The 72,089-nt window shown below is 32.9% G+C and overlaps 5 protein-coding genes and 1 long non-coding RNA gene across 9 annotated transcripts; 3 read left to right on the top strand and 3 right to left on the bottom strand.

Moving 5' to 3' along the window:
* Positions 1–5,586: 5,586 nt before the first annotated feature.
* Positions 5,587–8,683, bottom strand: LOC107944962 (protein CNGC15b). Its single transcript, XM_041115209.1, has 7 exons — positions 8,376–8,683; positions 8,188–8,265; positions 7,583–8,090; positions 7,294–7,506; positions 6,895–7,187; positions 6,696–6,807; positions 5,587–6,622 (listed from the first exon to the last, which is right to left on the bottom strand). The coding sequence occupies exons 2-7, from the start codon at positions 8,214–8,216 to the stop codon at positions 5,681–5,683; spliced, it is 2,097 nt and encodes a 698-aa protein (XP_040971143.1). The 5' UTR covers positions 8,217–8,265; positions 8,376–8,683; the 3' UTR covers positions 5,587–5,680.
* A 3,066-nt stretch (positions 8,684–11,749) lies between these two features.
* LOC107905302 (pentatricopeptide repeat-containing protein At2g35030, mitochondrial) lies at positions 11,750–14,256 on the top strand. Its single transcript, XM_016831929.2, has one exon. It carries the CDS (start codon positions 11,819–11,821, stop codon positions 13,724–13,726), a length of 1,908 nt encoding a protein of 635 aa, XP_016687418.2. The 5' UTR covers positions 11,750–11,818; the 3' UTR covers positions 13,727–14,256.
* A 4,487-nt stretch (positions 14,257–18,743) lies between these two features.
* Positions 18,744–22,137, top strand: LOC107944640 (phenylalanine ammonia-lyase). The gene is made up of 2 exons (XM_041115201.1): positions 18,744–19,391; positions 20,254–22,137. Exons 1-2 carry the CDS (start codon positions 18,976–18,978, stop codon positions 22,001–22,003), a joined length of 2,166 nt encoding a protein of 721 aa, XP_040971135.1. The 5' UTR covers positions 18,744–18,975; the 3' UTR covers positions 22,004–22,137.
* Positions 22,138–39,047: 16,910 nt separating this feature from the next.
* On the bottom strand, positions 39,048–44,934 carry LOC107886814 (uncharacterized). Of its 2 annotated transcripts, none has more exons than XM_041115194.1 (10): positions 44,799–44,934; positions 44,610–44,685; positions 43,569–43,686; positions 42,966–43,152; positions 42,119–42,168; positions 41,828–41,918; positions 41,183–41,736; positions 40,234–40,461; positions 40,093–40,149; positions 39,048–39,625 (listed from the first exon to the last, which is right to left on the bottom strand). In XM_041115194.1, exons 3-10 carry the CDS (start codon positions 43,626–43,628, stop codon positions 39,407–39,409), a joined length of 1,446 nt encoding a protein of 481 aa, XP_040971128.1. In that variant the 5' UTR covers positions 43,629–43,686; positions 44,610–44,685; positions 44,799–44,934; the 3' UTR covers positions 39,048–39,406. The 2 variants fall into 2 exon arrangements, with proteins under 2 accessions (XP_040971128.1, XP_040971131.1); XM_041115197.1 differs by having other exon boundaries at positions 39,048–39,619; positions 44,799–44,900.
* A 2,036-nt stretch (positions 44,935–46,970) lies between these two features.
* Positions 46,971–53,062, bottom strand: LOC107886812 (TSL-kinase interacting protein 1). Of its 3 annotated transcripts, XM_016810892.2 has the most exons (15): positions 52,655–53,057; positions 51,175–51,365; positions 50,972–51,054; positions 50,848–50,895; positions 50,637–50,746; positions 50,230–50,314; positions 50,074–50,128; positions 49,828–49,980; positions 49,363–49,494; positions 49,105–49,262; positions 48,764–49,002; positions 48,305–48,680; positions 47,734–48,153; positions 47,514–47,642; positions 46,971–47,418 (listed from the first exon to the last, which is right to left on the bottom strand). In XM_016810892.2, exons 2-15 carry the CDS (start codon positions 51,299–51,301, stop codon positions 47,194–47,196), a joined length of 2,340 nt encoding a protein of 779 aa, XP_016666381.2. In that variant the 5' UTR covers positions 51,302–51,365; positions 52,655–53,057; the 3' UTR covers positions 46,971–47,193. The 3 variants fall into 3 exon arrangements, with proteins under 3 accessions (XP_016666381.2, XP_016666380.2, XP_040971115.1); XM_016810891.2 differs by having other exon boundaries at positions 49,828–50,128; positions 52,655–53,062; XM_041115181.1 differs by lacking the exon at positions 52,655–53,057 and adding an exon at positions 52,130–52,146 and having other exon boundaries at positions 49,828–50,128.
* Positions 53,063–53,654: 592 nt separating this feature from the next.
* On the top strand, positions 53,655–55,037 carry LOC121230428 (uncharacterized). Its single transcript, XR_005928436.1, has 2 exons — positions 53,655–54,212; positions 54,756–55,037. It is a non-coding gene; the product is annotated as an uncharacterized lncRNA (long non-coding RNA).
* Positions 55,038–72,089: the final 17,052 nt, after the last annotated feature.

The raw sequence follows: 72,089 nt of genomic DNA, 5'->3' as shown, positions 1-72,089 counted from the left end.
GCATATTTTATCCTTTTATATAAAGAGAGTGGGTGAAGATCCACTTACACCAATATAAAATAACTATTTTACACATTTTCATTATTCTTTATACAATTAATATTTTAACAATTTTATATTTAGATTTATCAAAATAATTATATCTTTTATGCATGTAAATTTTCAAATAGGTCCGATATCGCTATCATATCCAAAATACTGTTTTTATTAATATATATTTAATGGTTGAAATTTTTTTTACATAAAACATATGGTTAAACATTTTTAATTTATTTAAAATTTAACATGCATAATTTACATATAATATAAAATACATGATCATATTATTAAAATATTAATTATACAAAGAATTAAGTTTTACACTAATATAAATAAATCTTCCATATATATATAAATTTACTTACGAATTTTTTTTCGCTTCACTGATAATGTACGAAATAATAAATCGGAGAGACTTGGGAAATGACAGATTATGCCAAGTCTACTCCATTCCTTATTTTCTTGGAAAATTTTTATATTTATAAAAAATATTTTTACCCCAAAATTGGTAATTTAACCTCTCTTTTTTTTTCTTTTTTTTTCCCTTATCTCCATCACCTAATTTATCATAATCACTCAACATCTTATCATCCCTCCCATCCTTTTATCATCTTTTTATCATGTGCATTCTTTTATTGAAACATTTTTTGGTAAATTTCTTATTAGTCATTCTAAATAGAAGTGATTCTTATTTTAGTCACCTTAAATTTTTTTTGTTAATTTGGTCGCCATTATTAAAAGAATTGATCAAATTAATTACTCTAACATTAAACGTAATGAAATATTGGTCACCCAAATTTGTTTTTTTACTAATTTGGTCATCGTCATTAAAGAAACAATTAAACCGATTACTTTGCTGTTAAATGTAAGAAAATGTTGTCATCTCCTTTTTCTTTTTCTTTCTTCCCTTTTTTACATTATCTTTTTCTTTCTATTCTCTCTCCTCTTCTTTAAATTCACCTCTTCCAACGAGCTTTTTAAATCTCACATTTCACTCAAGGACGAATCTAGAAACTTTTTAAAGAGGGGCCGAAATTGAATTATAAATTTTTGAGAAGTCAAAATATAATTTTACCACATATAAATTTATAATTTAATGATTTTTAAGAGAGTTGAAATACTATTACCGTCTTTTTTGACGAAATTATTAAAAAAATTAGCCTTTTATATATGTTATTTTTGACACAAATGCTTAAAACTCCAGAAAGCTCAACCCAAACCTATAAATAGGAAGATAATGTGCTTCAGCACACCTGAAATAACATCTTCTTACATCGGCAACAATGTGCATACCAATTAAGTTAAAGACTCAATCAACATAACACACATTTAAAGAGTTAATTAGATGAAATTAAAGTAAATTACATAGTATAAGGCCTAGGCCATATTTTTATTGTAGGTATTTTCAATTTTATATTCCAAATTCCAAAATGAGGGTTGGTCCAATCCAATGTCATCAAAACATTTGGTCAAAGACATACATAATTTAGTTGCCATTGGGATCCCAAATTTTAATAATGCATTAATTATTATGTTAAACTCTTTTGTAATTGCTCATTTGCTTTATCCAACACTAATTGCTCCCCACACCTGCCATTGAATACCTTGAAATTGAAAAATGCTCAATACTGGCTTTAGTTTATTTATACATCGAGTCAGGTACGGAATTCTTTTATTTTTTATTTAAATTCAAAGCCAACTAAAGCCCACACAAAATAATTTAAAAAAAATAAAAAATGTTTTTTCACGTTTGTCTAATTTCATTCTATACATTTTTTTTTAATTTTATATATTTTAATTTTAAAAAATTAAAAATATATAAAATTAAAAATTATTTTAGAAAAATAAAATTATTTATAAATGATATTTTTTAACAATAAATACTAACTCTATTCCAATTTGGTTTTATTTGATTTTTTTTAATAGTATAAGGACTAAATTAATCCATTTAATAGTAGAAAGACTAATTTGATTAAGCTTCTATAATAGAGGGACTTCTTGGGTACATTCACCAAAGTAAAAAACACCATCGTGAATCATGCCTAAAAGACAATCGTCATGCCACGTAATTAAGCTGTCATAATTTCTATTTTTTCTCTGAAATAAAAATATATATTTTGCAAGAGCATAGAAGAGAACAATGGATTTGCTTTCTGACTAGGTTGTTTATTCTTCTTTTAAATATATGTATATTTACATTATATATATATATTTAAATATATATTTTAAAAGTAAATTCACTAATTTATTTAAGGAATGAAATCATATAATTCAGGGAAAAAAATAACAAACACTCGTTGTAGATAATAAATGACAAACTTCATCAATATAACAAAGGTTTTAGACTCAGTATTAAATAGAACATTATGACAGGTGACAATTGACTTTGTCACAACTCAAGCACGACATATCTGGAGTGATTGCAAGCAGTTAATACGATAAGGAAATCACTCCTAGATGGTCCAAAACAGCGAGCAAAAATCGGTAAAAGAATTGAACATTCACCAAACTAGTAAGGACAACAACAAAACTATCCCTAAAATCACTTGTAAAATTAAGATTACATGCATAAAAAAGACTAAAAAACGTGCTACAAGGGCAGACAAAAATTTTTAAAACTGAAAGGTTATTAAATAATGGAAAAACAAACAAATATATATAACTTAAGACAATATGGGTCCAAACAGGCTTGTGAAATCATTTTTTATTTTGAAATACTAATAAAGAACCACCCACTTTTCAAGAAAAACTATTGGTGGTTGGTGGAGTTTTAGCGAATGAAGGCACTGTTATCCATCCATTACAACTTGTGAAGACAATAAAGATCACTACAAAATAGATCTGTAAACTGAAAAAGAGAGAAGACATGTAGAGTGAATGAGAGAAAGAAAGAAAGAAAGGATTGGTGGGAGGAAGAAAAAGGCAGGAGATAGCTAGTTCAGAGTTTGACACCGTCGCTGGGTAAAACAAAAGATAAGAAGAAAACGTCTTTGAGAAAAAAAGAGAAAAAAATTTAGGATTTTTTTACTAATATATATATTTAGATGTAAATGTATTATCTTTTAAAAATAATATAGTTATTTAGTACATTAATTTCAAATTTTTTTTCCTTTTAATTTTTTTTTACATTCCTTTCAATTGAATCCCAACTAAAATAATTTTTTCTTAAAAAAAAACATAATGACAAGTTGAGGATATCCCATGTGAATCAAAGGCATGCATAAATTAATTAAGATTATAAAATATTCTTAAAATTCAAGTAATGTCCATTATTATTTTTAAGCCTTAGTTGGAAAGCTACCTCATTCCACTTAAACTTTGATATTATAAAAAGGGCCTAATTATGTTCCTAGTCCCTATACCCACTTTTGAAACTTAATCCCCTATTTTTTATTTCAAGAATTTTTAGTCCAACTATTAATCTAATTTAAAAATTAAAGTCTGATCGGTAATATTGTCAATTGACTTTTGTTAAATTCGAATATGTATCATCAGTTGGACTTTAATTTTTAAATCAAAACTTTGAATATTAAAATGTCACATATTCAATTTGTTTAAAAAAATATTAATAGTGTTATCAATATAAAAATTTGTTAATAATGTTATCAATCAGATTTTAATTTTCAAATAAAATAAATTGGATAAAATTCATAAAAATAGAGAAGTTATATTTCAAATGTTCGAAAAGTACAAGGATCGGAAGCATATTTAAACATATAAACCCTAAAAATAATAAAAGGGACTGGATAAGCAAATGCTTAAAAACTAGGTTTCTATCTTTGTTTTGATTAATTTGGAGAAAAGCTGCTACCCATTCATTGCAATAAACAACAATTAATAAATAAATACATATGTGATATATAAGCATAATAATTTATTTATTGCTTCAACCTTAAAATACTTATTTTTTAATTTTTCACTTAAATTTTTGTTGTTTGCTAATCAGGATGGATGAAAAAGTTAATGTTAATTTTATTGATGTAGCGTACATGTGAATTGTCATGTGAATATCACGTCAATAATTAAATAATTTTTTCTAAAATATTAAAATTAATAAAAAGGTATAAAAATTATAAAAAACTATTTTTTAATATTTTGATTTTCAAAAATTAATTAATTGCTAATGGGTATACATATAGATTGTCACATGGATGCCACGTCAACAAAGTTTATGTAAATTTATAAATTTATTATTTATAAAGGAATTAAAAAGTTAATTTTCTATTTTTTGGGAAGGCCGAGACTCTATCTGTCTCCTTAAATTCGCTCTTGTGCGACTCCTATAGAATAAGGAACTTAGTGGTTGAGACGCACACCAAACCACTCCATTTTTATAAATACCGTACCCCTTGGAACTAGAGTAAAAGGAGAGGTCATCCGGCTAGCCTATACCTTGTAAAAACTCAACCCCAAGCTCTTTCAAACCACCAAATTTTGCAGTTCTTTGCCCAACTCATGGTAGCTGCTTCGTTTATACTATCAAACAACTTGTTTAACTTAATTGTTATAATATATATTGTCAAGACAAAGAACAATCCCATATTGAATAGTCAAGTAATCCTATGGTTAAATAAAATAAAAGGGGTTAAATAATTTTTTTGGGCCTGAACTTGGCAACTATTTTTATATTGGGATCTAATTTTTTTGTCCAAATTAGACCTTAAACTTAGAAATTGTCCCCACATCGGGACTTGAGCTTTTTTATTATTATTTAAGGTAGTCATTTATATTTCCTTGAAAACCTTAAAGTTCAAGTCTCAATGTGGAAATAATTGTCAAGTTTAGGCTTCAATATTAGATCAATTACCAAATTTTGAGACTAATTTAGACAAAAAAAAGTTCAAGCATGAGAATAATTGCCAAATTCAGAACTTAACTAGGACTAAAATTTTTAAAACCCCAATGTAAAAATAATAAACAAATTTAAATTCCAAATAATAATTTAAATTCCAATGTAAAAATTTAAATTCATACTTCCATTTTTTTATAATTAATCTTGTCTTCTATGATTGTAAAAGTTAGGTTTGAGTATAATTAGGGAAAAAAATAAGAAAATGGGAAGAAAATTTAAATTTTAGTTTTACATTTTTATGGTGATTGAAAAATGAGGTTTTAACCTCAAAATAAGAAAAGGTTAATATGTTATTTGCTACTTATATTTGGTTTTAATGTTTAATTTGATATTTGAGTTTGATTTTAATGTTTAGTTTGGTATATAAGTTTTTTTTTTCAAATGATACTTGAGTTTTTCTTTTGTCACAATTAAGTACCTATGGTTTTTTACTAAAGCACACATGTCGACTATTTATTAGGTCACATGATTTTGTTTAGTTTGGGCACCAAATTAAACATTGGAACTAAATATAGGTACCAAATGGTATATTACCCAAAAAGAAAGGAACTAAGCACATGGGTTTTAGGGTTTTAATTTTGCCCCAAATTGGGTCTTCCTAAGACCCATTTTAGTAGCTTAGGCCTTTGAGCATCCATTGGGTCATGCCCAATTTTCCATTTTAATTTAGTATTAACCATTAAAATCATTTACATGAACAAAATTCATGATTTGACGGATAAATTTATGGTTATAATTTTACATTTTTATTTCATCATCTTTAAATTGCGATTTTTTAATGTATAGTTATTATCTTTCAACTGTAAAATCAGGTTCATTTGGCTTTTGCAAAGTGCTTAATATGTCGAAGTCATTTCCACACCTACTACTCCCACCTCTTGACCTTGTGCTAGCTGCCAGTTTCGCCGCATATGAGGCAAAACCCGTGGCTGCCGCTGAAAGTGGTGCAGCGGCCGTTTGTTCTGCCATTCTCTCCGGTGAACCGGTCACCATACTCTCCCATTTCTTCAGCGCATCAGCCTCTTTTCGTCTCTTGTACCGTAACCAAGCTGCTTGTATAAAGCATGCAGCCCATGTCCTCCATTGATGTGAATGAAATCTAAATGTATGCTTAAGTTGTTTACTATGTAGTTTTCGGAATTGGGATGCAACGAATTTCAAGTCCTCGGAAACGAGTGCGAAAGCTTCTACTTCGGTGATCGCTTTAACGGTGCGTGTAGACGATGGAAGGACGACACCTGGACGAGGGTCCAACGCCCATGTTAATAACTCCTCACCACAAAAGTCACCGGGACCGATCCGGCTCGAGTTGAAGAACCCTGTACGTCCTCCATTAGTAGTAAATGAATCTAGGTAGCCTCGGACGATGAAAAGCATCTCATTTACGGGATCGCCTTCACGAACTATGCACGTCGATGGGGTACAAAGACAAGGTTTAAGCCTTTCACATATTGCATCAAGCATCCTATCATCCATCAGATCAAAGAGGGGCACTTGCCGAACTAAATCGAGGCAGAGATGACGCTTGATGTCTCGGCGGAGATCAACCGGTAGACTCTTTAGAATCATTTCCTCATCAACACCCCGAGTCGCAACCCACTTGTATTGATCGTATCTTCGAACATTCTGCCTCAGTTCATGTGGAAGTTGCCTGTGATGCATCCATTGTTCTGTATCGGTCCTCCTAATCCGCCATTCTTCAAGTCGAACCGTTGTGGATTGGAGATACGTCTGAAAAACCGAAGGTTCATATTAACCGAAAAAACTATAACAATGGGGTAGAATAAAAACTAGAGGATTTTACCTGCATATTTCCAATCAGCAATGCAAAAAGCACCAATCCAAGAATAGCAATGATGATTGCAAAAATTATTTCACCAACGTAAGTGCTTGTAGAAAGACCCTGTCCCAATGAACTGCAAAATTTGGTTAAAAAAAATGCATTAAATTCATTACAAAGTGAATTTCAATTATATGTTATGTAGCATTCTAAGGTATTTTACCTCAAAGTTTTTAACCCCCACCAAAGACAGTAGAAGTACTTCTCGAAAAACCCTTCGGATGTTATTCCAATACGTAATGCGGTGGCATATATACCGAACTGATAGAAGTTACTGCCTGGATCACATAGACTTGATATGTTGCTTGCATTGAACCAAGAAGCTCTAGCAGGGTCACCAACCGATCGGCAGTCGAAATACTCGTACCGGCAGTCCAAAAGGGGAAGACTACAAACTTTTCTCCAACATTCCTCTTGCCGTTCGAGTGATAACAGATACCAAGTTGCTCCTAAAACCTGAAAGAGGAGCATTCACGGTAAACGTCGATATATATATATACAAGAAAGAGCTTGTGTTCGAAGTTTGAACACTTTTCAGTTCGGGATTTATTGATTAACGTACATGGCTTGCTAGCATGTAGAGCATCAAGTTATAAGCTGCACCGGCCCATGCTGTTGCGGTCACAACACCAGTAGTCTTGATGATTTGAGATGAAAGTGGATAAATAAGGTATAGCCTTAGGAGATATTGGAATATGATGATTAATCGTAGGATGTTTTTCGTAGGCACCATCGATGAACCATTTAATTTTGGAATTACAGACCAAACCAATACCTGCAATGTGCATAAAACAAGTGTTGAATTCGATGAAAAAGTTCGATATTGCTTTAAAAAAAAATGAATCCGGTACCTGCGGTAACGGTTGAGCTGCGATGATATCGAGCCAAAAATCCTTATGAAGGTACCTTGAAGCGATCTTGGAAGGGTCAATGACTAACTCTCCTCTCCCAAACACGCGAGAAGACGGAGCAACATAAGCTGTTCGGAACTGAATAAAAATCTGAAGAACGTAAAACACATCAACTACCGATCGAATAATAGTGAGATCGATTTCGAGAGGTACTGAAACAGTCACGCATAAGCCTTTCTTTGCCTGTGGAAGATACAAGAACAAAGGGTCTACAAACAAGGAAATCAAACAAGCTACTAAGAAAAGCTTGTTCCATCGGCTAATATCGGGTCCTCGAGGATCGAATATCGTCTTCTCGACGACCTCGTAGTCTTCGGAAAACACCCTGGACAGTTCTTTCTTGTGGCCAATTGCAGTCTTTTGATTGTAGTTCTTCTTGGTCATAAATTTTGAGAGATGGCCTTTCTCAGTGGATGAGCAATTGTAGTTTTCAGGATCATATCGGAATCTGAAATAGGTATCGGAAGAATCCCATTGAAGAATCATATCAAAGAACATAAACTGTATTTCAAATACATTAAACATTGCCTGCTGAAACTACATACCTTACTGTTTTTGAATAACTAGCATCCATTGCAGTAGCAATTCAATTGTTTGTAATTTGTTCACTCACTGGATTTTCTCTGCCATAACATTTCATCAAACAACTGTCATGCAATTAACTTGTCACAAAAAAAAAATGATGCTATGAAAAACCATCAAAATGCTAAAAGATTTAACTTATCATTCATACCATGAATCTTCAATTATATATTTTCCTTTGGATGACAGAAAATTTCAGACCCAACACTGAAAATCAAGGTGGAAGTGTGAAATAGTGTAAAACATAAATAAAAAAAATGCTTAGAGAATTGAAAATGGAAGAAAACAAAGGAAGGCATAAGGGAAATGGGATTCATATTCTTGAAGTTTATACTCCTGGTTTGAGTTTATCTGGTAAAGCAACACTGTAACAATTATATATTGGGTAAACTACACTAGTAATCACCAAAACTATTGATAAATTTCTTTTTTTAGTCACCAAATTATTTACATTTTTTCTTTTCATTGTCATCTTTTCATTAAAAAAAAGTTAAAAAAGAACAAATTTATCTGTTAAATTTAATTGAATATATACTAATAACAAAATCCAAGATAATTTTCATTTTATCTCATTTTTAAAAAAAATTATCCTTAATACTATAAAGAAAAGCAAAACTACAAAAAAGACCAAATTACACAATGTATAAATTTTGAGGGTTAAACTTACTATTCTGCTAATTTTAAAAGTTGTTATCTTTCCATTGTTAATTTGATGGGTGGTAACCAAAAAAGAAAAAAAGTTGAATAGTTTGATAATAATTTTGTAATTTTTCGTAATTGGATTAGTAAAAAAGAAATTGATTAATAATTAAACGACTACTAGTCCAGTTTACGTTTATATTTTTATATTGAAATTTTACAAAACCTAATTCGATTTAATCACAACATGTAAACTATTTGAATCGAAAATAAATTAGAACCCAAATCATCTAAATTTGAAATAATCCAAAATAAGTAGATGTTTTAATAATAATAATAATACCTGCTAAAGAAAAGCATAATTTTGGTATAATTTGTTTATCCATTGGCATAGCAATAAAGGAGTGAATAAAATTGAAGAAAAAGGGGGCAATGAGTTTGCTCAACATTGACTTGTATATTAAAAGCTTAAATATTAATTAATTTTAATTACTTATGTTTTGGCCTTTTACACAATTTTCAATTCTTAGAAGATGTATTTTTGTCATTCATATATATTATTAAAATAAGTATTGTTTTTTTCTTTATAGAGAGCATTATTTTTTTATGTTTAATAAATTTGGGATTTGGAAAGTGCCAAAATTGAGTATTTATCTTATAAAATGTTTACAGTGGAGGATATTATATTGAAGAGCTGCCTAACAATAATAATTAAAAAGAAAAGTTGAGAGTAAATTGAAAAAAGTAGAAATTTGGGGTTTAAATAAATAAATAAAAAGTAAATGTGGGAGTTATTGAAATTTAATCATCCCAACATGTCATATATTTTACCCTTTTTTTGACCTCTACTAGTGTTGGTCATCTTCTTCACCATTCTTTCTTCCTTTGATCCCTTCTTCTTTCATCATTAAGAAAATGATAAACCTATGAAAATGGAGTATAGCATGGAAGAAGATAGAGGTAAAGACCTGAACTCTGGACCAAAGAAGAGGAACCAAAACTTTCGCATTATTCTTACCACAGAACACCCATTTCTCACCACAGCTTCTCCAACATATCACTCATGGCTTATGTGGCTTGTCTCCACCATTAAACCTTGTTCCAAGGATACTCTTCATCAGGCTTCATGTGTTTGTTTGTTTTTGTCCCCTCACTGCATTTTCAAAGCGATGTTTTAGTCTCTCAAGCAGTCTGTTTGGTAACGATAAATCTTTCTTGTTTTCTGGAATCAAAATGATCCTAACAGTTACAACCATTTTGTTTTATATATGTTAGGATAATTTGTAGTATTTTTATATGTATTAAGCAGTTTGGATATGGTTAAACTAGTGGGGTTTTGGAGTGTATGTCAATGTTTGAGATAACACAAGTTGAAATGACAAATTCAAGCCTGTTTTCGAGTTTCAGGCCATTGGTTGAAGTTAAATCCACCCCACACTTACTGTTCTTGCAGAGGTAATTATAAAGCTTTTAATTAGCTGGGCCTGGCAAGTTATGATCATCAGTCAATTCGATTTTTGTTGCTTCATTATCAGATTCTTGGTGTAAAACATAACATAAAGTTGTCCTGTTTTTTTTATGGTAAAAAATCAGTTGTGGTCGAATGATTTTGTGGAGAATAATGCGAAAGTTTTGCTTCTTCTTCTTTGGTCCAGAGTTCAGGTCTTAACCCCTATCTTCCACCATGTTGTACTCCTTTTCATAGATTTATCCTTTTCTTTAAGATGGAAGAAGAAAGGAGCAAAGGAAGAAAGAATGGTGGAAGTAGGGGTTGGGCGGAAGGGAAGAAGATGATGAACAGTACTGGAGGAAAAAAGAGAATGTTAAAAATATGTAGTGTCTACAGTCAAGTATTTTTATATGGATAATCTAAATAAAAGTGTTCAAAAAATTGCGTCACCAATTAGGGAATTTACCCTTAAAAAATTTATAATAAATTTAATTTTTAATATTTATAATTTTTGTCAATTTAGTATTTATTTTCTCTTGACTTAAATTTGGTCTTTAACATCTTAAAAAGAGTCAAATTTAATCATTAATTTTTCACAAAGAGTTAAATTATTTTTTAATAAAAATATTAATTAAAATGTTAAAATTTTAAACATAGCATCTTGCATGGTAATTTATTTGTACTTTATGTTTTTTTTGAATTTTATGAACATTTTATAATTTCTATTTTTTTAATATTTTTAATATTTTAAATTATGTTTTGAAATAACATATAAGATAAATAGTGACATGTCAACATGAAGTACATATGGTCTACCACGTAGGCTGCCATACTAAATTGACATGGGTATTGTTGTCAATATAGGAGAACGTGAGTTTGAGTGTCTTGAACCGTATTATCCTAATGAGATTGTTAAAAAAAAGGGACTAACTTAACAAAAGAAATAAATATTGAGAGCTAAAATTAACATTATACCAAAAACTACATATTTACATGTAAAAATAAATAAATAAAAACTATATTTATAAAAATAAATGAACAACTCTGAAATCATGTTTTCAGTTTTGAGGTAGAAGTGCTACAAAGGTTATTATATTAATAGTTGGATTGTATTTTATTTTTTAAATTTAAAAAATTGATAAATTAGTCCCTGTATATTATATGAGAGAATAAATTGATTTTTTTGTTAAAAATTTTATTCATTTTTACTGTTGAAATTTGATCTCCATACATTAGCATGAGATACATGAGATACATCGCTTGTAACTATTTAGTTATTTCGTTAACTACATCGGTTCTTATTAGTAAAAATGGATAAAAATTTTAACAGAAAGAATCAATTTACTATTTGATCTAACATACAAGACTAATTTATCTTTTTTTCTTAATAAAGGGAGTAAAATATAATTTGACTCCTTAGAGGGACTCCATTCTAATTTTACCCAACCTATATCCGTGGTATTTTAATCTTTTCAATTGGATCTGTTTAGTGCCTGAGAAAAGAAATGTTGATTATTTCTCGAGCATTAATCACATTCAGATATTTTAATAAGTTCACCGTTCTTCGAAGCTTAAACCTACCCCGACCAGTTATTTCAGTGAAATGCAAAACTACGATAACCAGTATAGATTACAGTGTTAGTTCAAGTGTGGCACGATCCAATTGGCTGATCACTAATCTAAGTAAAGAAGGCAAATTAAGCCAAGCACGGGAACTGTTCGATAATTTGTGTGAGAGAGATAAAGATGTAATCACTTGGACTGCATTGATATCTGGGTATATCAGGATTGGGTTAATTGATGAAGCTAGGAAACTGTTCGATAGAGTCGATTCCAGGAAGAATGTAGTAACGTGGACTGCGATGCTAAATGGGTATATAAGATCAGATCGAATTGTGGATGCCGAGAGGTTGTTTGTGGAAATGCCGGTTAAAAATGTTGTATCTTGGAATACTATGGTTGATGGGTACATGCAAAATGGGATGGTCGATAAGGCTTTTGAAGTGTTTGATGAAATGCCTGAAAGAAATGTGGTTTCCTGGAATACGATGTTGACTGCTTTGGTGCAATGCGGTAGAGTTGAGGATGCAAGGGCATTGTTTGATAAGATGCCTAAAAGGGATGTCATTTCGTGGACTGCGATGGTCACGGGGTTGGCAAAGAATGGGAGGGTTGATGAGGCTAGAAAAGTTTTCGCTAGGATGCCAGAGAGGAATGTGGTGTCGTGGAATGCGATGATTACTGGCTATGCACAGAATATGAAATTGGATGAGGCTTTTGATTTGTTTGAGAGGATGCCGACGAGGGATTTGTCTTCTTGGAATGGGATGATCACAGGGTTTATTCAGAATGGGGAATTAAGGAGAGCTGAGAGATTGTTTAATGAGATGCCATGTAAGAACGTGGTTTCTTGGACCACGATGATCACGGGATATGTTCAAAGTGAACAAAGTGAAGAAGCATTGAAGATTTTCGCGAAAATGTTGGCAGAAGACAGGGTAAAGCCTAATGAGGGAACTTTTGTAAGTGTTTTGAGTGCATGTAGTAATTTAGCTGGCCTTGTTGAGGGACAAGAAGTTCATCAGACAATTGTGAAAACAGTTTATCGGCGTAACGAAATCGTTGTATCTGCACTTATTAACATGTATTCCAAATGTGGGGAATTAAATATAGCTAGGAGAATGTTTGATGATGGATTAATTAGCCAGAGGGATGTGGTCTCATGGAATGGTATGATTGCAGCTTATGCACATCACGGGTGTGGTGAAGATGCTATCAGTTTGTTCAAAAAAATGTCCGATTTACGTTTTAAACGTAATGATGCTACCTATGTGGCTTTGCTCTCTGCATGCAGTCATTCCGGTATGCTTGAGGAAGGACTAAGGTACTTTGATGAGCTCGTGAGAGACAAGTCCATTCAGGTTAGAGACGATCACTATGCATGCTTGGTTGATCTCTATAGTCGAGCAGGGAAGCTCAAGGAGGCTTTTGAATTCATTGTGCAGCTTGGGATTAAACCATCTGTATCCGTTTGGGAAGCTCTTCTTGCCGGATGTCATGTTCATGGGGATGTGATTTTAGGGAAATTGGTTGCGAAAAAGATATTAGACACGGAACCAGAAAATGCAGGCACTTACATGTTGTTGTCTAACATATATGCTTCAAAAGGAAAATGGAGAAATGCTGCTAAGGTAAGGTTGAAAATGAAGGATAAGGGCCTAAAGAAGCAACCTGGTTGCAGCTGGATAGAAGTAGAGAATAAGGTTCATGTGTTTGTGGTTGGTGCCAAATCTCATTCTCATTCTAATCTTATTTACCCAATACTGCATGAGCTTCATGCAAAAATGAGGAAGGCTGGAAATATATCTAATACTAATTACCTGGAGGAGGAGGAGGAGGATTTAATCAGCTGATGTCTATGCTTGGTTTTAGCCCTTGGTTTTTTCTCCTAATTCCGAGGAGAACTCAACAAGTTCAAGGAATTTGGGGAGTGCCTCATCACCAAGGAAATGCTTAGTATTTGGCGTTGGTGGGCTTCGAAACCATGCTCTTATATGGCATTAGTAGATAAGAACACAGTCGCTTGACTAGGCACAACACCTCCCCTGTTTGAGAGTCCGGTCGGTTGCTTGACAGACGACACTTCAAAAAGTTCTCCAAAAAAAGAGCGGACCCCCTCAACAAGGAACATGATCAACAATTCCCATTGTGCTCATTGACTTGGATTTTGAAAGCAAAAAAGAGTATCTCAAAGGGGCTAACATTTAGGAGCTAAAGGACTTGATTGATCATACTGGTGATATCATGTCTGGTCTGTATTACTATTTTTTGTTGGAAAAAAACATTTGTAATAACAATTTTTTAACTTCGTCCATGGCTCTTATCTCGGTCTAGTGTTGTGAGCTAGGTAAGAAATTAGATGTACTATTGAGACGCTTATCAATTGAAGTGAAGCAACTGAAGGTGCAAGCAAAAATAGGATCCGTATCATCCATTCATTCTTTTCTATGGATATTCACGAGAATTATTTGGCCACTCAATATATATTCTTTAAAAAAAAGATAATTATTTTATTTAATGTGTAGTAATTATATATAAATTATTTTATTATATTTTTTTATTAAATTTTTAAAAATAAAGTAATTAGCATTTTTTTAATATTTATATTATAATATATTTAATATTTACATGATATAAATTATATCATATTATACATTTAAAAATAAGTTAAGTTGGCCTAAAATCAGGCTTTGAGTATTGGAATTTGAGTTTGGCTCATATTTTAAATGGGTCTAATTTGTTTTATACAACTACTTCCAAATTTCAAACTAACTTTCAAACCTAAATGAATAAGTCCAATGTTGTTTAAACTAGATCGAATTAGTCAATCAGACTAGTTGGGTCGAGATACCGATTTGGAGAATAACTTTGAGCAGGTTACATCAGGAACCAACATGAACTAATAAAAGTGGGTTTATAAAAATTTTAATAATATTTTAATCAAATCAATTAAACTGATAAACTAATAACTCGATAAATTTTACTACCAGTCCACAACCCTAAATAAATCTAATATTTGCACAGGAATAATTAGCATGAAAATTTATTAACTATTGAGGGCATCCATAAAACCTTCTTCCTAGGTATATCCGTTAAAAGATTGTTCCTTAGTATTATCTGAATAATTAAGATTTTAAGAGCATGGAAGATAGAAATAAAATATCCAAAACGAGAGCATTTTTCTAGGCTTATATTTTCGAGGCTAAATTACCTTATTGATCCTTGTATTATACGTTATGCCTAGAACTATCCATAGTCCCTCCTTAACCCATAAATAAGAGAATAATGTGTTCCAGCGCACTCGAACTTACATCTTCCAGCATTTGTAACAATACTCATGCTAATCGAACTAAGACTCAATCAGTTAAACAATGATAATATTAAATGCAAAAAAAACATAATGACTTTTTTATAGTGAGAATAGCATTAAGAATAATCAGATGATTCAATCCATATTTTCGAAATATAAAATATAAATATAAAATAAATTTTATATAATTAAATATATTTGTATTCATTACTTTTAAATTTGACAGATAGTAGTTTTAATTGAAAGCAAACAACCATTAGGTGAAGTTTGAAGTATGGACAGCAAGTACTATAGAAGCTGGTAGCTATTCCAAAGTCACATGATCCACAACTTCCAAACCTACCCTTTTTATTTTTTTTTCTAAATTTTAATTTAATTAAACTATAAATACATACAATAATATGAAAATATAAAACCAGAGGGTAAGGGAACAAATGCCCTTGACCCTTCAAGATTTATGATTTAGTCCCTTAAAGTTTTATAAAATTATATATTAATATAATGGAAAAATTGTTCTTTGCTCCCTCCTTAAATCATGATTCATCTCTGATCCTTAAAATAATTTCATCTCCTCTTTTAATGTTGAATTTGCATGGCTATTTGAGACCAAATATACATATAAAGACCGGTTACTTAAATCAATGCTCATGTCAAGCAGTAAAAAACTTAATATCTTGTAAGTAAGATCTTAAGTTCGAGTCACGTGAATAAAGAAAACAATGCAATTTTTTTTCTCTCTATTAAGTCTTTGACTCGACTCAACTGCAATTAATCGATCTCTTTTGATTTTATAAGCTTTAAAAAAAAATTCACATGTATCTTTAGCTTAAATAATGGAGGAAAAAATGGCAATAACATGTGAAAAATATATATATACATATATATATATACCATTTTTTTAATTCAAAATTATTTATTTAATCAAAATTGAGATTTAAATATGTATTATTTAAGGGTCCGGAGATTCTAAACTTAATTCCATTCCAAATATGGACTAAATTGAAAGAAAACAAACAAATAAGACCCAATCGCTAAGCAAGTGGATCTAAAAAAAAGAAAAGAAAAACAATACAATCTTAATCATAGTACTACATAGATAGTCGTGTGTGTATATATATATATACATATATATAATTATAAAAAGGTTAACATATCTCATAAGTCCCTAACTCTTCATAAATTTAGAATTTAATCCTTTTACTTTTATTTCTAAGAATTCAGTCCATCTACTTTCTAAATTTCAATATTCAAGTCCAATTATTAATAATAGTGAATTTATTTTATTAAATTCAGGTTCATTATAATGTCATTTTTTTAGTTACATTACTACCAAATGAATGTTTTTTTCTTTTAAATGTTACACAAACAAATTTAACAATATTAATAATTAGACTTGAATTTTGAAATCTGAAAAGTAGAGGGACTAAATTTCTAAAAATAAAAATAAAATGACTAAATTTCAAATTTATAAAGAATACAAATACCTGTAACGTATCTTTACTTTATAAAATCACTAACTTGTATTATTTATGGATATAACCTGACCCGACCCTTAAGTAATCTATTTGTCATACAAGTAGTTTAAGTGGTGAGCAATAGAGTTACCCATAAGTTGGTTGGGTCTTGTTTAAATAATACATTTGTATAATTAAATTTAAATAAAAAATTAATTAATAAATAGTAATTTAGACTAGGTTGATTTAATTCTATTCAAGGATTTGGTTATCTATCCAAATTCGAAGGACAGTTCGATTTTTAGAAAGGTTTGGATAAAAATATCTATCTCGGAAATGGGTTTAAAAAAGAATAGGCTTGTTTGAAAATATGACTTGGGCTTGTACTCCAACATTTCAAGACACGAGCTCGACTTGATTGTTTTACAATTTTATAATCTAATTTTTTTATATGTTATATATCTCATCATACAAAGAATAAATATATTATATTATAATGTAAACATTAAAAATATTTAGATTGTTTAATTTAAAGTTTCAATAAAAGAAAAATAATATATGATATTAATAAATATTAAAATAAAAAATAAGCGAGCAAAAATAAGTTTGGAATAATCATTTATAAATAAATTTCTTGGTTGATCGAGTTTGAGCAATTATATATGTTGTTAATGCTATACATTGGACCGACTTGGAGCAATTATATATGTTGTTAGTGTTATACATTGGACCGAGTTAATTCATGGGCACTTTTGGATTAGCATGAAGTAAAAATTTATTTGCCAAAGTCTTACTTAAACCAAGCTTACTAGACCATGTGTGAGCTACACGGTCCAAGGTCAATTTTTTTTACTGATCCCGAGCCAAGCCTACTAAGCTTAGTGAGCTACATGACCTAAGGATGGTAATGGAGCTCGGTAGAGTAAATATTGTCAAATTCATCATTGCTCCACAAGTAACATGCTCTACCCCTCCATTCTTCTTATTCCATTATGAATGTTAGATGCATCTATCCTTGTCATGCTTCAATTTAATATTTGTTAGTTATTTCTAGAGGTGTTCATGGGTTGGGCTGGGTCAAGTTTGATTGGGTTATGTATGATATTAATACACTTTATGCTTGCCTAAGCTTGGTTTGAACCATAATACAAGTCTCAAATTTTACTCAAACCCATTTTTTTGGCCTAATCCTTAAACACGTTTAATTATTTCTAATAATTTTAATTTTTTTAAAATATAAGTAAATATTTAAACATAATTCTTTAAAAATATTTAAACATAAAATTTATGAGTTTTTTTATAACACAATTTTAAAGCGATCACTATAAGTTTTCGTAAGTTTTATTTTTGGTAACTAAAAATAAAATTAAAAAGATAAAATAAGTGAACAAAATAAAAATTTATCAAACTTGAATGACTAAAAGGAGTGTACAATAACATCAAATTAACAACGGGTGATTAAAATAAAAAAATTTCTTAATAGTAATGCCCTAAATGAAATTTTTTATTTGTTGATGTCCAAAATGAAAACTTATGAAAATTGAGTGACTAAATGTGTAATTTATAAAAAAAATCACCCTAACCCGTTTTTATCTACTTCTCAAAAAAACATCTTCTCAAATTTTGCTATCATTAACTAGATTTGGGAATTATTTTTAGAACAAGATCAAATCAATTAAGGTACTAATTTAGAGAGGAATTGAACTAATTAACTTCATATCGGTATAAATTAATTACAATAAATTAAAAAATTGGTTGAATTGATAATTGATCAAAATTTTTTATTTTATTTTTTTAGGACTTTTTAATAATATATTTAATCGAATTTAAGAAATTGAAAATAATGAGTTATCGGGTTTCCTCGACGAAAAATCTCTTTGCCAATCCGGAGCTATGCCAGACGGGCTTCCGGGTCCTCGGTTACGTCCATGGGGGCAGTGAGCACTAAAACTCTTTTTCTTTTTTAAAACATGCATGCATTAACAATATAGTCCTCAGCTTCCACCAACCCCCATAGCCATCGCCAGCCATCCACCAGTACTTTCACCAGTCAATATATATACACACATACATATATATATAAATATTTATTTTCCCCTTTGATTATTGTCAGTGATCCAAATCCAATCCACGCTCTTTTCTTTCCCTCCTTTCGATTAATCCTCGAACAAACGGTCCTTCTTTAACCTTTCTCAACCAACACCCCCTTATGCTTACCTACCCCCTTCCTTCCCCCTCCCTTATTTAACTCCCCCTTTCATTTCTCTCATTTCTTCACTCTTAAACAGCTCCCCATTTTGTATATTCTTTCCTGGGTCAATCTTTGCTTCTCATTTCAATGGAGTCCATCACTCAAAATGGTACCTCAAATGGCCATTTGCAGAGCTTTTGCAGCGCCACAAATGGTGGTGTTGGTGTAGTGGTGGACCCTTTGAACTGGGGTGTTGCTGCTGAGTCACTTAAAGGGAGTCATTTAGATGAAGTGAAACGTATGGTGGCTGAGTTTAGAAAACCATTGGTGAAACTCGGTGGTGAGACCTTAACCATTTCTCAAGTTGCTGCCATTGCTACACGTGACTTGGGTGTCAAGGTTGAACTCTCAGAGGATGCAAGGGCTGGTGTTAAAGCTAGTGCTGATTGGGTCCTTGATGGTATGAATAAAGGAACTGATAGCTATGGTGTCACCACTGGTTTTGGTGCTACTTCTCATCGACGAACCAAGCAAGGCGCTGCCCTTCAAAAAGAGCTCATTAGGTAAGTTCATAGCTTTCCAAAATGTGTTAAATCACTTTTTAGAGCCTCACCTTGGCAACTTTTTTACATTGGGCCTTAATTTTTTTCCTAAGTTAAAAGTTAAGCCCCAAACATTGCAATTGTTCTCATGTTAGGCTTTGAACATTTTTTTTGTTAAAGTTAGACCTTAAAATTAACAATTATTTAAACTATTTCCTGAGTTAATCCTTGAAGATCTTAAAGTTTAGGCCTCTATATAAGAATAATTATCAAGTTCAAGGGTTAATTCAGACAAAAAAAAGTTTAAGCCCAAATGTTAGAATAATTGCCTAATTCAGGTTTCAATGTAGGAACAATTGCTAATCAGAAACTAAGCTAGATTTTTTTTGGGTTAAATTAAATTGTATATCTTTATAGGATCTAAAATACAATTTCGTCATTTTAATACATTATATCTTTGTAATTTTTTAAAAGATTAAATAACAAATTTATCATTTTGGGAATCAAAATATAATTTTATTATTTATTAATTTAAAACTTTATAAATTTTCATTTGTCAAATTTTAAATTCCAATTTTAGGGGCCTGGGGCTTTGCCAGCCTCCAATTGCAGTCCCTACTTGTCAAGTTTTGTACTCAACTTGAACCAAAAAAATAAATAAAAAAATATCAGATTCCAAGATGAGAAAAATTGCTAAATTTAAGCACCAAATATTGATTTAACCTTGACAGGCCTGGTTGGCTGAGTTAAAACCGAGGTATTAAACTAGTTTGTCAATTTGTAAAGGTGGTCCTACAATTTGTATCAAGATTCATAAGGCTGTAATCACTTATCAGATTTTCTGTGATTGATATTAATCTGTTAAAATATTTTTTTGTTGCAGGTTCTTGAATGCTGGGATATTTGGCAATGGAACTGAGTCATGTCACACATTGCCTCACTCAGCAACCAGAGCAGCTATGCTTGTTAGGATCAATACCCTTTTACAAGGATACTCTGGCATTAGATTTGAGATTCTTGAGGCAATCACTAAGCTTCTTAACAACAACATCACGCCGTGTTTGCCGCTCCGCGGCACGATTACTGCATCCGGTGACCTCGTTCCTCTTTCCTACATTGCTGGATTACTCACTGGCAGGCCTAATTCCAAGGCTGTTGGACCTAATGGAGAATCCCTTGATGCTGAAGAAGCCTTTCGTGTTGCCGGGATCGATTCGGGTTTTTTTGTGTTGCAGCCTAAAGAAGGACTTGCTTTAGTTAACGGCACCGCGGTCGGTTCGGGTTTGGCTTCCATGGTTCTTTTTGAAGCAAACATTTTAGCTGTTTTGTCTGAAATTTTATCAGCAATTTTTGCTGAAGTTATGAATGGTAAACCTGAATTTACTGATCATTTAACACATAAATTGAAGCATCATCCAGGACAAATTGAAGCAGCTGCTATAATGGAACATATACTTGATGGAAGCTCTTATGTTAAAGCAGCTAAAAAATTGCATGAAATGGACCCGTTGCAAAAACCGAAACAAGATCGTTACGCATTGAGGACGTCTCCGCAATGGCTCGGTCCACAAATCGAAGTGATCAGATTCGCAACCAAATCGATCGAAAGAGAGATCAATTCTGTCAACGACAACCCTTTGATCGACGTTTCGAGGAACAAAGCATTACATGGTGGCAATTTCCAAGGTACACCTATTGGTGTTTCAATGGACAATACTCGTTTAGCTATCGCAGCTATTGGGAAACTTATGTTTGCTCAGTTTTCGGAACTCGTTAACGATTTCTACAACAACGGTCTCCCATCAAACCTCTCCGCTAGTAGGAACCCGAGTCTTGATTATGGTTTCAAAGGTGCTGAAATCGCAATGGCCTCCTATTGTTCCGAGCTCCAATACTTAGCTAATCCGGTCACTAACCATGTTCAAAGTGCCGAACAACACAATCAAGATGTGAACTCATTAGGACTAATATCATCACGAAAAACAGCCGAAGCAGTCGATATCTTAAAACTCATGTCCTCTACATACTTGGTAGCTCTATGTCAAGCTATTGATTTAAGGCATTTAGAAGAAAACTTGAGGAACACGGTGAAGAACACTGTGAGTCAAGTAGCCAAGAAAACCCTCACAACCGGTAACAATGGTGAACTCCACCCATCGAGATTCTGCGAAAAGGATTTGCTCAAAGCCGTGGACCGCGAGTACGTGTTTGCTTACATAGATGATCCATGCAGTGCTACTTATCCCTTGATGCAAAAGCTAAGACAAGTCCTTGTCGAGCACGCATTCGCCAATGGTGACAATGAAAAGGATACACACACTTCCATTTTCCAAAAGATCACAGCATTTGAAGATGAATTCAAAGCTGCATTGCCAAAAGAAGTTGAAGGTACAAGGGTTTCACTTGAAAATGGAAATGCAACAATCCCTAACAAGATCAAGGGTTGTAGATCATATCCATTGTATAAATTTGTGAGGGAAGAGCTTGGAACTGGGTTGTTGAGTGGTGAACAAGGTAAGTCACCTGGTGAAGAATTTGATAAGGTATTCATAGCTATGTGTGAAGGGAAGATTATCGATCCAATGATGGAATGTTTAAAGGGTTGGAATGGTGCTCCACTTCCAATTTGTTAGTGTGCTTTTTTCATTGTTTATTTCTTCAATTTTTTTCTTTGTTTTTTCAGCTTAATTGTCTTTCAATTTCATTGTGAAAAAAAATAGTAAATAATAATATGATATGAATGTACGAGTGGTATGTTTGTTTCTCATTTTTTTCTCTCTTGTTTTTACTTTATAGTAATCAAAGTTAGTAATTAGTAGAATGTTTTTATTCGAAATTTTACAGTTTTTAGAAAGATTAAATCAAAATTTTCTTATTTTTGGGTTAAACTATAATTTTATCATATATTGACGTACAAAATTATAAAATTTAGGAGGTCTAAAACAATTCTTTTCAATTTAGGGAGGGGTTGGTTTCCTACATATTCGAAGTTGAATTCAAGAAGTTTGAATTTGATTTGAGCTCAACTAAGTTTTATTATAGAAGTTTAACAAAAATTTAAGTGATGCGGTCGTTGAGAGCACAAAAAATAACCTATTCCCTGTAAAATAATAAAAATAGAAAAAGAACAGTAAAGGGGAAGTAGGGTCGAATCCTCAGGGATCGGATTATACGAATGCTTGTTTCTCGAAATCCTAGGCAGAATCGTGCCTAAGAAAACCTGCGTTACTGGAAAAAATAAAAAAAAAACAGATTTTAAGAATTGATTTTGGAAGCGAAAATAAAATAAAAAACAGAGTTTAAAGTTTACTGAAATTATGATTACGAAAATAATAAAAATAATAAAGAGAGTTTTAAGTGAAAAGAAATTCTTATGGGAAAGTTTCAGCCTCCGGTTGTCTCATTCCGCCTTGGGCTCAATCCTTGGCTTTTGGATGATCCTTCTCGACTCGAGTAAGCCAGTTATAGTGGAAGAGGACGCCTACGACCACCAGCTCCAAAGATTAGACTTACGATTTTTAGGGAACCTGACTCTAGCCAGTAATCTATGCTAGATCAACGCTTCTCAATGGCGAATCCCACGCCATTTTGTCTCTTTGGCTCGCCAACTTCTGACGCAGTAAGTTAACGAACCGACTATGCAATCCTTCCAAAACATACAAAGCGGCCGCCTTTGCATATGCTGAAAAGCTTACTTCTTAAGGGCCATGGACGGAAGCGTCAGCCCGTAGTGCGAAGAAACGATGAATACTTGGCGAGAAGGCTAAGTACGGATTCTAGGCCTCAAGAACCTTTTTTTTTTAGGGGAAATATTGACAACTTTTGGCTAGAAGGGTTTTAGTGGCTCATGATAATTGTGGGAAAGAAAATAAATAAAAATATGGAAAAAGAAATTTTATTGAAAAGAAATATGAAAGAACAAAAGACTTTTGGGGGAGAGTGTTTACAGAAAAAGATCCTCCCAAATAGAGTCAATTCACCCCCTATTTATAGTGCTAGGAAGATAGTCTAATTGAACTTAAATTCTAAAAAGATAAATACATTTAATTAAAGATAAACAAAGATAATTAAAATAAAATCCTAAATTTGAATAATCCTAATAATTATCTTAATATTAATTATCCTAATAGAATAAAATAAAATAGAGTCTTCCAAAATAAAATCTCTTCTATTTGCTTTTAAGTCCTTGTGCCTTCCATGTTCGCACTTTTGGCACCATATTTGTCCCACGTTGCATATTGGCCCATTTAATCTCCAAATTGACACTTTTTCCCTTGAATTTACTTTTCGCCTCCAATTTAGTCCCTAAAAGATAAAAAAACATAAATAGCTCAAATTAGTAGGCTCAAGCTCAAAATAAACACATGATTAATATATAACAACACGTCATTTTAGAGTATTATCAAATTCCCCCCTACTTAGCCCATGCTTGCCCTCAAGTATGGTTCCTATCGACTGTGAAAGCTAGATTCTGCCATAAAAGAAATACCACTCCAAAGTTTCATAAAAATTAGTTAAAAACGCATATGAAAAATAAAGAGACCTCTAAGCTTGCTTTAAGTAAAACAGAAAAAGTATTCCAATTATTTCACATAAAAATTAAGACCGACTTAAGTTATGCCATTTAGGTAAATTACCAAACCTACTAAGACACCTTAATTATTTCCTCCTTTAGTCCCCGAAGTGCAACTTTATTAGTACTTATTTTTTCTTTTTTTTTTCCTTTTTTAATTTTTTTATTATTTATTTACTTTGGAATATATTAAACCTTTTTACGCGAAGAGAGATGACAACCCAAGCACCCCACCTCGGTTACTCAGCCCAACATACTCCTAAAATTATTTATTTCCGATTAGCGGAGTTTTACCCAACACGTCACACAACCTTTTGACGCGAAGTAGAATGACAACCCAAGCACCCTACCCCGGTTACTCAGTCAGTCACGATCTAAGCTGTACTCATAACCATGGAAAACATTTATTAAAAATTAAACGATATTTAAAATTCTTGAGAACTCAGGAAAGAAAAAATTTAAGCGTCAAAAATAAGTTTCAATAATCACTTAATAGTCATGAACATTAATTAAGTATGCAATCATTTTAAGTGTTCACTTTATACTAAACTTGATCAATTTTACGAAAAGCAAGATAGAATTAACCCTATTAATCACAATTATGCCTAATAAAAATAAAACAGTGGAGATGGAATCAATTATGGGAAAAATCATAACTTCCTTAGAAGGTAAGAATCATGCATGAAAGTCAAACAGTAGGCAATTCCTGGTAAAATCTTGGGCATGAAAAGCAGCAGGATATTCTTAAAATAAATAGGCGGAAACGAGCACAAAACAACAGCAACAACAATATGACAGCAAAAATAGCAGATAATAACAGTAACAACGAAGAATGCCTCCCCCCACTTAAAACACATAGTCCCCAATGTGAAAGTAAAAGGAAAACAAATAGGTGGAGAAAAAAAAAGTTTAGAAAAACTCCCCATGTAGTTACCGTCGGTTGGCGCACATGGTGGAGAAGAAGATGGCGAAGCGGCAAGAGTTGGAGACGGGGTGGGTGACGTGTGCAATGTTGGTTTGGCTTCGGGTTCTCACCATGGTGGCTAAGAAATCGGCGGTAGGTGATGGAGGAGAAAGGAGTCGACGGTTATGGAGAAATTTGGGGAAAAAAATATAAGGTTTGGGGGTTTTATTTGCTGAAAAGGGGTGTTTGGCTGCAGGTTTTGGGGATTCTAAGGCTGAAATAGGACTGTTTGGCTGCAGAGATATGATATTTTGGGCTGGAATAGAACTGTTTGGAAGCAGGGATATGGCATTCTGGGCCGGAATAGAACTGTTTGGTACCATGGATAGGGTTATTTTGGTGCACACTTTCTGTCTTTTTTTTTCTTCGTATTTTCGCTCCATTTCACCTAGATGGAAGAAGAGAAATTTATTAATATTTAACTAAAATAAAATAAAATAATAAATAATAAATAATAAAATAAAATAAAGGAAAATAATAAATAAAAATAAAAATAAAGATTGGGTTGCCTCCCAACAAGCGCTTGTTTAATGTCGCTAGCTTGACGCCTCAACTAGTATTGGGGCTGTTCCAGCTGAATTCTTTTGTTCTTATGAGCTTGGAAATTCTCATTTTTTAACACGTCCACCATATTTGGGTTTAATTGTCCTTGCGCCTCTTTCTTTGGTTCCGTATTTTCCTCCAAGGGGCTGATCCCTTTTAAGTCGGCAATGGTCTCATCATTCTCCAAAAATGTGCATTTGAGATGTTCAGGAAGTGGATTTAATTTCAGATCTGATGCCTGCACAGGAGGTAGAAGTTTAGTATTCATGGGAGCCAATAATTTATTAACAGATTCAAAATCATCAAACATCATTTTAGGTTTATCTCCATAAGATGATTCAAAAGTTTTTTCTACTGATGAGTCAATTATGTCGACACGGTTTACGTCCAAGACTTCACTTGGGTGACTAATAGTGCCATAAACGTTAAACTTCACAATCTCTCCGTCAAACTCCATCGTGAGGGTTCCGCTTCGTACATCAATCTTAGTATTCGCAGTATTAAGGAAAGGTCGCCCCAACAAGATGTCTGAAGACCCAGGAGTGTTATCCTCCTCCATTTTTATCACATAAAAATCTGCAGGGAAGATAAGCCCATTGACTTTGACTAATACGTCCTCGAGGACCCCTTCGGGATGCACAATAGACCTGTCTGCCAACTGAATGGTAACACCTGTCTTTGTCAAAAAACCCGCATTAAGTGATTCATAAATAGAATAAGGCATTACATTTACGAAGGCCCCTAGATCACACATAGCCTTCTTAATTCCCAAATGGCCAATTTTGCATGGAATAGCGAACATACCCCTATCTTTGCATTTAACCGACATTTTTCGCTGTAGAACTGCGGAAACATTCTCACCAACACTTACCTTTTCATGACCTGTTAGTTTTCGTTTGTTGGTGCAAAGTTCTTTGAGGAACTTGGCATACCGCGGAATCTGTCTAATGGCATCTAACAGTGGTAAGTTGATCTCAACATTCCTGAATGTTTCGAGGATCTCTTTGTCTTCCTTACTTTTTCGACACTGATTTAATCGTCCTGGGAATGGAGGTTGGATTTTTGGCAGTGTGGGTTTCACTCGGATCTGTTCGTCGTTTTCTGGAGTTTCCTGGGCGATTTCTTGACCAAGATTCTTGCCAGGAATTGGTTCCAGCACCTTTCCATTTCGCAACTTTACTGCATTCGCATTCTGCCTCGGGTTTGGTTCTGTTTGTGATGGCAGTTTCCCTCGAGAGTTTAATTTCTCAATTGATGTGGTTAACTCCTTTATGGATGCTTCAGTTTTCTGCTGAAAACCCTTCATTTCTCTTTGGAAATTGAGAGTTTGCTGTTGAAAATCAAGAACATTAGTTGCTAATTTATTGACCAAAGTTTCTAAAGAATTACCTGAATCTTGCAACTGTTGTGGGGCCCGATTTTAGTATGGCTGATTATATCGTGGATTAGCCCCATAACTAAAATTAGGGTGGTCCCTCCATTCTGGGTTGTAGGTATTGGCGTAAGGGTCGTATCGTCTTTGTGGTGGCCTAGAAAAATTTCCCACAGCATCTAAATGGGCCATAGAATCGTCACACAGACTAGGGCACGCATCAGTCGTATGTTCAGGTGTAGCACATATTCCACATACTCGGGCTGGTTTCGATTTTTCTGTAACAAGGGAATTCACAATATTAGTAAGTCTATCAAGTCTATCTTCAATGGTAGAATTACTTAGCTGGTGAACCCTTCTAGGAGGTCCAGGATTGGCTCGAAATTGCTGGGAATTCGCAGCCATTGTGGAGATTAAGTCTCTTGCTTGTTGTGGAGTCATGTTGACTAATGCTCCTCCACTCGCGGCATCTACCATATTCATCTCCATGGGTTTCAAGCCTTCATAAAAGTACTGGAGCAAAGACTGTTCCGTTATACTGTGTTGTGGGCAACTTGCACACAACTTCTTAAATCGCTCCCAATAGTCGTATAGAGTCTCTGCGTCTTTTTACCTTATGCCCACGATTTCTCTTCTTAACTCAGCCGCTCGTGATGCAGGGAAAAACTTGTTAAGAAATAAACGAGATAGATCAGACCAAGTTGTAATGGATCCAGGAGGTAAATAAAATAACCATTCCCTAGCTGAATCTGCTAAGGAAAAAGGGAAAGCGCGCAATTTAATTTGATCCTCAGTTACCCCTTGAGGTTTCATTCTCAAACAAACCATATGGAATTCTTTTAAATGCTTGTGGGGGTTTTCATTTTGTAACCCACGGAAAGTTGGCAGTAGTTGAATCAAGCCTGACTTTAATTCAAAATCAGTATCCATAGTAGGATACGCAATGCATAGTGGCGGTTGTTCTGTCGGCGCTTCGGCCAGTTGCCGAATTGTCTGAGCCATAGGTTGAGGTGCTAAATTAGGGTTTTCGTCAACCCTAGTGTTCAGTACTTCTTTAGGGGAATCGACTTCTTCTTCTTTACTTTCTAACATTTGAGTAGGGTTTTCGTTAACCCTAGACTCTACTTCGTCGTCGATTCTAATTTCTGGTGGTGGATTGCTTTGAGTTCCAACCACCGCTGACTGCTTTTTCCTTAGTTTTGTTTCCTTTCGATTAGCTTTCGCAGTTTTTTCGATTTCTGAGTCGAACGCAAGAGTACCTGGAGCAGATCTGGTCATAAAAAACAAAGAAAAACAAGATTAGTATGTTGCCGATCCCCGACAACGGCGCCAAAATTTGATGCGGTCGTTGAGAGCACCAAAAATAACCTATTCCCTGTAAAATAATAAAAATAGAAAAAGAACAATAAAGGGGAAGTAGGGTCGAATCCTCAGGGACCGGATTATACGAATGCTTGTTTCTCGAAATCCTAGGCAGAATCGTGCCCAAGAAAACCTGCGTTACTGGAAAAAATAAAAAAAAAATAGATTTTAAGAATTGATTTTGGAAGCGAAAATAAAATAAAAATAGAGTTTAAAGTTTACTGAAATTATGATTACGAAAATAATAAAAATAATGAGAGTTTTAAGTGAAAAGAAATTCTTATGGGAAAGTTCCAGCCTCCGGTTATCTCATTCCGCCTTGGGCTCAATCCTTGGCTTTTGGATGATCCTTCTCGACTTGAGTAAGCCAATTATAGTGAAAGAGGACGCCTACGACCACCAGCTCCAAAGATTAGACTTACGATTTTTAGGGAACCTGACTCTAGCCAGTAATCTATGCTAGATCAACGCTTCTCAATGGCGAATCCCACGCCATTTTGTCTCTTTGGCTCGCCAACCTCTGACGCAGTAAGTTAACGAACCGACTATGCAATCCTTCCAAAACATACAAAGCGGCCGCCTTTGCATATGCTGAAAAGCTTACTTCTTAAGGGCCATGGACGGAAGCGTCAGCCCGTAGTGCGAAGAAACGATGAATACTTGGCGAGAAGGCTAAGTACAGATTCTAGGCCTCAAGAACCTTTTTTTAGGGGAAATATTGACAACTTTTGGCTAGAAGGGTTTTAGTGGCTCATGATAATTGTGGGAAAGAAAATAAATAAAAATATGGAAAAAGAAATTTTATTGAAAAGAAATATGAAAGAACAAAAGACTTTTGGGGGAGAGTGTTTACAGAAAAAGATCCTCCCAAATAGAGTCACTTCACCCCCTATTTATAGTGCTAGGGAGATAGTCTAATTGAACTTAAATTCTAAAAAGATAAATACATTTAATTAAAGATAAACAAAGATAATTAAAATAAAATCCTAAATTTGAATAATCCTAATAATTATCTTAATATTAATTATCCTAATAGAATAAAATAAAATAGAGTCTTCCAAAATAAAATCTCTTCTATTTGCTTTTAAGTCCTTGTGCCTTCCATGTTCGCACTTTTGGCACCATATTTGTCCCACGTTGCATATTGGCCCATTTAATCTCCAAATTGACGCTTTTCCCTTGAATTTACTTTTCGCCTCCAATTTAGTCCCTAAAAGATAAAAAAACATAAATAGCTTAAATTAGTAGGCTCAAGCTCAAAATAAACACATGATTAATATATAAAAACACGTCATTTTAGAGTATTATTAGATAAAATCAAAATAAAAAATTTTGGTTCAATTAAGCTTGTTTATATTATTTGCCTCCTTTAACAGGAATTTTGAGCTCGAGTTTGAACTTGTTTCATATATAAATTTGGGGTTTGTATTTAAATGATAAAACTTAGGGTTTGGATTTTTGGTGCATATATTAAGGGGAAAGTAGTAGTTTATTAATATTAAAATTATTATAGATATATTATAAATAAAAAGTTCAATTAAGAAATTAAATTGATGGAATAAAGGATTAAAGTAGTCAAAACTCGATTCGATTGATAGCTTGATATGCTTAAACTCAAGTTAAGGTTACCAAATTAAATTCAAATTTTTTATATGAGTATAAATGTTTCCAATTAGATTCCTTTCATATTTGTGTAACATCACGATTTCTAATTTTCATTTTTTGATACATTACTACCCATAACTCCTCCCCAACTCTTAAATAAGAGGATTATGTCTTTTAGCATACTCAAACTTATATCCTCTTGCATTGACAAGAATGTCAATATCAACTGAGCTAAGACTCGATCTACTTTCTTTTTCTTTTTTTTTTTCTTAATTTAGGCTAGGTTCAGTGTAGGTTTTTTTTGTTTTTTAATTTGGGCAGGTTTGGTTTAGAAAATAAGTTTGGGCTTTTACTTTTCTCAATTGGGAAAATATCGATTTAATTTAATTTTTACTAGTTTTAAACAATCATATTAAATTAAGACAAAAAATTTAAATATCAAATTGAAAATTAAAACCAATTCACATAGCTTGATCTTTGGAATATGAGAAGATGTTGAATGAATAAAATGAAGGGATAATATAATTTTGGCCCCTGAACTTGGTAACTCAATTTACTTTGTTTTATATAAATTTTTTTTATCAATTTTAGTCTTTAAACTTAAAATTTATTTAGATTTAATAATGTGATCAGTTTTACGAAAATATGATAAAATAGAACAGAACAAAATTCAGTTTCAACAAAGAAGTTGAATCAATTATCTAAAAAAACCCATAGCTTTATTGATTTCCCTAATATTTATTATTTCACTTTCCTCTGAGCCACCTGGGGTTTTCACTAAAGCAACCACCATGGGCCCAAAGAGAGATCATATAATTTAAGAACAAACTCCTTAAATGGCAGAAACTGACAAGTGTGTGTGTATAATACCTACAACAAAACCAAAACTTAGATTGACAAATGAAAGGACACATTTCTGCCAACACTATGTACCATCCCCACTCATTAATTACATTCCTAAAAGCCAGCTAATGTAAAGCACTGAATCACACCAAAGCACATTTAATGAGATTATTTTTTTAAACAATTAACTTATTTTTTATATATAGGGTAAATTACAATACAGGTCACTTAATTATGATTTCTTTTGTTATCCAATTATAAAAGTTAAAAATTATAAAATAGTAATTTAATTATTTAATTTTATCTTTTTTTTATCAATGGCTGGCTAACGTAAAAATAGAAATATAAAAAAATCAAAATAGTTAAATGACTAAAAAAGAATTATTAATAATTAGGTAACTATTTTGTAACTTTTTATAATTGGATGACAAAAAAGAAAAAACCCATAATTGGATGACTATTAATGTAATTTACCTATATATATATATTTAGAGTCTAGTGAAGTTAAGCTATTAAATTGGGAGGGAAACTTATATTTATAAAGGGTTCACTCATATTTTTTTTAAATGTATATTTATATTATTTTTAATTTAATATTTAATAATATTATATATTTTTTATTTATTAAAATTTTATATATAAGTATCTTAACATTTTGTTTAATATTTATATTATAGTATTATATATTATTGTAAATCTAGTTTTTATGTATTATAAATTTTTCGTTAAAATTTGAAAATTTTTAATAGAAATTACATGCAACAATAATATTTGTACTAAAATTTTTAAAATGAAAAACGTAGGAAGATTGAATTTTTTAACTTTTAAATACAAATATTAAATCTCAAATTCTGAATTATGTAAAGGGAATGTAAGCATATTTTAACTTTTTTTATATGAATGCCTGGTTGGATATCGAATTGCATAATGTTTATTATTTCAATGTGAAATTGTTTCTTTTTAAAAGCTAAACCCATAAATTGTTTTGTCATTTGTTGGAGATTGACCTGTATAAACAATGAGTAAGAAAAGTAAAGAAAATCGAACACACAAATATTTACGTGGGAAATTCCTTTGAAGAAGATAAAAATCATGAGTAAAGAAAACTTCACTAATCGACAAACTAACGAAGAGTACAAGATGAAGAAAATAAACCTAAAAGAGCAAAACCCAAAGTCCAAATATAAAACTCTATCAAAAACTCTTCACCAAATCTCACATAGGAGATATTTCACTAACTCTCTAAAATAGGGTTACAAAGATCTTTTAAATAGACTAATATTAAAGTTCTAATATGACTAAAATATTTCTAGATTAACCAGAATTCAACTGGAAAAAGATAGTAGAGTTTAATCGAGAGAAAAAAAACTCTATTTAAATTTAATACACTTTACCACTTCGTGATGATGTATATCATCTCGTTGCGACGTCATCTTTACTTCACCGTTTTAATGGTGTCGCGTTATCCCGACGATTCTCATCGTAACGTTGATTTTGTTTCGTCTCTGATTTGTCCGGAATGCGACATAGTATGCCTTATGATATAATCAATAAGTTAAATTACAAATTTAATCAGTATATTTTAATATTTTATACTTTTCGAGTTTAACCCAGCAGCAAAAATTGGGATTGAGCATTACTGGGTTAAGTTAGGTCCAAATATGTAAAGAGAGAGCAATCAAGATTTTTATTGACAGATGATTGTTGGGCCTTAGAAAAGTTGAAAGTGATTGGCTTTTTCTTTTGGTAAAATTCGATGCCATTTTAGTGGAATGACACTTGTAAATAGATGAGTTTAACTCCAAATTCGATTACATGACATATTTTAATGGTTACCCGTTAAAGTTATAAATATAATTTAACGATTGGTCGTTAAAATTATAAGAGTGAAGTTAAAAATATATTTTTTTGACAGTAAGTTAAAAATATATTTAAGAGAGTTAAAAATATAAATTTGTCATTTTATTAATGTAAAATTTTATAATTTCAAAGGGATTAAACTATTTTTTTTTATTTTTGGAGAGAGCTTGAATTTTAAATTTTAAGAAGGTTTTGAATATAATTTTACCATTAAATTAATTTAAAAGTTTATAAATACTCAAAGGATTAAAAGGGTAATTTTTTATTTTTAGGGAGCCAGAGCCCTGCCTGCCTCCTCTAGCTTTGCTCTTATGTATAATCTTAATATGATGGTGGAAGCTTGTTTCAATGGAGTGGCTCTTAATTTGATTCTGTTGCGGAAGCGACGATAATATTAATAACAATATTATCAGAAATATTTAGATAATTATTATGCCAACAATTATACTAAGAAAATTCCCAGTTAAATTGGAGGGGTCACAATGGTCCCGCTTAAAACCCAACAACTAGACAGAACTCACTTAGATATTTATAGCAATAATAACTAAATAAATATAACCAACATAAAGCTATTAAATAAAAGCAAACAAATAAGAAATAAAATACCAGAGATTTAACGAGGTTCGGCCAATTTAGCTTACGTCCTCGGACACTACCAAATTAATATTTCCTCTAGAAATATTACAAAGGAGAAGATTTTGGGATAATACAACCAAAGGGGGAGGGGTTCTATATATAACAAACCAAACCCCCTCCATTTCTATCTTTTCCTAATGTGGGATATTGCCAATATTCAACAAATCTCCACCTTGGCGATATTCCACATCTTCGAACATCTTCTCATAACACAAACTTCAATAGTGTCTTCAATTTTGCAACCAATCGCCTTCTTCCCTTTTGGTAGTTGTGCCAGCTTCCACATCTTGTTTTTCTCTAGAGATTGCATTTCCTCTTCCATTGCACCTAACCATCTATAATTCTCTAAACTCTGAATGGCTTCGGTGTAAGTGGATGGAATATTATCAACAACTGGAAGTGCATAAGCTACCATGTCAGTGAAACGAGCTGGTTTCTGAATTTCTCGTCTCTGCCTTCTGACTGCAATTGGCTCTGATTGCTGTTGAGGTTCTTGGGTAGAAACCTCTTCCTCATCTGACTCTGCATCTGCCAATGAAGAATCACTAGTGGTACCTTCTGCTGGAATTACCACACTCTGCTCAAACTCCACCTGCTGCGGAGTACACTCCACCTGCTGCGAAGTACTACTCACTCCTTCTGGATTTACCTTATTCAACATGGCAGATTCATGAAAGGTAACATCCCTACTGATTATCGTCTTCTTTGCCTCTAGACACCACAAACGATATCCCTTAACACCAGCATTGAAGCCCATGAATAGAGCCTTCTTTGCTCTTGGATCTAACTTTGATTCTTTCACATGATAATATGCAATAGAACCAAAAATGCGCAAGGTGTCATAATCAGTAGCAGGTTTTCCATACCATTTCTCCAAAGGAGTCTTGCCATTTATAGCAGATGATGGCAAATGATTGATGAGATGTTGAGCGTACATCACAGCCTCAGCCCAAAACTTTCTATCTAATCCAGCATTAGATAACATACATCGAACTTTCTCCACAAGCGTTCGATTCATACGCTCTGCCACCCCATTCTGTTGCGGTGTTCCACCTACGGTGAAGTGCCTTACTATGCCACAATCTTGGCATATCTTCAGGAATGGATCGCTTTTATATTCTCCACCGTTGTCTGATCGGAGAACCTTAATCTTCCTTCCTGTCTGATTTTCAACTTTAGTTTTCCACTTAAGGAAAACTTCAAGCACCTCATCTTTGTTCTTCATAGGAAACACCCAAACTCGTCTGGAAAAATCATCAATAAAGGTGACAAAATAACGTCTTCCTCCAAGTGATGGAGTCTTGGACGGTCCCCATACATCAGAATGCACATAATCCAGAATACCTTTAGTATTGTGAATCCCAGTGCCAAATTTCACCCTTCGTTGTTTTCCCAGAACACAATGCTCGCAAAATTCAAGTTTGCAAGTCTTTGTACCTTTCAATAATCCTTGCTTGGCTAGAGTTTGCAAGGATTTTTCACCAGCATGGCCCAAACGCATATGCCACAGCTGTGTTGCCTCAGCGTCCTTCTTGGTACTCGAAATTGCTGCTGCTGTTGTCCCGACCACTGTACTACCTTGGTAGTAATACAGATTGTTCTTTCTTATGCCTTTCAACATCACCAATGCTCCTGAAGTTGCTTTAAGAACTCCATCTCGTATTGTCACAACTAGGCCTTTAGATTCTAACGACCCCAAAGAGATGAGATTCTTCTTCAACTTTGGGACATATCGTACATCCCGCAAAATTCTAGTAGATCCATCATGACTCCTCAGTTTAATTGAACCTATCCCGGCTATTTTACATGTGTTATCATTACCCATGTAAACAACCCCTTCATCTAGTTTTTGAAATTCAAAGAACCATTCCCGAATGGGACACATATGATAGGAACAACCAGAATCCATGATCCACTCATCTGCATATAATGTTGAAGATGTCATACTAAGAGAAAAGTCTGACTCTGCTTCACTATTGCATTCTGCAACATTTGCATCTTGCGGAGTCTTCCCTTTTTTCTTCAATTTTGGACAATCTTTCTTCCAATGTCCTTTTTCTTTGCAAAAGGAACATTCATCTTTGGCAACAGCTCGACCTTTGGACTTTCTTCTCTTCCCATTAGACTGACTTTGCTGACGACCTCTTGTTACCAATGCTTCCACTGCTGCTTCACCTGAACCTTTCAACTTATCCTTTCGGCGTAGTTCATAGCTATACAATGCAGCAGTTACTTCATTGAAAGTTACTTCCGACTTTCCATGAAGTAAAGTAGTTTCAAGGTACTCAAACTCCTCTGGAAGCGATCCCAACAACATTAACGCCAAGTCTTCGTCTTCAAAAGTCACATCCAAATTCAACAAATCAGCCACCAGCTGATTAAAATTGGTAATGTGCTCGTTCATCGTGGTACCAGGAACATAACTGAAACGAAACAGTCTTTTCTTCATATGTAACTTATTTTGACTGTTCTTCTTCAGAAATTTCTCCTCCAATGCTTTCCACAATTTACTTGCAGAAGTCTCTTTACTGAATGTATACTTCTGCTCTCTGGAAAGACATGATCGAATTGTACCACATGCCAATCGGTTGATGGTCTTCCATTCTTTATCATCAACCCCTTCTGGTTTTTCTTCCTCAATGGCAATATCTAGACCCTGTTGAAAGAGGGCATCTAGAAGCTCACTTTGCCACATGCCGAAATGACCTGTTCCATCAAAAATTTCCACTACAAATCTCGTATTTGCAGTTCCAATCCTCGGCAAAATGTACGAAGTGGAAGTTGTTGATATGGATGGTTTTTCTTCTGTCATTTTTGCCATAGCTTCTACTTAATAGCCACCAAATGCAGAATACCCACAAGCTTTAGGAAATGTTTCTGATGTGTAAGATCAGACTAAGCTGCAAACACAGAGCATACTACAAAACCTTGGCTCTGATACCAATTGTTGCGGAAGCGACGATAATATTAATAACAATATTATCAGAAATATTTAGATAATTATTATGCCAACAATTATACTAAGAAAATTCCCAGTTAAATTGGAGGGGTCACAATGGTCCCGCTTAAAACCCAACAACTAGACAGAACTCACTTAGATATTTATAGCAATAATAACTAAATAAATATAACCAACATAAAGCTATTAAATAAAAGCAAACAAATAAGAAATAAAATACCAGAGATTTAACGAGGTTCGGCCAATTTAGCTTACGTCCTCGGACACTACCAAATTAATATTTCCTCTAGAAATATTACAAAGGAGAAGATTTTGGGATAATACAACCAAAGGGGGAGGGGTTCTATATATAACAAACCAAACCCCCTCCATTTCTATCTTTTCCTAATGTGGGATATTGCCAATATTCAACAGATTCTTCCACATCAAAGTAGCTTTTGTACAATTTGATTGTTGTCCATTAAAGTTATATGCATAATCTTAACTTGCTTTTATGATATTTGATAATGGAAGCTTATTTTAGTGAAGTTGCTTTTCATATGATCTTTTTGTATCAAAGTAGTTTTGTCGAATTTGACGGTTGTCCATTAAAGTTATAAGCATAGTTTTAGCTTGCTTTCATGATATTTGGTGGTGGAAGCATGTTTTAGTAAAGTTACTCTTATTCTCTTCAATTTGGTTTTAGAATTTTTGGATTTTTTGAACTTTTGTTTTGTACGAGATTTGAGTCTATGAATGTTATTGAAAGTGATTCAAATACATCCTTACCCATTAAAATATAAGGGGAGATGGCTGATGGATAATTGTTGGGTTGGAGTAGTTTTGAATCGAGTTGATTCAGATTTAAAATTTCATATAAAACTCTAAAATTTAGGTTTAAGGAATAGAAATCAGTGGCTAAAGGGTTTTCATTCAACTCGTCCAAAAAAAATTACTTGCATAGTTTTCACTAAAATAATTATAACTTAAGTTTCTGAACTCGAATTGACGTATTTTAAAATGCATTACGAAGTTAAGAGAGATCTTCAATCCATAAGAAGACAACTTAACTAAAAAATGTCTAAATTCTATTTAAAAAAATATTACAAATTGATCGATATTCCAAATTTGAACTCAAATGAGTTTTTTTGTAAGAGAAGATAGGGATGGGGATGTGTAAGATATTTTTTTCATATAAGCAAATCAAAGAAGAAAGCAAGCAATTATGAGTCATTATAGCCATTGTGTTTCCATTTAGTGGAACTCCCCTGTTTAGGCTGCTTCATGTTTCAATTGCCATTCTAAAGTGGTTCCAAAAGTAATTTGCAACAAAGCCACTAAATCTATTGTATGGGTGGAAGATTTTTTTAATGTATTTTTTAAATATTTTAAATAGATATTTATAGTTTAATTTTTAGTTTTTTAATAAAATTTATATTATTATATATTTAAGCAAATATAGATATATTGATATACAAATATAAATTTTAAAATGGTTAAGAAAAAAATTAAAATTAATTTAAAATATTAAAATCTTGATAAAAAATCAAAACACATCAAAATAATAAAATATTTCGAAATTTTAATCGAAACAAAACTTAAATACCAATTTAATTGGATGCCTCTATAAAGTGCACCTAAGCTAACCAAAACTCTTACATAAACCCATCTTATTATTTGGTTCCATTAACTAAAGAATGTGGAGCGTGAAGCTTTTGGTGCTGTTTCTGCTTGCAATGATGGTGAGTTCTAGTTGCATGACAACAAGGCCGACGAGAGCCGTGATCGGCGGAATATACAGGTGGCGAGAGAAAAAGCGATACCATGTTGTCAGGAAAGAAAATGCGGTTGAACGACGGAAGAACATGGTCGAGGATAGCTCGGACAAGAACATAGACAATCACCACAACATTCCAAGACAAAGGTATGATGATTGGGGCAACAATTCTCCCAACATTGGTGATGAAGGAAATGAATAGAAATCAATACCATTGAGCTATATGTGCTATATGTTGCCACGTTATTTTGAAATATGAAATTTTCTATTTAAAAAACACTAGTGTTTTAAATTAAAATCAGAATCGTTATCGGTTTTTTTGGTAAGGTGTAATTGGTTACCTATAAAATCACATTTTATAAGGAAATTTTAAAATTTCTTAAAAAAATAACAGTAATGCAAAGTGGAAATTATAGCTCATAATGCTCAAAATTGATACCTTAATAGCTATGCGTTATTAAAAAATTTAAAATTAAAAAATATGGAACCTAATATTTAATTATAATTTTTTGAAGCATTCATATATAATAAAGCAATTTTATTTGAATCGAAGCATATTAAATCTGTCCATGCTTACATATAATTACTTGTTAACGAGAAAGGGCTTTCAACCTTTTTATCCTACCTTCTTCATTGCAATTTTTATAATAATTTCATTATATGTTTAGATTATATTTGCTCTTTTTTGACATAATATCTAAAACCATCATAGTTTTCTCTAACACATAAATAAGAGGATAATACACTTCAAAACAATGGAACCTAACGTCATCCTATATTAATAATAATGTTCATGTTAATCGATTTAAGACTCAATCGAGTATTGACCACATATCTTAATACTTCTGAATTATTAAAATAAAAATATGGGTAAATTGTAAATCTACTCCCTTATATTTACTTAAAATTACATTTTGATATGAAAAATTACTTTATAATCACTAACAGTATTGACTTATAACATCATAAACACTCAACCACTAACTCAAGTTATGTTTAACTTTAAAATCAAATTGTGTAACTTCTTTCTTTCAAAGACTCGAGAAGAAAAATGATGATTGGATCTGTCCAAAGCCCGAGTTATCTAGACTCGGTTATCTACTTAATCTGGTAAGCTCAATATAGGATAATTCGATCCCACCCATAAACAAGCCTGAAAAGAGGCATTTTCTATCAAACGAGAAGACAAATTTCCAGCAAAAGAGAAGGCAAAAGGAAACAAATTCCATAACCATAACTGCTTCAAATGCAATTACAGACACCGGAATTTTCGAGTTTAGAACTAAAACTGAAGCTTGTGCACAAAATATGTAAGTAAAACATATTGTTTAAACATCAGTTTAGCCATATTCCTGGCTATTAAAATTGCTAAAAGTTGTGTTTCTTTTACCTTGTTGCAACATTTACCAGATATTTCCTATTGGTCTGGGAACATATTTATATGTGCAGATTGCGATAGGTGTTAAAAGAGGGGGACTGTTAGGAGAAAAAACACGGCTTCTTTACAACTAAAACTCGAATTGCAGCTTTGATTCGCTGCAAATCGACTGAAAATGCACTACTTCAATTACACTTCTTTCCGCGTAGGTTTCTCCCGTGAGTGTTGATTGGAGTGCCTTTAGTTGTTGTCGATTGTTTGGATGAAGGATCGGAATTGATGGATGAAAGATTTGGGCTGCGAGCCTTTGGGTATGGATGAATGGTTGCAAGTTCACGGATACGGCATACCACTGTCTTTGGTAACGGACGTACATAATGCTTCACGTTAGTCTCACCCTGCAACTAACGTTTAAAACAATGATTGTAATTGCACCATATATAAACTGTTCTTAGTAAAACACAATATGATCATGAAGAAAAATTGTCCTACTGACATAGTAGTGAGTGGACCACTTAATTAGGCAGATCAAATCAATTTGGATTGAGTCAGTTTAAGTTTTGAAATTGTTAGGTCATGTCGATTTTGTTCATTTTTGAGTTCGGGTCATTTTGGGTTGGAGTCGTTTCAGGTTGGGTTTGGTCATGTACACTTAGGTCTTTTTGGGTTAATTGTTTGAGTCATTCCAAGTTCAAAGGGTTCAGATTGTTGACTTTTTATAGTCAAACAAGGTAGAGTCGGGTTAATCAAATCAGGTTCTTGGAATCAGACTAGAAGTGATAAGTCCAATAAGGAGTAATGTAACTCGAAACAATAATTTGCATATGAAAGTGCAAATAAAGAAGGAAAAAACGAAAAACGGGAAGCTAACCTCTTTCCTGTTGTGTTTATGAGCAGAGCTAGATCTTAGAAGGTTTCGCCATTTGTCCTGTAGAGGGAGATCCGTATTTAAAAATAATTTGAGTATGAAAACATGGGGAAAACTATATGGTTGGATAAAGCAGTGAGGTACCCTTAGATCAACAGGTGTCCGGTAAGCAGACGATGCAAATAGAAGCTTTTTAATATCGGTCCATCTTCCAACACCATATTGAGCAATTCCATCAACTAACTTAATCACCTCCGCAAGAGTCCACATCCTTTGATGCTTCCTCCTATCACAAGCCGTTTTGGATCTTTTGGTTCTCTTACACTCATCTTCAGATTCAGATGCTGAAAGCTCACAATCAGATTCAAACTCCTGCAAAGAAAACGAGAAAAATAATCACACTGAAGGAAGTACGATTTACTACTTCCAAAGCTGCAAAACATAAAACGAAAATCAAGGAATGAGAATGCCATCTCCTTGTGCAAGTGAGAACAACAGTATCACATCCTCAGTAGTCACTTATTTTATTCTAGCTCAAAGTTTGCATAGAAGAAAATCTAATATCATAAAGTTCTCCATACAATTTACAAAAGGTTCCATACAGCATGTATCAATGCAGATATGATACCATAATAAATTTCTATACTAAAATACAGCAGAATAACCCTACCAAGATGTCAACAAATATGTGTTACCAGAAGGCAGTGAAGATTTTAAAAACCATTTCCTTACATTTAATGTTTTAACTAAGGTTTTCAGAACTGGACCAGTGGTCGAACCAGTCAGAGCACCAGTTCACCGCCCCGATAAAAAATCATTAAAAACTCATTAAACCAGTTTCAGTCCAACCATCTGGACTAGTTCTGAAAACCATGGTTTTAACATGTATTTGTGGGAAATATCACCAATTTGCAACTAGAATTTACAATATTTGTTTTTATTCCTCGATACTCTGTGGTTCTCTAGGTTTCATGGCAACCACACAGCAATCAAGGCCGATATCTAAATAAATGAAAATGATGAATAAAAACATAAACAAGCAACTGAAGTGAGAGATAAGAGAGAGAAAAGAGCAGAAAAGTGGCAGTTCTACCATTTTTGGCATAATTTTCTTGGGACGTCCTCTTCTTGGTTGGGATTCAGATGGGATTTGTGAAAATTCTTCTTGTGATCTGACTTTAAGGCACTTGTTCTTCCCAGAAGTAGTAGAATTTCTAGAAAATTCCTCAATATACCTCTTAGTAGGTTTCCGAAGTCTCTTCTGTCGGAGAAGAGTGCCACCTTTTGTTACTTTAACAGAGCTTTTTACTTTCTTATTAGACACTATAAAACTTACTAAAGGTTTTTCATCATCAGACTCGACAAAATCTTGCCCATGTTCTTTACTAGGACAAATGGTTTCCATAACTGGAGCCTGACACCCACATTCGCTCCTAATGGTATGATGTTTATCACAATTGACCATCTTCCCAAGCACACCATTCTTGCTGTTGGATTCTTGAACAGTTACAATCGATGATTCTGACATGCCACCAACACTATTACTACTTCCACCAGGTGAATGACTTTCAGAACTTGAGTTACGCAAATTTGATCCTTCGTAAAGGCCACAGTCCAATTCAGAGAACTTTTCTGGAAATTCAATATCTGAACCAGAAAAAGAAAAAGAGGGAACATAAATAAGAGCATCCTGTGTTATAGAACATAGCTGATAGACAATTAACAAAAGAAGACTCACCCAAAAGAAAATCTTCACATGCACTGGAGAGATCATGTGCTGCTTGAATATCATCCACTTCATCAACTTCATCCAGCAATCCATCAAGAACCTATTAGAGCAGTATTTCATCAGATATAAGCATACCACATATGCAGGATTGTATATAGAACACAACCTTCAAAAGAAAACAAATAAAAGGGGAAGCAATAACAAGCATTTATAAAGCATAAGACAGAAAATATAAGGAAAGTAATGCATCAAACATGAATTGGATATGACATGACAGCCTCAGGAATAAGTAATACATACTTCAAGCTTCAAATCATCTCCTCCTTGACCGTGGATAGAATCCAGCCCACCTTATCAAGAAGAAAAGTTTTAACAGCATCAGAAGAAAAACTCAGAAAATAAAAAGCTGAACAACAGCATTTCTTGTGTTCGACAAAGGAATATAGAGTTAGTGTCTAGTTTCTACTAGTTCATTCTCACATACTTTAGTGCAATATTTGAGAAACATATGTCTAACAGCAAATAAGCACCAAATCTTGGAATGCTACTCAAGGATAATCCCCACATGTCTGTGACTCATAAGCTTTCATGTCCTGAGATGATTATGACCATTCATTACTTGAAATCAAGTCTTAGAACATCTAGTCCAAAACTGTCCTGGCACAACTCAGAACTTTCTGGACTTTAAACAATTAATGCTAACTTTTGAGTTATCCAGACCAACTAATTGGATAAAATTAATAAAAACATATACTAAGCAGGATTAATTAGTTCAATCAATTTAGAGATAAAAAGCTCAACAACCCTCGAAGCATTTATTTTAACCAGTTCAAAGCACAATATATGTCGTTTGTGCATGTGCAGAACAAAGGGCACAGAAATTTTATGCTCAAATCATTCTACAAAAGAATGTTAGCAAGTTCATGCATCTAGAATGCACTGTTTTCATTTTTCTGTCCCTGGAAAATAGCCACACACTTCGTTTTTAAAGGGATGAGACTGAACCCTCAAAGAGTACTTATTGAACACTGTCAATGCTTCTACATGATGCCACTGACAACTTAGAAACACTTCAAGGATCGTCTTCCTTTTCTGTCTAAACAACAGCATCAGTAAAAAGAACAGTGAAAAGCTATTAGAGAATTACCAGAACCAATTTTCCAGCCATAATCAAAAGCACAAGAGAAGTCCTCCATTTTCAAGTGTTTTTCTATATTCTCCTTCCCAAAACAAAAGACTCTGTCTACCGAGACATGTTCACTTTTGGGTTCCACAAGTAAATGCTCAACCTCAGTTGCTTCATCTTTCAAGCCAGGGCCAAGGGATTCATCAACCTATATCCAGACAACACAAGCAGGAGGAGAGGGCGAGGGGGCATTGTATAATTTATCAAATTTCATGCCTATTTAAGGAGAATGTCATAAGTAAAAAGATGTGGAGGGAAGACCAAGACTGTAAAAGGTCACTAAGCATCAATTTAAAAAAAAAAAAAAGGAGGCAAAACAAAGAAACATTAAAATAAGGATTAAATAATTGAAAATTGATTTTTCCTTTTAAGAAGATACCTCAGGTACTCCCAAAAATTATTAGATCAAATTTCATAATTAAATAAAAGGCATGCATTACATTGCTCTGCAAGTTGCAAAACCTAAGGATAGGGAGTCATGGACTCATGAAACACATAAGATTTTCAAATATTGAAGCTAATGGTAAATCCACAAATAAAAAAGGTTAAAGAACAGTTTCTTACCCTTTGACGTTTTGCATCAGCAGGCTTCTTTATCAAATGCGGTTTCCTCTCCGTTCTCATTTTATAACCTTAACTTGTACTACAATTCAAGACCTGCATTCATGTTTCCAGTTTTTCCCTACATCAAATGGAAAGAAATTGATAAAATTATTGTCCTTGGGACATCAAAAAATAGTTGACTTAACAAATCCAGGCAAAATGGCAAACAGACATTCACAATTCCACTAATTAACTTCAAGGAAGGAATTTTAAATAAACAAACACTTTTGAGTTAATCATCAAAATAGTACTCAGTATCGTACTTGTGTACCTTCACTTTGTCATACTTTTGTTTAAGGTAATACATATTTATATAAACTTTGGTGCGTTAATAATTCATGCTATATAGATTTTGACTAGTTCATGAATTCCTGTCATGTTTGTATTATAATTTGTGTCCTCTAGTATTTTAATTTCTTTTCCCCATGTAATGTAATTGTATAGTGTTCTAAGTTGCTATAGACCTTATATTCTCACCTGCATCAGAAATTATAACCTTTAAAGAGACTAATTAGTACAACTAAATATCAACAAGCCAATGAAGATTCTAGCCATGATACAAATTTACAATAAACAAAAATCCCAGAATACTAAAAGATGAAAATGATAAACTTCAAGTCTATAAATTTCAACTAGTAATCTAACATTTAAAAAAATTTCATGAACTGCAAGTAGAATTTCAAATAAAAAACGATTTTGCAATTTCAATACCTAACATTCCTTAGATAAATATAATATATACATATACATACAAAGAGCCTACTCTAGCTGCTTAGCTCAGCTAAATTTTAAAATTTTCATTTCCTAATCTCGCGAAAAAAAAGGAACAAAAAAAAATTTGAAGAAGCTTATCCACTTTACTAAAACATGAAAACCGACGAGACAAAAAAAAATCCAAACAAATTTTCTTTTCCGTTTTCTTTTTCCCGGTGTTTTCTCAGTAACCAAACAAACACTAAAATCGCAAGCTGTTAAACTAAGGGGAAAAAAAACTAAACATACCTCATTTCATCTGTAAACAACACGGCAACCACTTATCACTCTCCGATCTACTTAATTTCCAGCTCAAAACAGAAGCCTTTAATAAAAGTATAAAAGAAAAAAAGAACACAAATTCAAGATCTGATATAATATATGAAAACAAATAAAAAATCTCAATTAAAAAAAAAAAACAAAGGAAAAAAACCTGACCTTTGAGATCAAGATAAAGAGAGAGTGTTCAGTGAAAATAAAAATAAAATTAAATAAGCGAATGTTCGAAAGAGTAAAGCTTAAAACCGCCAAGAAATAAAAAAAAATGATGAAAAAGTAAAAAAAAAAAAAAGTATATATAACGGAATCGAAACGGATTTTTATTTTACTGAACATTGAGGAATGTTATGGTTTAATTCAGTTTTAGTCCTTCTACTTCCTTCTATTTTAATTTGACTTAATTTATAGGTTAAAATCTACTCTAAATTCTTTAATATTTTTATATTTGTAATTTAATCCCTATATTGTTACTTTTTGAAATTTAGTTCTCTACTTTTTGAATTTTCAAAAGTTAGGTCCAATTTGTTTACATTATGAAAATTCATTTATTAAATTTATTGATGTGATATTTTGAAATAACAAAAATATTTATTTGGTGGCCATGTAACAAAAGAAGTTTAACAAGGGTAACAATCGAACTTGAATTTCTAAATCTAAAAAATAAAGGTTAATTTTCTTAAAATAAAAAGAAGTGGGATTAAATTCTAAATATACAAAAAGTACAAAAACTTAGGATATATTTCAACCTTTTTGTATAATATTATTCAGCCGCACAATGAAAATTTAGTCACCTAATTATGTTTTTTTTTGTTATTCAATCATGAAAAGTTACAAAATAGTCACTCAATTATTTAATTTTTCCATTTTTGATCACCCAACTATCTTGAATTGTTGAACGCTTTCATTTTTATGTTAGTCAGTTGGTGACAAAAAAAGATAAAATTGAATAATTTGACAACTATTTTCTAACTTTTCATAGTCAAGTGACCAAAAAAGAAAAAGAAAATAATTAGATGATCTCTACCATAATTTACCCATGATAAATTTACAAGACAATTGAGTATTTTTTTTCAAAAAAATCCACATCATATAACTATGTTATCAATTTGAATTCAGAAATAGAGAACTAAACTATGTGAAATTATAGTAAAGAGATTAAACTTAAATTATAACATAAAAGGAGGACTAAATTATAATTAAACATTTTTTTGGTTTAAGTGGGTAATATAAAGTGCCTGTCATGTCCGGGGATTCCTTGTCTGTGACGGTGACCCACAAAAAACAAAGTAGTGTATGATTTTATCTTTATATTATTGCATTGTGTAGTGTGTACGTAGTAATTTTTTTGACGGTGATGTAATAGGCGTTAGATGTGCAAAAAAGGCGTGTTTGGAAGCGAGTAAATGCGGCAACTTGATGTGTTCGGCTTTGGGCTTTGGATGTAAGTTGATCGGCTCAGCCCATGGAATAAACCCTTTTGGGGATAGCTAATCTTCGGATCCCAAAGCTGACGTTTGGATGTTCTCTAAGCCACCCACTTGGCCACTCACCGGCTCGACTTGGCCTTTCGAGGTTTTTGTGGGACCCAACTCAGTGGAGGACTACTAAAATTAAAATATTGATTTATACGTTTCGAACTTGTTCTAAAATAACTTCATTTTTAATTTTTTTCTTAATATTTTATTATAGTGAACAATAATTTTAATTTTAATTCTAATTAACTAATCTTAATATAAATTTATTATATATATTCAAGCTAATCTCATATGTAAAACTTTACTTTGACTTGCCCCAAAACCAAAATTTACAATAAAAAAAATTTTCGACCTTATTAAATTAAATCAAATTGAAACTTATTTGAGTTCGAATATTTTACCAGCTCCAATTGAGATAATCAATTCTACATTAATTTTAATCGTACTAATTAGTTGACATTGTTTTAGCAGTGAATTGATACATTCAACACCAATTCTCCTTTAAATGAGGTGTAATGTGATAATTACTCACTTCGTCCTTTAATTATGTGGTTAGAATTCAATCTCTACTAATGAAAATAAAACACATTTTATGACTAGTTATTTGCTTCGAAAAACACCGGCAACAAGGGATTAGTCACTACTCTTAATGGTAGTTACCATAAGTACGACCAAAAAAATAGAAAAAACTCCAACTCTCCTTTTTCTAGCATCAGATACTTTTCCTCGTTTATTTTAGATCTTTATTTTTGAAATTTATTGTTGAATATAATTTTTTATGTAAATAAAATAAATATTTTTAAAAATATTGATAAATTAAAATCGGTACACCGAAACAATATGATACCATTTCCACTAATAAAATGGGTCAAAGTTCAATTTCTGAAAGAAGAAAGATGTACAAGTATGGGAAGTAAAGTGCTTTGTACATAGTTGAAGAGGCTTGTTCATTAATAAAGCCAGAATTCTCCTGGCTTAAGGTCAAACAAACTTGTTAGTCACACCATTGAAAGTTTCCAAGAACATACCTCTCACTCGCAATTAGTGTTTTTCACCGGAAACTGAACTTGATTACGGTTTCAGTTGTCACTGCTAATTTTAAAAGCTGAGGAGAAAGTATCCTGAGCTCCTACTGTTGACGTTGGTTCTTTCTTGTCCGTTCCGAAAAATGAACAATTTTGAAAAGCATCCAGACTACTGGCTATTAAACGGCTCAAACCTCCAAGGCTATCACTGAAAATTAATTCTTCAGTATGGTACTTACAAGTCGGTATATCGAGATCCAGTGGTCCAAGAGACTCAGGCTGTGATGCGAAGGAACAAGAAAGATGGTCAGCTGTATAAAGAATTTATGACTTAGCACACACTTGGTTTGCTGGTAATAGAAAAGCTAACATACCCAATAAATGTCAGTCAGCCCGTTGAAATCGTTTTCTGTAGTATCCATGATGTGTGGATCAGATGGACACTCATCTGTGAGGTCTTCACAAGCAGAATTTTCCATTGGCTCCACTGGATCAGGTGATTCCTGTGAGAGCAGAATGATATTATACCTTAATTTCAGATAATTATTCAAACAATCAGACAATCAAATTGCCTGAACCGGAAGTAAGACATACCTTAGAATGGGTGCTCAATTCTGCTAAGTTTTGTCTTGCAATCTGTTTGCAGGCTGCTTGTGAAGTAATACCGGAGAATCTAGGAACATTGGTACAAGGAATAGGATTCTTTCGAAATAAGAAGGCATCACATGTATCTTCTGCATCCCAGATAGAAGATGCATGGGATGGTATTGATGGAATGTCCATCTTGTTTTGATGCATAGAAATATGAGCAGCAATGGCTGCGTCAAATGAATCACAGCTGAATGGAATCTGCTGAAGACATTGCGAGTTCTCTGTAACAGCGCAATCAACACAGTTACCATCCAAGTCATGAGGCACTTCTGCAAGAAGTTCTCCGACACTTATGTTTGTAAGACTGTCGGCCCATTCACCAGCAGATAATGCAGCAGTGCTATTTCTCAATCTCTGATCATCCTATGCAAAAAAAAGAAAGTAAGATGTCAGGAATATGGGGGTGATCAAAATGAAGATGATGGATGATTAACAGATTTTGATTTTAAATCATAATTGCCAGCTGAAACTCTCAAACAGATTCGAAAACTTCAACAAAGTGATGGGAACTTACTGCATCTGCCAACCATCTCATAATAGCAAGATTGCAAGTCTCACTTCTATCTGATGATGCATTTCTTGCAGGAATAGGGGAATCCCCAAAATTGTCTTTAAGACCAGTGGAAAGGTTTTTTTCCGTCAAGGTGGGAAAACCAGTTCGAGGAGGTTCCAGGGCATTATTTTCTTTCTGTAATATTGGCTGATTCTTGCAAGGATCATCAAGTTTCTTAGACATATCATTGTTAGATGAGGTAGAGACTTGTGCTTCTTCCATAACACAGCTCTTCCTACTTTCAGCATTCATATTATGCACATTGGAAAGGTAGGATGAAGAAACAGGTGCTTGCCGTGTCAAAGATTCAACTTCAGCATCAGAAACCCAACCATACCTTCAAAGAGAGCTTATATCAGCAATCATACAAATCTATAAAACAGAAGATAGCTACGAGGACAAAATCATTTAGGAAAAAACCTTAGGCGAAATACTTGGGGCCTTCCAATCATTGCATATACGTCTGCTGCACTGACAATGGCTGCTTGAGTCCATCTCTGATAAGCCCTAAGGTTTTCTCTTTGAACACCATAAGGGAAAAGCATAAGCACTCCTGATGCTACACTTGAGTTGCCCCATTTTCGATTCAGATGCTCCAGTACTGATGATATCTTCTTTCGAATACTAAGAGTGAGTTCCAAGTATGGATTGTGTTTATCCTAACAAGAGATCAAGACTAATTATTTCCTTAATACTTCAAAACCGGTAGTACTTGGTGATACATTATAACAATCAGAATAATATTTCCCTTTGGCACTCACCATTTCCAAGGCTCTTCTAGTATTGTCATCAATTGGAAAGAGCTGGAGCTTAAGTTTAACAGTAGCATGTACATTGCTCTCAGCAAAAGGATTTTGAGAGAAAGCAGGCAAAGGAAGTTGATTATTGTCAACTGGTTCAAGGATCTTATGCTCTGGATCTAGAGTGGAAAAAAAGGAGTTTGAGAAATTTTCTTGTGTTCATGGTAATTTCAATTCCTTTCAAGGAAATAATCGACAAATCGATTTGTTCAATCTCACCTGGTGTATCTTGTTCATGTTCAACTTCTTTGTCACTAGTAGTTCTCTCCAAATGCTCAGCAGCATCGGCAACCAAAGAAACACCAGCAATTGCAGCCTTTTCCCATTTTTTATATGCAGCTGATGAGGCAACTGCCAAACATTGTATAGCCATACAACTTTACCATAATTTTGAATGGAAAACAAGAAAATTGAATTATGGGAATTCCCGTACTAAGCTTTAAAACCTCAGGTGCTAATAATACAAAGCAAGAACCATAAGAAACTGTAAAATGAAGTTAGCCATGGCATCAACAACAATGTTTAGAAATATGAAAGTGGAAACGAGAAAGTTAAATAACCAACATCTATAGCATTAGGGCTGCAAAACATAAAAGTAAATAGAAATTGGAAAACCTATTGTGCCACAAGAATCTGAAGATACAGTTTATTGTATTTAACTGTTTATTTGAGGGGGTAGAGTACCTGATTTCCATCTCTGCCTTGCAGGTTTCATGGTATTTGAAGCAACTTTCATGGTATTTGACTCCCCTTTGTTATTGCTACGATTAACACCTACATTGCTATTACGCTTAAATGAACCTTTTCCAGGTCCTAACTTTTGAATGTTTTGACTCTCTACAAGAACCAGCTTGACAGTATGAGCATCATGTCCAGAAGCCCTACTCTGATTTGTGGTAGTGTTGGGAGATGTAGGTGAAATATTCTCACCATGAGATGGTCGTTTTCGTACATTCTTCTTCCGGTCTTTCAAGAGTTGATGCTCCTTCATTGGAACAACAGATCAGTCAGTCCAGGACAAGCACAAAATGTCATCTAGATCGGGGAAAAAATAGCAAACAAGCAGCATAAAAGATTCTGACTAACCAAAGCTTCAATAAAAATTTTAAATCTTCGAGGTTTCAAATGAAGTTTCGAGGCTTTGCAGCTATACTTTTCTAATAGAGACCACCTGTAAAAGAAGACATCTATTTTTCAATGAAACCAAAAATATAGGTCGAGTATTTGTTAATGTACCATTGTTGCAGCATGATAGCATAAAAAATTTAAGATTCTAACCGTCATGCTTAAAAATGGGAATATAAAGGAAATGTTTTTGCCATATGCCCTCTGATGGGGCACCTCAGCTCAATACATTTGCTATAAATAGATATAATGGTGCCTAGTGATAGACTTAAAACTGCAGTTAGCAATGCTGTAACAATGCATCCTCCAAATTATATATTTGAATTTATTTAAATATGTTACAAGAAAAAGATAGTTCCAAGCATTACCAGCGAAGCATTGCTGCATTAGTATCTTTAGAGTTTTTGGCATCCAAACATAATCCAGGACCCAGAAGTTTATTCATCCGCCTGACAAGACGATAGTAATAATGTCTGACCTACAAATTTCAAAAAGAAGAAGACAAATAAAACACTGACAAGAGACTGTAGTCTGACTTATATTGATTATGAAACAATCAGAATAAAATCTAGTAGCAACCTGATCCTTGTTTTTACTTTGAACACGACATGTGATCTTCTCAAAATTCTGCAAGTAATGCTAGTGTCAGGAAATATAATATAGGAAAATGTTAAAAGCCAAAGGACGTATAAGATTGGCTTGCCTTCCCAACTTGTCGTAATGCAGTGAAGAAACTCTCTTCCTCTTGACGTGTCCAAGCAGCCCATTGCCGAGTTGGCTTTTTAGCTAGCATTAGGCATTCAATTCACACATTCATACAACAATTAAATGCATGATCAGTATTTTCCATAGACGGAAATGGTATGGACTGAAACGATGAAAATTATTATAAAGGCATTGACATACCAGGTTGCTCCAGCACAGAATTATTCGAGGTGGATGGTACTACATTGGGATCTCCAACCTGAATAGGAATATTTTCTTGATTATTTTGTGCCTCAGAGGCTATGGAGACCTGTGACTCTGTCCGCATGTTGATGGCATCACATGAAAACTAATGCCTCATCCCCCTCAAATTCGTATACAATCAAGTAAACCTATTTACAAAAGCAAAATAAGTTTAATATCAAATAGAAAATCGGGAAATGCAACAACCAAAGCAGCACAAGCCAATATATACTCATCATAAACAACTGAAAGCACATGTGCACATCCCTTAAGAAAATAGTGAAAATAATATTTTCTCCTCTTTGACTTTCAACAAATACAAGAGATTTTATTGAAAAAAACAATCATGTATTTTGAGGCCAAACTGCATAGAGCTTATCAACTACAATATAGCTCACAGTTTTCACAAGATCAGTTTACTACCATCTCCTATTATTCTGCAAATCTTTACAGCAGTTGAGACATTGAACAATGATTTCATATTGGAGAATGGTAAAAACAACTTCATATGCTACAAGAGCAAAGGCACAATCTAGTAATCATATTTTAGAACCTAAATATGTTTGCTCTTAGGAATTTAGATAATAATAAAAACCTTGTATCTATGGTTAGAAAAAGAACCCAAGCATGTTATTAAGTGAATGCTAAGCACCCTTAGTATTCCGCAATGTAACTATCATAGTCAATTGGTTTAATCTATAAAACGAATGATTATTAACCTTGAACAGTTTATCTATTTCTTCTTCTTTTTTCAATTTCACTTCAATAAACAAACAAATGCAAAACAATAAATCTGCATTCAACAACAACAAAACTGAACAATGCATTTGAAATCATCAAACAATCAATCTTCATATCGAAGGAAAAAAAATTGAGAATGATATATCAAACAAAGCAATCTTCTTAACCGTACATTACATATCCTGATAACATTTGAATTTCCTTATAGAAACAAACCCTAAAACCAACAAACTCTATATCCGAAGCCGTCCGCCGACATTCAAATTCAACGAAAAAAAGCAAGCAATACAACTTTACTAATATACAGATTTCAAACAAAAGAAAAAAAGAATAAATTAACAAAAAAAAATATATAACCCTTCCTAGTTGCTAGGAAATGCCAGAAAGCTAAAAGCATCAAATCTCGAGCTCAACTTGTTTCAAGTTAATGAGATCTCAAACAACAACCAAAAAAAAAGGTAAAGTCAACTGTACGACTATTTGACCAAATTGAATTCTATTTCCGTATCAAAATAAATTGAACAGAAAAGAAAAAAACACATAAGATCATACAATAATCTAATTTTTCTCGATAACCAAACAAAAGCTAGGGTTTCGAACTACAGTAAAACTTGATCGGCAAAAGCTTAATAACATACCAAAATTAAAAAAAAAACAGAAAATTAAGAAGAAATTGAAGTTAGATTGAAAAAAATACCTGAAAATAAATAAATAAAATTGAAGGAATCGAAGGAGCTTTGATTTGAACAAAGAATCAAAGCTATTGAGACCGGAAGAAGAATCTTCCGACGGACGTCTACTGTTAGGAAGATATGAAAAAAATAAAAATTATAATGAATTTTTCTTTAATTTTTTTAATTTTTACTTTGAAGAAAATTGAAAAAAAAAGGGCTTGGGTAATTTGAATGATAAAAAGAGTAAAGTAATTTAATAAATTTGAGATTGGATTTATAAAATAAAAAAGCAAATTTTAACTTGGTAACTTTAAACAATATATATTGAATAATGCAAAAGCTAAAAAATAAAATAAAATAAAAATTGTTAATTTAGATAATATATAATTTGTTGATAAAGGAGTGGAATTTTTTTATTGAAAATCTTATTCACCGTATATCGCAAACGTAGGAAACATGAAGAAAATTGGATTATTTATTTTCGGTCTAATTTGTTTGCAGTCCCTATCTTATTTGAAAATTTAAAATTTAATCCACTTTTGATGTCAAATGAATTTAGTTAGATTGGAATGTATGAAATTTTAAAATAAAGAAATGTGAAATATGATATGCGTGAAAACTTAAATCAATAAATAAAAATGTCAAATGTTTTTATTTTTATTTTTTGAATAATTTTTTTAATTTTTAAAATGCCACATAATTCAAGTTAATTTTATTTTATAATATTATTAATTGAAGTTTAATTATTAATATTAAAGGAATAAAGTGATTAAATTTTTAAAATTAAAAGTAAAGAATTAAATATTAAATATGAGATAAATATATATATTGAAAGTATATTTATACCTTATTTTTTAAAATGTGAAAATGAAAGAAAAAGATATTTTGTTTTTATTAAATGAAAGCAAAAGGGAAAGAAGATGAAAATTACGGATTTGTTCATCTCTTCCATGGGTTGGTAATTTGTTTTTTAGGGATAAAATTGGACTGGATTTTATTATGGAGAACAAAAATAACAAGCCTTACCCATCTAAGCGGCCCAAGACCAGGGAGCCCAATAGCAACAAAATATCTAAGACAATAGCAGAAGGAAACTTTGGAGTAGACCTCTTCTCGAGTGTTCACCATTTCTGCTTTCCTCTATCGATTCAAAAGCAACTTCGCCACCGTTCAGTCCGCCATCGATTCAAAATAATTTCTCGCAAACCGCCCATCCCCTCCTTGCAGCCCACTTATTCTATTCATTCTTATCCCTCAATTTATCGCAAAGTTTTGAAAGAAAGCCGTATTCTTATCCCTTAATCTCAACCAGTTTGCCCTTGCCCTCTGTTGCCAAAAAAAATTATCTCCAAGTTTAACTGAACTTTAGTATCAATCTGCAAGATTGTTATCATTAAAAATATTGGGTTAAAAGAACCCACGAAAAGATTATTCTCCACTGCTCTGCAAGGAATCTTGGAGTTTAATTGTTCTTTTGATATTTGGCAGGAAAATGTTTCCTTGGCTGTTGGATTATTGCATTAAAAGCGTTTCAATTTCTAATGTGGAGAGGCCATGTTCGGACACGTTCAAACTCTCCCGGTTCATTTCTCTCTTTCTTTTTTTCCATTTTTGCTTAATAATTTCAAGAATCTTTCAATTATGGACTATAATTTTTATAAGCACTCAACAACAACAAGAGGGTGTAATTGTGATATAGATTTGTTTCAAATTATATTTATGAGATAGGTTTTTGGAATCAGATTCGTAAACGTCCTCCCTATTGACTTGATGTAATAACTCTGCTTTTCTATCCAAGTTGAGCGCAGTATATGGTTATCACCTGTTAAGCATATAGTGTAATCCTGAATCGAATTGCACGTGAAGTGTCTGATTAAATGAAGTTGGGGGATTTCTTTAGTGTCACATTATCAGCATAAAATCCAGATTTTCACGATTAATATACTTGAAATTGAATATTTTATTGTGTTTTCCAAACTGTTGAGCCATGTTAGTTAAGGTGTATTATAAGCAAAATATATTGTGTGTAGCTGGCCAAAAGTCTGTTAATGATCTACTGAGTTCCCTACTCTCTCTTTCGATGAAAATAATATTAAGAACATATTTGATTTGATGAAATGTTAGGCTGGGAATCGGTACTCAATCAGCACTTGGACTACGTCAATTTGATAGGGAAATACTATTAAACAAAATGTTTTACTTTGTCTCGTTTATTTTTGTTTTCTATATTCAGGGGGTTTCATTATTTGTACTTGCCTATGTATGTATCTTTATATTTGAGGAAAAGAACCCGCAAGAGATATCAATGGGTGGTTATACCGTCTTAAATATATGTATATTCATATAATGTATAATAGTGAGAGACTCTCACAAATGGTTACATTCATCATCTACATTTATATCATATCCATGATTCTACATGTTATATTGTAAGTCTCCTCCCATGTGTGGAAGTAGAACCTTCCGTAAGTCTCTCTCATGTGTGGAAGCAGGACCCTCATAAGTCTTCCCATATGCGGGAGCAAGACATTCGTTACTCTCCACTTCATTCCAGTTTATGAGAGTCAACGGCAGAGCAATCAACATATGATACCTCTCGTAAGCCTTCCCTATGTTTGGGAGCAGGACCTCCCGTAAGCTTCCCCATGTTTGGGACCAAGACCTCCGTAAGCCTTCCTCCATTTGCGGGAGCAAGACATTCATTACTCTCCACGTAATTTCGAACTGTGAGAGTTAGCAGTAGTGCAGTCAACATATGACACCTGCAGTAAGCCTTTCCGCATGTGTAGGAGCAAGACCTCTCTTAAGCCTCTCCTATGTGTAGGAGTAGGACCCCCGTAAGCTTCCCCATTTGCAGGACAGTGCATTCGTTACTCTTCATATAATTTTGATTTGTGAGAGTCAGTAGTAGTGCGATCGACATATGATACCTCCTATAAGCCTCCTTATGTGCAAGAGCAAGACATTTGGTACTATCTATGTGTGAGAGGAGGACCTCTCGTTAGCCTTTCCGATGTGTGGGAGCAAGAACCTCGTAAGCTTACCCCCATATGTGGGAGTAGGACATTTGTTACTCTCCATGTAATTGACCGCCTCCAAATGTACTAACTTTTAGAGTATGAAAATTGCAAATAAAAATATGAAATTTGAAGTGGTGTTCGCAAGTATACAGGTTAGGTTGTAATATAGTTTACAATGGAGTTACTCCGAGGATCGTACCCAAGAAAGGAAAGTACTAAATTAATATTAACCTAAATGAAAATATATTTAATTAGCACTTTAAATAAATTAAATTATGATTACACATAAATAAAAGAATTTGAGTTTTATAAGAAAAGAAATAACTATGCAAAATAAAGTGAACATGAAAAACTAAGATGTAAATCAACTAAATTTAAGGCATGAGTGATTAGCTCGCTTTAGTAGTCATAACTAATTCCTATTTTGGGTTTCTACTCAATCAACTAGTCGTTATCTTAGTAGGATCTTTTGATTTTCCACTAAACTAACGAGTTGACAAGAACTATTTATCTCTCGACCTCACAGTCCAGACTAAATTGGGGTAAGGGGTTCACTGATAGACAATACCAATTTTGGATTAATTCCCACCTAGATGACTTTCTAGGATTGTCAGACCTAGGGTTTAAGTTTTTCCCATTTCAAACAGTTGATTTTCTCATGGATTTTATAAACACAGTAAACTTGATAAATAATATAGAAATAAAGAACGAATCAAGAGTAAAGGTTTAAGAAGAATCCTAAATTGTATTTAATAATTGATACGCAATAATCTACAAAGTTTGTGTTGGATCTACAAATCAGATCTTTCGATGAGCACGAACAAAGCAATTGAAAATAAATCCTAAGCCTAAAAAGAACTGAAAACTAAATTACAAAGAAAATTCTAAGTTAAAAAGCCATCCTTTCTTAAGTGTCTTATGAGTCTATTTACAGTGTTAAGGTTGGTCGTCATCCTTAGCTTTAGGTCAGCTAACGTTTTTATGTTACTTTTCATTGTGCGGACCAAAACGCCCTCAGCTTAGTAATGCTATCACATACAGGGCTAATATCGCGACATCTAATGCCTGTGTCGCGACATCGAAGGCTGTTTGCTTGGCTTCAGGTTCAGGTTTAGGGGTGTGTCATGGCATCCACTAGCTATGTTGTAACACCAAAGGCAGTCTTGGAATTTTGGCACTCTATCCACTATGTTGTGACATTGGAGTCCCATGTTGCAACATTGCGACCAATCTCGAGCCCTTATGCATTTGAATGGTGTCTTGCACACTCACTAACTACGTTAGTCCTCTCTTAGGCCTTTTTCGGCCCCTAAGGTCATAAAACGACTCAAGTTACACTTTTTATCGAATTGAAACTAAAATAGAAAAAGTAACTAAAACATAGTAAAATTGCTTGTATTCGAGCTCCTTAAGTATGAAAACTAGTTTAATCTGCTACAACAAATTACGACAGATCAGTAATTTCGGTCTGTAAGAGTCGACCTTAGTATGATTGACCTATGATCAGTATTTGGGTCCCTCCATGAACCCTTTGTGGCTCTTCGTGGAGGTTAGATGTATATTTAGTATTTGGGCCCCTCTGTGAACCTTTTGTGTCTCTCTGCAGAGGTGAAGCATATATTCAATATTCGGGCTCCTCCGTGCTCTCCGCGGAGGTGAAGCATATATTCAATATTTGGGCTCCTCCGTGAACTCTTTGTGGCTCTTTGCTAAAGTGAGGCATATATTCAGCATTCGGGCCGACATTAACAATCTCCATAAAAACCAAATTTAGGATATCAAATAAATTTTATAACAATAAGCACACACACTCAACACTTATTCAATTTTTACTAGTCAAAAGCTCAGACCAAAAGTTATATTAGCTACAATTATTTATAATGACAGATAGTCCTCTCGCTCATATTTCAATGGATAGTTTGCACCTTTTTACATTTTACATCACCAACGATCACACATTTTATATTTTACATCACCAACGATAATACATTTTACATTTTATATCGCCAATGAATAGTTAGCACATTTTACATTTCATATCGATAATAAACAATTTACATACCTCTTGTATTTTATATTGTCAATAGATGGCTTAAATCTCCTCTATTTTACATTTTCAATAGCCGTATCAATGATATATGTCGAAATCATTTTGTCGAAATCGACTTTTAAAAAAAAATAAAAATACAAATGGGAGTCGCCACCAATCATTTTTATTATGAGGTACGATCGGATCATCTCGTAATTTGATAATTTTAATAAACGGGTTTATTTACTAAAACAACAATTTTTTGTCTATAAACTTCGAGAAATGAGTTCGGGAGTCGGTTATGCACAAGGAAGAATTAGTACCCTCACAACGCCCAAAATTGATACCTAGTTGATTAATTAATGTCTTAGTGTCGAAAGTTGAAAATATGAAAAGAGTTTAAAATACGATCTCTCTTTATTAATGTTATTTTTACTTAAAAATAGCTTGAATAAAGCGAAACATATGCTAAAGGTCTTCTTATCTCGATGTAACGCCCCATGCCCGAAACCGTCGCCGGAGTCGAGCTTGAGGAGTTACCGAACATAATTTATCAAATTAAGAACTTCAAATCTTTTGTTTCTACATTCACAACTTTCTAGCTACTCGCGTCACAGTTACAAGAAAAATCATATCTCGAGTTACGAAACTCGAAATCAAGATCCGTAAATTTTCCCTAAATCTAGACTCATATATCTATTTACTAATATTTTTCTAGAATTTTTGGTTGGGCCAATTAGTACAGTTTTATAGTTAAAGTCTCCCCTGTTTCAGGGTTCGACTGCTCTGACATCTATGTATTACGAATCAGATATCTCTCTATACAGAATTTCAATGACTACGAGGTTTGTTTCTCTTAAAACTAGACTCAATAAGGAATCTGTAAATATAAAGAATGACTTCTAATTATTTTTTTACAATTTATTATGAATTTTTAAAGTCAGAACAGAGGATCCAGAAATCACTCTGGCCCTGTTTCACAAGGTTTCAAATATATCATAAAGTATAATTTATATGCCTGTTTTTTTTATCCATATGAAAATAGACTCATTAAGATTCAATTTCATAACTTTCTCATCATTTAATTCCATTTATACTATTTTTAGTGATTTTTCAAATTCATGTCATTGCTGCAGCAATATTCTGTTTTAAGGCAAATTTCATCTTTTCATGAGTTGTTATGAACTAGATAACCTATTAAACTTCCATGATATCAAACATGATCTAAATTTAACCATCACCATGACCTATCAATATCAAACATTTTCTCAACCAATCATGGCCATATCATAAAATTATTTACACAAAATAAATATATTTCTATACATGCCACACGTAAGTTTTACAAGCCATTTACCCAGATGAAAGTCTTTTGGATAGTGTGATCGAACCTTCAACCCGTCCCGATTCCCGAGCTAGCTTGTTCAAAACTACAGTAAATAAAGAGGAGGGAGTAAGCATAAATGCTTAGTAAGTTCATATGTAAATAACAAGTAACATAACAATACAAATATACCAAACAACTTTAGCATGGTATCACCAAAACATATATCATATTTCTAAACATCATTCATCATCTTACTACCTTATCGTTGTTGTATCTATTATCAACCCGAGGATTAAGAACATACCTGTCCAAAGTGTCCATTTCACAACACTTACCAAAACGTCGCTTGCATCTTAAGTGTTCTTTCATTTCACTAGAAATTTCACCTGTTGAACACATCGGAATACAACTCGGATACACGGATAATTTGCACATATGTGCCTCATATGTAATCAAGAAATCATGTAACCCGCCCCTAAGTGAACTCAGACTCAACTCAACGAGCTCGGGCGTTCACATCCATAAGTGAACTCGGACTCAACTCAACGAGTTCGGATGCCTAGTTACATTTCACGAACTCGGACTCAACTCAACGAGTTCGGACATTCACATCCATAAGTGAACTCGGACTCAACTCAACGAGTTCGGATGCTCAACCATCCTAGTGACATGTCACTTGTATCCTAATCTATTCCTAAGGTTCAAACGGGTTTTTTTCCTCGATCTCACATTGCCGTCTTCCATGGAATATCGGAACCGATACTCGGTAGCAATTCATATTTATCAAGTAGTAAACATAATTTGCATATTACTCAACATTAACCACAAAGCATAATATTTCACGATAAAAAAATCAGCATATCATATAATTAACATCAATAACTTAAAAATAACAATTATGCTACATTATTTACACATGAACTTACCTCGTATGCGAAAATGGCTACTTTTACCATTTCGTCCACAACTTGGTATTTTTCCATTTTAGCCCAAATTTCAGTTTTCCTTGCTCTATCATTTAAAATATAGTCTAATTAGGACTCACATTATTAAAATTGACCCAAAATCATATTTTGGAAAAATTACAATTTTGCCCCTAAACTTTGCATATTTACACTTTTGCCCCAAAGCTCGTAAATTAAACTTCAGCCTATTTATTATGTTTTATGACATGCTGATCATTTTCCCTTCTATGGCAACATCAAATTCTCACTTTAACATGTACTTATGACTATTAGGTATTTTTACCGATTAAGCCCTTTTGCTAGTTTTCGCTTAAAACCGAATAGCACAAGTTGTCTAACATAATTTAAAACCTCATATTCTATCATAAAACACCAAAATACACAAATTTCACCTATGGGTATTTTTCCAAATATAAACCCTAGGTTAAATTATTGCTAGCATAAGCTAAATCGAGCTACCGGGACTCCAAAAACGTAAAAATCATTAAAAATAGGCTAGAACGGACTTACAATCGAGCTTGGAAGCTTGAAAAACCCTAGCCATGGTTTCTCCTTGCTATATTTGGCCATGGGGTTGAAGATGAGCAAAATTGGCTTTTAATTTTGTATTTTAATTCATTTTACCCTTAAATGACCAAAATGCCCTTACTACTAAACTTTCCAAAATTCCATCCATGTCCAATTTTGTCCATAGACTTAAAAATTGGTAAAATTCTATCTAAGACCTCCTAATTAATATTTCAAAACAATTTCATACTAGAAACTTCTAGAATGCAAGTTTTACAAATTATTCGATTTAGTCCCTAATTTCAATTTAAGCACTTTATGCATAAAATTTCTTCACGAAATTTTCACACAATCATGCAATCATATGATAGACCTCAAAATAATCATAAAATAATTATTTCTATCTCGGATTTTGTGGTCACGAAACCACTATTCCGACTAGGCCCAAAATCAGGATATTACAACTCTCCCCCACCTTTAGGGATTTTCGTCCCCGAAAATCTTACCAGAAAAGTGGTCTTCACTTAGATTCCTCAATTTCATATTCGGTGCTGAAGAAATTTCACTCAGGCGGTGCCTCCAATATATCTCTTCAATTTCTCATATGATCTAAAAGCTTACAGTCTCAACTCTCAATTGTTCTTAAATTTTCAACCCTTCTCAGTTTCCCATGATATCATGACATAAAACCCAGATCTCAACTTGATTTAATGGAGACCGAAATTCCAAGAAATCCAACAATCAAAGAGCCTTGAAATTCCATGAATCTGATGAGTAGGAATTCATTCAATACCGATATGATTTATAGATCTCGACAAACATTTAACAATAGGATACATCACATTTTCCTCTTTCCGCCATGGAAATAATTCTGATATGGCCTCAAGAATAATCCTTCTCATTTCCATCCCAATATCAACACTGGCAAGGATAATTTTGATAGATCCCAATGCTCGGCTTTAACCTCTTTAACAACTCAGATTTTATGTAACATCGAATGCTCTAAACTATCACATTACCTCACTGTCTTGAAACACATCACAATTCAAACAACGGTACATTACTGAAAGTCAGGAAGTCTTTACTCAATGTAGACTAGTCTAGTTCAGACGCTTCGATTACCAATATTCTCATCTATCCGAACTCTGTCAACATGTAATAAACTTTTCAGCTTTCACAAGACGAAAACCTTATCATTCGTAGTGACTTTAACTAATATCCAACTCTTTCTAATAAATATACACTTCTCGTTCAGACTATTTACTCTTTTATCTGTACAAAATGAAATTCTATTATCAGACTTGAGAAAAATAATCCTGACATAATTGTCACATGAAATCTTTCAAATAAATAATTCACCATACCGACTGAAACTCGTGCTTTTATCACCTATGCCTTTACTGATGTCAAATCCTTATATAGAAATTAGAAAAAAATCCCAATACTAAAATCACCACATTACCAAGATCAAATTAGAAGTATAGTCATTTTGACATGATTATCACGAGCTGAAGAACGTACTTCGAACATGAGTCATAATTGACAAATTATGGAACAAAAATAACAAGAAAACCGAATAAAAAAATCCAAGATAGAGAAACCCAGAATAAAGAAATCTAGAATAAAGAGATTCAGGATAAAGAAACCCAAGATACGATACTATGCCGGAGAATCGAAAACCAAATTCATAGAGAAAATACAGAATACCCCGATAATTCTTCAAAGAAAGAAAGTCCAAAAGAAAACATCATTTAATCCCACTGAAATCAAATATAACAAGATCAATATATCTTCCCATACATATATATCAGATGAAGCATCAAGTAGAAGAAACAGAATCATAATATCATATGTATTCTCTCATCAATTCTTATCAGATGAAATGAAATAGAATACCCGATGAAATAGAGCAATATAAATTATAAACCAGTCAGACTACCAATGCTTTCATCCAACACCAGGATTAAAAGACATTCCCATATAACAAGAATTTCTTCAGAAGATCAATAGCCATAGAAATATTTCTGAGAACGGGTAAACACATAGAACATCTCAAAAGAGACTGCTAAATCTGTCCAGTCATAACTGTCACACTCAGATAGTTCACATTTCAATTATCATTTCCCCAACTAGTTCTGCCGTCACAAATTTCATATTAAACCATTCACTAAAGAAGGCTAGTTCTGAATAAATTTCGATTTACACTTTTCTCGACCTTGCACCTGAGTAATTCGGTTTACCAAGGAGAATTCCTTTTCTAACTGGGACAGTGCATAACTCCAATAATCTTTACGTCAATCCGATACTTTACTGGCTCTGACTTTACTTATCAGCTCATTTTCAATCTCTGATCATACTTATAATTATTCTATCATTGAACTCTTTGGGTTTTCAACCGAAAACTTATTCAATACAAATCTCATGAAATTCCATTATAAGTACCACTTTGGTAAGGGGGAGGGGTTGTAGGACCTCTGACTCGACTTTCTTATACATACACATATGACACAACTTCCATCATCATAGTAACATCATCAAAATCATGTCATTCATTCATGTTGGCTTACACCAATTTTTCTATTGTCCCATTTAGACAATATACTTATGCATACATTCTATGTTTTCTAGACAGCTTTACTTATCCATTCATTTAATTAAATTAATTCATGCTCATGACATCATATAAGGCCAAACAAACATAGATATTTGCATCACAATCACAACTTTCATTTCGTGCATCATCATGTACATATCATTACAATCATATAATTCAGTCCAACAATTTAACATAGATAAGTTCATTTCATTATAATCCTTTATCTCATAAAAAATTGTATATCATTAACATTCATCAACATTCAACGTCCAATCAAGACAAGGACATTTTCATTCGTATCATGATATTATGACCTTTATTCATACCTCTACTACTTTCTATTTATTCCGTTCATCTTATCAAGTAAGCCACATACACTACATCGTATGAGCATTAAGCAAATATGGATATTTATCACAACATGAACTTTCATCTCACATATTATCACATATGTATCATAAACTTTTATTCATACTTTTCTGAGCCGAGACTTATCATAATCATAACTTTACTCAAATACCTTCGCATAACATTGAACATGGTCAGTGCAGCTCGGTTGGAGAGTACCCTGTCTAAATAAGACGGCACTCATACGCGTCGGAAGACATCACACTATCACAGATCAGTGGCATGTATAGCTAAACTTTTACACATGCTAGGTTAGTCTGAGAACCGACTAAACCTGCTCTGATACCACTAAATGTAACGCCCCCATGCCCGAAACCGTCGCCGGAGTCGAGCTTGAGGAGTTACCGAACATAATTTATCAAATTAAGAACTCCAAATCTTTTGTTTCTACATTCACAGCTTTCTAGCTACTCGCGTCACAGTTACAAGAAAAATCATATCTCGAGTTACGAAACTCGAAATCAAGATCCGTAAATTTTCCCTAAATCTAGACTCATATATATATTTACTAATATTTTTCTAGAATTTTTGGTTGGGCCAATTAGTACAGTTTATTAGTTAAAGTCTCCCCTGTTTCAGGGTTTGACTGCTCTAACATCTGTGTATTACGAATCAGATATATCTCTATACAGAATTTCAATGACTACTAGATTTGTTTCTCTTAAAACTAGACTCAATAAGGAATCTGTAAATATAAAGAATGACTTCTAATTATTTTTTTACAATTTATTATGAATTTTTAAAGCCAGAACAGAGGATCCAGAAATCACTCTGGCCCTGTTTCACAAGGTTTCAAATATATCATAAAGTATAATTTATATGCCTGTTTTTTTATCCATATGAAAATAGACTCATTAAGATTCAATTTCATAACTTTCTCATCATTTAATTCCATTTATACTATTTTTAGTGATTTTTCAAATTCATGTCATTGCTGCAGCAATATTCTGTTTTAAGGCAAATTTCATCTTTTCATGAGTTGTTATGAACTAGATAACCTATTAAACTTCCATGATATCAAACATGATCTAAATTTAACCATCACCATGACTTATCAATATCAAACATTTTCTCAACCAATCATGGCCATATCATAAAATTATTTACACAAAATAAATATATTGCTATACATGCCATACTTAAGTTTTACAAGCCATTTACCCATATAAAAGTCCTTTGGATAGTGTGATCGAACCTTCGACCCGTCCCGATTCCCGAGCTGGCTTGTTCAAAACTACAGTAAATAAAGAGGAGGGAGTAAGCATAAATGCTTAGTAAGTTCATATGTAAATAACAAGTAACATAACAATACAAATATACCAAACAACTTTAGCATGGTATCACCAAAACATATATCATATTTCTAAACATCATTCATCATCTTACTACCTTATCGTTGTTGTATCTATTATCAACCCGAGGGTTAAGAACATAACTGTCCAAAGTGTCCATTTCACAACACTTACCAAAACATCGCTTTCATCTTAAGTGTTCTTTCATTTCACTAGAAATTTCACCTGTTGAACACATCGGAATACAACTCGGATACACGGATAATTTGCACATAAGTGCCTCATATGTAATCAAGAAATCATGTAACCCGCCCCTAAGTGAACTCGGACTCAACTCAACGAGCTCGGGCGTTCGCATCCATAAGTGAACTCGGACTCAACTCAACGAGTTCGGATGCCTAGTTACATTTCACGAACTCGGACTCAACTCAACGAGTTCGGACATTCGCATCCATAAGTGAACTCGGACTCAACTCAACGAGTTCGGATGCTCAACCATCCTAGTGACATGTCACTTGTATCCTAATCTATTCCTAAGGTTCAAACGGGCTTTTTTCCTCGATCTCACATTGCCGTCTTCCATGGAATATCGGAACCGATACTCGGTAGCAATTCATATTTATCAAGTAGTAAACATAATTTGCATATTACTCAACATTAACCACAAAGCATAATATTTCACGATAAAAAAATCAGCATATCATATAATTAACATCAATAACTTAAAAATAACAATTATGCTACATTATTTACACATGAACTTACCTCGTATGCGAAAATGACTACTTTTACCATTTCGTCCACAACTTGGTATTTTTCCATTTTAGCCCGAATTTTAGTTTTCCTTGCTCTATCATTTAAAATATAGTCTAATTAGGACTCACATTATTCAAATTGGCCCAAAATCATATTTTGGAAAAAATTACAATTTTGCCCCTAAACTTTTGCATATTTACACTTTTGCCCCAAAGCTCGTAAATTAAACTTCAGCCTATTTTATTATGTTTTATGACATGCTGATCATTTTTCCATTCTATGGCAACATCAAATTCTCACTTTAACATGTACTTATGACTATTAGGTATTTTTACCGATTAAGCCCTTTTGCTAGTTTTCGCTTAAAACCGAATAGCACAAGTTGTCTAACATAATTTAAAACCTCATATTCTATCATAAAACACCAAAATACACAAATTTCACCTATGGGTATTTTTCCAAATATAAACCCTAGGTTAAATTATTGCTAGCATAAGCTAAATCGAGCTACCTGGACTCCAAAAACGTAAAAATCATTAAAAACGAGGCTAGAACGGACTTACAATCGAGCTTGGAAGCTTGAAAAACCCTAGCCATGGTTTCTCCTTGCTATATTCGGCCATGTGGTTGAAGATGAGCAAAATTGGCTTTTAATTTTGTATTTTAATTCATTTTACCCCTAAATGACCAAAATGCCCTTACTACTAAACTTTCCAGAAATTCCATCCATGTCCAATTTTTGTCCATAGACTTTGAAATTGGTAAAATTTCTATCTAAGACCTCCTAATTAATATTTCAAAACAATTTCATACTAGAAACTTCTAGAATGCAAGTTTTACAAATTATTCGATTTAGTCCCTAATTTCAATTTAAGCACTTTATGCATAAAATTTCTTCACGAAATTTTCACACAATCATGCAATCATATCATAGACCTCAAAATAATCATAAAATAATTATTTCTATCTCGGATTTTGTGGTCACGAAACCACTATTCCGACTAGGCCCAAAATAAGGATATTACAACTCTATTCGGGGACATCCGATAAAATTGGATTTTAAGTTTCGAAACTTGAGATATGATTTTTAAAGCGACTGTGATGTAGTTAGCCAGCTTGTCTGGAAATTTTAAAATGAATTGTATGAGCTGTTTAAGTATGAATTAAGTCTATTAACACCTCGTGTTCGACTCCGGCGACGGTCTCGGGTACGGGGCATTACATTCGAGGCAACAAAAGATCACATCCTGTAAGTTAGGGCACAACACCTTGAAATCTCAAAAAATAAGCTCGCTTTTTTATTATTTAGTTAAATATCATGTATTTTAATTTTAAAAGGATATTCGGTCATTTGGGTTCAACGAGAAAATCGAAACCCCGTAAGTTAGAATACAACTTCTCGAATCTCCAAATACGAAACATTGCCTATTTTTTAAAAATTTCCTTTTTATGCATCGAATAAAAATTAATGTAACACTTAAAATAGTATATATATTTAATTCATTAGGGAATCGCATGAAAAACGAACAAACATTTTAAACGTAATGTATAGTACAATGATAATGAAATAATATAAAATAGATATACGGGTAGAATATCAATATGATAGATAATAAATAATAGAATACTACAATAATGATGATGTAATTATAATAATGATAACAATGTTAATAATCAGATTGCAATAATAAAATAAATAAGGTAACTTAAAATAATAATAATAATAAACAAAAATGGAAAATGCACAATTTAAAGAAAAATAAATAAACATAACATGAAGATATTAAAATAATAAAAGAAAAAAACCAGAATAATAAAACATTAAAAATAAAATAATAATGATAATAATAAAATTGCACAATTAAAAGAGTATGAATTATCTATTTTTTAAGTGTAAAAGGATAAAGAAATAATAATAAATAAAATAAAAGTTTATGGAAAGGTTGAAATAAAATAGGCTAAGGATAAAGAAATAATAATAAATAATTAGTAAAATAGAACAAATGATTAAAATGAAACGCGTGAAAAAAAATAGGGACTGAAAAGGAAAATATCCCCTGTCCTTATGCACACCATTCTAGAAGGACCAAAATGAAAACAAAGTAAAATTAAGTGACAAAATTAAAAAACAGAATTGTACTAAATTGAAACAGGCCGCAAAAGCGAAGGACTGAAAGGGTAAATATCCCATTGCCTAGAAAATACGCGAATCCTAGGATCAGATCGGACGCGGGTCTAGCCTAAACGATGTCATTTTGGCGTCTGCCAATAAGCCCAAAACGGCGTCATATTACTATGCTATATAAGACAAAAAAAAAATAAGGCTTAAAAATTCATTTGTATCTGTTTCTTAAAAAAAAAAGGAAAAAAAAGCTCTCTCTTTCTTTTTTTTTTCCTCTCGACCCTCAATTTCCGACGAGCCCACCAACGACAGCCACCGGTCGACGACGACGAGCTCCGCCGTTCCCGGTGGCCAAAATTCCTAAAACAACCCCCTTCTCGAGTGTTTCGGCTTCTAGATTCTGAATCTGGGGTCGATGTTTCTCAAAACTCAACCAAAAATAGTAAAATTCGAGGGAATCCCTTCGGCTTCTCCGTCGTCTCACCAAAGAAAATTGTCTATCATTAGGGGCAGTATCCTTCCCCATTCGAACAATGGGATCCAAAACGATTCAGTAAGTTTTGATTTTTATTTTATGTTTAATGCTTTTTTTTTTAAAAAAAGAAAAAAATAAATAACAGATAAAAATAAGCAAATCGCCTTTTGCAAAATTTTTTCTTTTATGATTGTTTTTTTTTGTATTTTCTCGGTAGAAAATTACATTGATATTAAAGCCGAATGTGTTACAATCTATTATTTGTTTTTGCTTCTGTATTCTCTGCTGTCTCTGCTGCTATTTTCTCATTTTTTGCAGGTTTGGCTCTTGGTTAAAGGAGGGGAGAGAAGAGGCGCTCTTTGTCGTTTTGGTGCAAGGCGATAGACGCGAGTTAGGCCTCGGGACAAGGTGCCTTGGGCAGCGTGAAAGGAGCAGTGGCTACGATTTTCAGATTTACTGAAAACTTAGTTTAGGTTGTGGGCCACTGGGCCATTAGGGTTATTTATTTATTTTGGGCTGCTTGTAATTGGACTGGGGATTTATTTATTTATTTATTTTATTTAGTGCCCAGGCAAATTGGGCCTACTACAATATATATACAACATGTCTCCACTACATATTCCAGATTGTTCAATCTACAACTACATCACTCGAGTATGCGCTGTACATTCTTGAATTGTCAGACCAATAGGCCTACCACTCATTAAATCACAAAGTAAAAGTTATACAAGTCAACCATGAATAAAAGTACCCTCTGCCAACGCATTTAAAAAAAGGTAGCAATAAATTGAATAGCCTCGAAAGGCATCTTACATTCCTGGACCATCAGGCTAATAATTGCCTCCTTCGTCCCGTTACTTCATTTGTAACAATTATCACTTGCGGGGGACAACTTGCATATGGTCTCAAGGTACAATCACTTTATAACTTACCTCTTGACTAGGAGACGGACTATTGTTATACTCTTGCCCTAATTGGGACATGTGGCAACACGAGAACCAACCGAAGAGACCCACAATTAACCTCACTTTTATACTGTCCAAATGGTTGCTGAGTGACCAACCACCCGCGTGCTTCGTATCATCCACGGGAGGGACCTTCCATCTTTAGCCACCCAATTGGATCCTTTGTTAGGCCACTCGCTATTAACGAGTATGTTCTTCTAAAAAGGAGACAACTTAAGAACCATAACCTACTCATAAATACCCCCGAAACACAACATAGAAGGGGACTCTCCGTCCTTATCTACAAATCCGAATAGACCTAGCTTTCCATTCTCCTCTCCATTTTTTTACTTTTCCAACTCATGGCCCCAACATAGGTAAATCGACTTTCCCCACACCACTCTTTCTCCTCTTTCTCCACCCTTATTGACGCTTGTATCAACAATCATTTATCACCATGCTTTCTTAGATGGGATTATTCTGTTCTTTCTCTTGTAAGTTTTATATTTTATTATTAGTTTATGTATAAAAGTTATTTAACCTAAAACTTAGTTGAAAAAATTTATTACAGGAGTAAACTCATTTAAGGTGACTTAACAATTACTAATATTATTTTTTTATCATAAAAAAATATAAAATAATTATTTAATTATGTAAAATTTTCCTTTATGATCCGATTCAAATAATCTTTTCAATCTGTGATTGAAAGATGAAAAAGAATTTGTCGGGATGGAAAGGTAAATTGCTATCTCAAGGAGGGAGATTAATACGATCAATCTTGTTGTCTACCTCTCTGTATAAATTCTCCTTCGTAAAAGCCCCTAAAGTAATAACGAACAAAATTGATAGTATCGTTAGGGATTTATGGTGGGGAGTCATGAAGAGAAGAAAGAGGAAATTATATATCTATAGTTGGGATCACCTCTGCAACATATTGTGTAATTTAGTTAAACTTTTTAGTAAGTTAAAATGTTGACCAATTACCTCTTATCAATAAAATTTTTAGATTTTTTAAATGAGACTAGTAAAATAATATGTAATTATATATATTTTAAATAAAATATCTTAAATTGAAATAATATTATTATGTAACAAATTGGCATAATAATAAATTTAGCTCTTAACGTTTACATCTTTTTGTCAATTTGGTTCTTATTACTTTTTTTGAGCTAATTTTGGCTCTTAACCTTTTAAAATGAGTCAAATTTAACCATCAACCTTTCAAAAAGAGTCAAATTGTTGTTTTTAACGGAAATACTAACTAAAATGTTAAAATTTTAAACGTTGTAGCGAAATGTACTTCTTTCTAATTTTTTTTTGAAATTTTATGATCTTTTTATTTTTATTTTATATGAATTGATTTTTTATCTTTTAATATTTTTATAAATTTTAAATATAAAAAAAAGAATGACATGTCAGCATGAATTATACATGGACTAACACACAAGTTGCAATGTGAATATCATGAATTATATGAGCTTAAAAAAAGAATAATGATCAAATTGACAAAAAATAAATGTTAGAGGTTAATTTTATTATTATACCTAAAAAATTCTTAAAGATGGTTGCGTGTATAAATTCTTGGGATAATTGAATTTTAGTATGATTTTTCGTAATTATTCCAATTATCATTCTCCCTTAAGAATTAAAAAGTATAATTGAATGTTCCAATTATACTCAATTCAATAAAATTCACTAATTATAATAATTACTCAAACATGTCACGTATATGTAATTATAAATAATTATACACAAATTCAATTGTTAAGTAACTTTCCAAATGCAAACTTAATGTTTTTTACTTTAGTTTTAATCCAAAATTTGAAAAGTTTCAATTTCAATCCAATGATTTGGACCATTGATTAGAGCAAACCAAAAAACTATATCTAATAAAATAAAATTGAATAATATACTTTTTTGTCTTGAACTTGACAACTATGTTCATTTTGGTATGTGTATTTTTTTTCCACTTTGATACTTGAACTTGGCAACTAGATTCATTTTGGTCCTTGAACTTGAATTTCATCAAGATTTGATGATGTTACCAATGTTTTTAAAACATGATTGGATTGGTCTGTTGGACCGACTGGACCAAAACCAATCGGTATACTAGTCCAAATAAGCGGATTAAACTGATTGAATTGAAAACTACTCGAGACCGATAAAAATAAAAACTAATACAAAAATCAATAGTTGAACAGGTTGAAATTATGCATTTAAATTTTACAAGTTTTCTCTTTTAAGGTTTAAATTTTCTAAAAGAATAAAATTCCAATTTTTTTTTTGTGTTGGGGGGGGGGTGTGAAGGCCCCATTTCCCACCATTACCGTCCGCCCACACTATATGACTTATCCCTCTTAAACCAAAATCGATTGCAAACTTGCTACTTTCGTAGGTAACAGAACGACCTTTTTGGTCCCATAGCAACCTGGAAAATAGCAAAGCAAAAGACTAATATGCCTGAAATGACCACTCAAAATCTCAATATTCTTGATAGCTACTTTCTTGAATACTGAAATACAAGCACGTTGGCCGCCATAACAAAAGAAAAGAGGAGTCACCAATTCCAAACCTTGAACCTGCTTGTTCTGTCTTTTAGCAACACAACTCGTTTATCAGACCGTCTATTTCTTGTATAAATAATCGTGTTCTTTTTCCCTTTTTAAGGAAAAAAAAAAGCCTTATTATGTCTTGCAGGGAACACTACTCGATTCTCCTTCTAAAACGGATAAAGGTATCTTATATACTTTTCTTTTCTTCTTTTAGCAACTCACCTTTTCTTTTTTGTTTTGTGATTATATAAGAAAAGAAGCGAAATTGATCAGGCAAAGAAGAAATTGAAGAAGTTGGCAAAGATGAGAGCAGAGACGGCACGATTGGCAAACCTAGCGGAAACGCGTCATCGGCGAATGGTGGAAGCTAGAGAGGCGATTCGTCCTCTGATCTTAGCTGCTGCATCGTTGAATGCTCAGGCCAACCAGTTCATTTCTGCTTGGCTTGATAGAAACGATTGCCTT

This window comes from Gossypium hirsutum, chromosome A01 (genome assembly GCF_007990345.1).
Source record: "Gossypium hirsutum isolate 1008001.06 chromosome A01, Gossypium_hirsutum_v2.1, whole genome shotgun sequence".
NCBI lineage: Eukaryota > Viridiplantae > Streptophyta > Magnoliopsida > Malvales > Malvaceae > Gossypium > Gossypium hirsutum.
The sequence above is the reverse complement of the archived record's forward strand: the minus strand, read 5'-3'. Positions and strand labels throughout refer to the sequence as shown.

Excerpts from the sequence above, each read along its gene's own strand:
- LOC107944962 (XM_041115209.1), bottom strand. The coding sequence starts at position 8,216 with ATGGATGCTAGTTATTCAAAAACAGTAAG. Across the intron at positions 7,188-7,293 it reads TCTACATGCTAGCAAGCCAT|GTTTTAGGAGCAACTTGGTA; the intron begins GTACGTTAATCA and ends CTCCTCTTTCAG. Across the intron at positions 6,623-6,695 it reads TGCTGATTGGAAATATGCAG|ACGTATCTCCAATCCACAAC; the intron begins GTAAAATCCTCT and ends TCGGTTTTTCAG.
- LOC107905302 (XM_016831929.2), top strand. The coding sequence starts at position 11,819 with ATGTTGATTATTTCTCGAGCATTAATCACATTCAGATATTTTAATAAG.
- LOC107944640 (XM_041115201.1), top strand. The coding sequence starts at position 18,976 with ATGGAGTCCATCACTCAAAATGGTACCTCAAATGGCCATTTGCAGAGC. Across the intron at positions 19,392-20,253 it reads CTTCAAAAAGAGCTCATTAG|GTTCTTGAATGCTGGGATAT; the intron begins GTAAGTTCATAG and ends TTTTTGTTGCAG.
- LOC107886814 (XM_041115194.1), bottom strand. The coding sequence starts at position 43,628 with ATGAGAACGGAGAGGAAACCGCATTTGATAAAGAAGCCTGCTGATGCA. Across the intron at positions 42,169-42,965 it reads TGGCTGGAAAATTGGTTCTG|GTGGGCTGGATTCTATCCAC; the intron begins GTAATTCTCTAA and ends CTTCTTGATAAG. Across the intron at positions 39,626-40,092 it reads ATAAACACAACAGGAAAGAG|TTGCAGGGTGAGACTAACGT; the intron begins GTTAGCTTCCCG and ends TTTAAACGTTAG.
- LOC107886812 (XM_016810891.2), bottom strand. The coding sequence starts at position 51,301 with ATGCGGACAGAGTCACAGGTCTCCATAGCCTCTGAGGCACAAAATAAT. Across the intron at positions 50,747-50,847 it reads AAAGTAAAAACAAGGATCAG|GTCAGACATTATTACTATCG; the intron begins GTTGCTACTAGA and ends TGAAATTTGTAG. Across the intron at positions 47,643-47,733 it reads AATTGAGCACCCATTCTAAG|GAATCACCTGATCCAGTGGA; the intron begins GTATGTCTTACT and ends CTGCTCTCACAG.